This window comes from Gossypium arboreum, chromosome 11, assembly GCF_025698485.1.
Source record: "Gossypium arboreum isolate Shixiya-1 chromosome 11, ASM2569848v2, whole genome shotgun sequence".
Classification (NCBI taxonomy): Eukaryota; Viridiplantae; Streptophyta; class Magnoliopsida; order Malvales; family Malvaceae; genus Gossypium; species Gossypium arboreum.
This window is the reverse complement of record NC_069080.1, coordinates 53,201,440-53,260,561: the sequence shown is the minus strand read 5'-3', so window position 1 is coordinate 53,260,561 and position 59,122 is coordinate 53,201,440. Positions and strand designations below refer to the sequence as shown.

The 59,122-nt window shown below is 36.1% G+C and overlaps 1 non-coding gene and 1 pseudogene across 1 annotated transcript; one reads left to right on the top strand and one right to left on the bottom strand.

Moving 5' to 3' along the window:
* Nucleotides 1-15,979: 15,979 nt before the first annotated feature.
* On the bottom strand, nucleotides 15,980-31,744 carry LOC128283869 (uncharacterized; annotated as a pseudogene).
* A 2,107-nt stretch (nucleotides 31,745-33,851) lies between these two features.
* Nucleotides 33,852-33,958, top strand: LOC128284848 (small nucleolar RNA R71). Its single transcript, XR_008275268.1, has one exon. It is a non-coding gene; the product is annotated as a small nucleolar RNA R71 (small nucleolar RNA).
* Nucleotides 33,959-59,122: the final 25,164 nt, after the last annotated feature.

Genomic DNA, 59,122 nt, shown 5'->3' with positions numbered 1-59,122 from the left:
TTCTAAAACATTACTCGAAGGCTTCCAATCGAGTATAGCTGAAATTTTACTCGGATCAACCCGGATGCCCGATGCGGATACAATATGCCCCAAAAAGCTGACTTCTCTCAACTAGAATTACTCATTAAAACATGAAGACAACAACCATTCCCTTCAAATTCTTCCATAGTCGATTACTCATATCACCACACAATTCAAAATTTTGACATGGGCTAACTAAGGGACTTAATAACTAGCTTAAATTATGCTAAAATCTCAAAAACTAACATGAATTACATACCTTAATTCCAACTCAAAGGTGACCGAATGGCTATCTCCCCTTTTCTTCTTTAAGATTCGGCTAAGATGAGGAAGAAATGAACCAAAACATTTTGTTTTTCTTTTTATCATCTTTTCTTATTTTAATTAATTTTTATTTCATAATTTAAGCCATTAACTATTATAATATTAATATATAATGCATATATTGCTTCTCATCATCATTATGGCCGGCCACTACAAATTAAAGTAGAAAATTTGACATGCAAATCCACCTATTTTACACCATAAATTATTTGGCCACTTCAAATTAACCTATCACATTTTCAAAAATTTTCACATAAGTCCTATTTAATAATTTCACTTACAAATGACAAAATCAAAGCATGAAATTTTTCACACATGCACTTTCACATATAATAAGCACAGAATATAACATCTATTTATTTTCGTGACTAAGTTTTGTGGTCCCGAAACCACTTTCTGACTAGGGTCAAATTAGGGCTGTCACATGAACATATACTGAAGGTAAATCATGTCCATAATACCCCTTGGTTTGCTGATATTGCTAACTTTTTAGCTTATGGTTTAATGTCGTATGATAAGACATATCAACAAAGGAGAAAGTTTATTCACGATGTGAAGTACTATTTCTGGGAGGAACCATATCTGTTTAAAATGTGTGCAGATCAGATGATTAAGAGATGCGTGGCAGAAGAAGAAATACCGAAGATTCTATACCATCACACTCACCCCAAGTGGGGTCATTTGAGGAACTCGTCTTCAGTAGCCAAAGTATTGCAAGCTGGATTCTTTTTTCCAACACTATTCAAGGATGCATATGCATACGTAAAGAGTTGTGACTGATGTCAAAGAATTGGAAATGTCACCAACAGAAATGAGATGCCTGGAACAAACATCATTGAGGTTGAATTATTCGATATTTGGGGTATTAATTTTCTTGGGCCCTTCCCTTCTTCTTTTGGTCGCAAGTATATACTAGTAGCAGTAGATTATGCGTCCAAGTGGGTCGAGGCAGAGGCCTATCCGACAAACGATGCTAGGGTTGTGATGAAATTTTTGCAGAAACACATGTTCACGAGGTTTGGAACCCCGAGAGCCATCATTAGTGATAAAGGATCCCACTTTGTGAACAAGTGGTTAAAATGGTTACCAGACAAGAACGGGGTGAAACACAAGGTTGCAACGGCTTACCATCCGCAGACGAATGGACAAGCTGAATTGGCAAATAAAGAAATCAAGGGCATATTGGAGAAGGTAGTTTGCCCGAACCGACAAGACTGGTCCAAAAGACTAGATGACGCTTTATGGGCCTACAGGACAGCGTACAAGACACCTTTAGGGATGTCACTTTATAGGCTGGATTTCGGTAAAGCATGTCATCTACCTTTGGAGTTAGAGCACAAAGCTTACTGGGCTCTTCGACGACTCAACTTAGATCCTAAGCTCGCAAAAGAAAGACGGATGTTCCAACTCAACGAGTTAGAAGAATTCTGAATGTTCTCATATGAAAATGCCAAATTACTCAAAGAGAGACTCAAGAAATGCATGACAAACACATCCGGGTTCGAGAATTTGAAGTAGGTCAGCAAGTATTGTTGTTCAACTCGAGATTAAAGTTCTTTCCAGGTAAGCTAAAATCACGTTGGTCCAGTCCATTTACAATTCAAAGAGTCTATCCATACGGAGTTGTTGAACTCCAAGGTAAGAGAGGTAATTTTCAAGTTACTGCTCGGTGTTTGAAACACTATTGGGGGAATAAAACTGAACGGGATAACGTCTTGTTTATTTTATTAGATATTTAATATTTTTTTCGTGTTTTCTTTAACAAATAATTTCGGGTCTATTTTTTGGGTTTAGTACGTTTAAATAAATTCTGTCTAGGAGGTTGGAACTTAAACAGGACCATTTGTGACCCCTCCAATCTTTCCTGGGAATTTATTTTAACATAATTTTCCAATAATTTTTTCCCTAATCAACAAAATAAAAAAAATTTTAAATAAAAGGGTCAATTTGATCCAATTTTTAATTTGCAACTCAATTTTTAATTTTCATTGAGGCTAGAGACTTAAATTGAATTATTTTTAAAGTTTGATTGCTCTTTTTGTAAATAATGAAAATTAGGTGCCTTTCTTTGTAAATATTTTTTTAAGGCATCTAGAAGAAATATTTTTTTATTTTTTAAGATTATTAATAATTTGATAAACTTTAATGTATAATTATATTCATTATAATTTATATATTAATTTTATCAACTTAGATTAGAATTAGGATTAATTTAATTTCAATTTTTATTTTATGTTTATCTTAATAATTAATAGCAATTGATAATTCTATATGCTTATATTTAATTATTAATTGTTGTTAAATTTGAGTAGGATTAGAATTAAACTCTTATCTTTAATTATTAAATTAGACTAAGAGTTCTATTTTAAGTCATATTACTTATGCTATAAATACCACCTTATACCTCCCATCCATGCATCAACCAAAAACCAAAACACCTTGTGCCGCAACACCCCTAGCTCTAGCAGCCTAGTCAAGAACACCAAAGACATCATGTTGCATGACCGATCAAGACCAGCTCCCACTCGTGCGTCTTTCTTTGCTTGATCCAAAGAATTGCCAGTCGCGATTCTCACTGCTCTAGCGCCCCACCTACGTGCCCTTGCTACTACTGCCCAGGCCACGTCCCAGCTCCAGCACAAGCTCCAGGCCTGCTAAACGAAGTGCCACACGCTTCTTGCTGCACACCCTTGCGTGCTGCTGCTTGTTCTCTAGCCTTGTGCATTACCCTCTTTGCACACCAAGCCTTAAGCCAAAATTCTTCAACCCTCTTCCTTTTAATTTGCCATCTTTTTCTTGCATTAATTTTCTTTGAGTTCTTATATTTTTGCAAAAAGGTCAATTATGCCTCGTAAGAGAACTCGCGCCTCTGCTCAAATTGACAAAACAAAAAGCAAGTTCCATTGTGTTGAAGCTAAAGTGAGATACAAAAGTACCTACAAAAATCAACAGATGTATCCTGAGAAAGGCTTCACACTGAAGAGAGCAACTACAGAGACTTCATGGCACCTATTCGTCAAATTGCTGAAGCTCTCAATTATGAACTGTTTTGTAAAAAGACACCTGGTGTGGATGAGAAGCTAGTTCGTGTGTTTTACACGAATTTAACTTCAAGCTAGATGAAAGAAGTCCCTGTTCGCGGAATCAAGGTACCTATAAATTCGAATGCTATTAATGAGTTCTTTGAATTACCTGAATTTGAGAATGACGAGTATTCATCTTTGATGAGCAATATCAAGCCGGAACTTCTGCAAGAAATTCTCGAGGAGCTTATAGTTGAAGGTTCCGGTTGGATTGTGCCGAAACAAGGAACCTACACGTGTCGAAGAGAATACTTAACACCTATTGCAAAGGTATGGTTTTATTTCATCCATTTCAGCCTTCTACCTAGCTCACATGGGACTACAATTTCATTGGAGCAAATGGTCTTACTATACTCGATCTTAATGGGTAAGACCATTGATGTGGGAAAGATCATCCTGAAAGAAATTTGAAACTGTGCCGCTAGACGTTCTGGCCCTGCTTACTTCCCCTTAACAATAACTATTCTGTGCTTGAAAGCAGAAATTCTTGCTAATGTCAAGAAGACAGGGTACACCCAAGGCACAATTACAAATTTGGACCTCTACCGAGTAGCCGGAGACTCAGTTCTACAAAAATGAGTTGAAGAAAGTGAAGAGCCTGAGGAACCTGATGAAGAAGAAGATCCCACGATGCAATCATTTGAAGTCCCTGATAAGGTGGACCCAGTAGAACCAAAAGATGAATCGGATGCTGGAACTCCAATGTTTAGAGCTCAGTCACCTAGCCCAGACTTTCGAGATGAGTTGTCAAATTTGATGGACTTAATGCAACACATGCAATGGCAGCAACAAGCATACTGGAGATACTCAAAAATAAGGGATGACTCGATTCGAAGTGCTTTCTAGAGAATATACAATGGCCTATTTATTTTTGTGCTTGAATTTCCAGATTTCATATTCGAGCCATGGATTCCACTCTCTAAAAAGGAGCGAAGCGATTCATGCAAAGGCAATAATGATGGAGCAAAAGACGAGTCCAAGTTGGAAGGATATGCAAATAAATAAAAGGGAGGGATCTTGACTCTATTTTATTTATGTCTTTTAGGTTATTTTAGGATCAAGTTTAAATTAGGAACTTTTATTTCTACATAATAAAACAAGAAAAGGAAATCCTGAATAAACATGGACAAGTCATAAAGTATAAAGTGTGGTAATAGATATATACATATCTAGGATTGGATTTCGAAAGAGCTTGGTACTTAAGCAGTCACATTGACTCACCTCCTCTTTTCTGAATTCCTACCTGGTGTATAGTATCTATTCACTTTAAACAATGAGGACAATGTTCATTTTAAGTTGGGGGGACCGAAATTTGAAATTGTCTTCATCCAGAATAAAATTTTTCTTTTAATTATGATTAGGGTATATTTATGTTCAATAAATTTGAATTTTGTTAAGTATGCTAAACTTGAGTATGAATAAAGTTCCATTTTTTTCAATAAATTATTATGTAGTTTAATGATGACATGACTGGATTTTTAATAAAGCATGCAACTTCATACCATAAAATTTTTATCTCTTTAGGAAAGTTAGGTATGCATGAAAGTTTAAGTCTTTAGAATTGACTCAGTAGTTTCTTGAGGCGAAATCCTAGGAAGCTTGGAACATTGGAAATGATTTAGCTAGCTATTGTTTGGATCGTTTGAGCCTTTCAAGCCTACCATGCTAAATTTTATCCTTTGAAACCCAACTTTGAGACTATATGGCCTAATTTTTGGAATCTATACAAATTTAGCCCATCACGTTTCTCTTAATTATCTTTAAATTACCCCAAACACTAGACTCAGTACTATTCAAGAATATCGTTTGAAAATAAGTTTGGGGGAGTTGAAAAGAAATATCAAATGCTCAAAAAAAAAGAGAAAAAAATTGTATGCAGAAAGTAAGTGCTCAATAATTAAAAAAAAAGCACATATATTTGAAAAAGAGCATGTGAAAGTTGGTGATTGAAGGTTCGATTTACACTGAGTTTAGGGTTTTTAGCCAAAATTTATCTATCTTTTTACCTACCCCTAAGCTCAGCCACGTTACAACCTTGTTAAAGACCCATTGATTCGAAGTTCCAAAGTTACCTACATTAGCGGAGAGAAATTGCTTTGTTCAACATATGAAGACATAGGTTAAGCTTAATGATTGCGAATTGATCTTGAATAAAGGATTAAAAAATTGAATTGGTAGGAATCAACATGTCTTTATTAGGAAACATTTAGTCTAATTTTTCTATTGTAATAATTGTTGAGATTAATTTGAATAATATGAACACTTGAGTAGCTGAATGATCAAATTTCTTATTCTTTGAGCATAAGTATATCAAATTCATAATTTCAAGAAAACTGTTGTTCTGAAGAAGGTTTTCAAAGTGTTTCTGAGAAATTCTTTTCAAAATTTGTGCATTACTCAGGACAAGTAATGAATTAAGTTTCGGGGTGTGGAAACACAAAAATTTATATACTTTTTCATACCCTTTTTAACTTAAAACCAGGCTATTCCGGTTAAATTCTTGTCAAAAAAATAATTAAATATTATAAAATAATTAAATTATGTTAAACATGTGAACATTATGAATTTTAATTAATTTTATAGTTAATTTTGATTAAATTTGGTTATTTTTGACAGAATTACACAATTGAAGAAAAAGGGCTCGGAGAACACTGCGAGAAGAACAAAACCGAGAGTAATTTGAAGTATCGAGGCCAATTAATTTCCAGCCCAAGACGGTCCAGAAATTTGTATTAATTCATAATTAAATTAATTTTAATTTATTTCCTATTCAATTTAGGCTAAATGAATTAATTTTAATTAATTATGAAGAAAGGGCCTAGTGAACCGCACTGGTTGAACCGAATGGAGTGAGCCGAACCAGCCACTAATTGGGCTGACCAGAACCGTCCATTGGCTGACCCAAATTAGAAAATTAGCTGATAAAATATGCTTGCTAAAAGGCCCTTGAAAAACCTCCAAACTACGTTCAAACCCCACCTTTATTTTAGGCTTTGTAGATTTGCCCCAGCCTATTTTTAGCAAGGTTGAAAGCTTCAACCTTGCCATGTGTGTGGCCTGCCATGGGAGGGCTCTCTTGGCTGCCGAATTTTTTATTTTTAGCAGCCTTCTTCAGCTATAAAAGCCACCCTATGCTGCCCATTTCAAGGCATCCCTCAACATCCCCCATTCCACAACATTCTCTCATCCTCTCTTCACTTCTCTCAAAGTTTCCTCTCCATGTTTCCATCCCATTTTCCCTTCCTCTTGTGCCGATTTCCTCTCTTGATAAAGAGGTTTTCTTCAGCCATCTTGGGCAGCAATCAAGAATTCCTAGAAGCCTTGCTCGGCAAAGACAATGGAGACTAATAACGGAGCAACAGTCAAGCTGCAGAGAAACACTGGATTTGCTTTTTGTTCCCTTTCTTTTTAATTTCTGTTGTTTTTATGATGAACATATCTATGAAAAATATTGTTGTTGAAATGGTTATCTTAATAAATTTAGCTTGAATTTAATTTGTATTGGGTTGATTATATTTTGCCTACTTGAATTATTAAATTAGTGTTTATGCTGTTATAGGCCTCAGTGAAATGCTTGATTAAGTAAAATCATGCTTAGGCTATCTGGCATTATAATTGTTTAGATAACTAAAGAATTAATTGTTTAAACGGATTGAAATTGCAATTAATGGACTCAGTACTTAATCAGTGCATGTTTAATTCTTCTAAGGTAACTGAAAATTAAATCAGCATTGTATTTGGCGATACATATGCCTTGCATAACTTGCAAGATTGTTTGCATTAAATTTTTTCAAGGTATGGCTACTTTGTTACTTCACATAATCTTTTACATGTTTATTAAGTTGAATTAATCGGTTGAATCAACATAGGAATATGCGAGAGATAATTTAATTCAATAAGTATGTATGTACGATAGCATGTTTACTTTATTAAATTTGTTTAGTGGGTTGAATTGGCATAGGGATATGTTCAAGAGATAAATGGAATTCTTTTAATTAGTAAATATGTTCATAAGTTAGCAAATTACTGGGTTGCTGTGAATTTATTCATAACAGCATAAGCACGAATTTAATATTTCTAAGTTAAAAAGGTATAATTAATCCAACATAATTATGTCATCTTGATTAAATCTTAATTGAAATCGTGCACTAGAACTCTTTTATTTTATTTAAATTGTTTACTTAGTTTTAAAATCTTAGTTTATAAATCACTCTTTTCAAACCAAAATTATTTTTACCTCACCAAAATGTTTTAATTAATTTCATAAATATTGCTTTTTACAGTCCCTGTGGGTACGATAACTCGACATTTACTTGTCACTTTATTACTTGTTACGATTGTGTACACTTGCACATTTCCACCGTTCCAATAGCTTAGTAAGCTCGTATGAAATAAACTCAATCTTAACATGAATATACAAATCATCAATTTGAACATATCAAGATGTAATTCATTTAACTAACAAACCTTTCACATTTTCAATCATAATCTTATATATGAACTTCACAACTTCTTCGATTTAAGATTATACGGTTCATGTACATACCTGTACCATCTCGTATAAATCTTATACACAATCGCATCTTTCATTTACCCATTGAACCATTTAGAATACTATTGGATGCTCGGGAAACTCGCACCAAAGTGCCAATATCATGGCCTGAAGCCAACTCAATGTATCTCGCACCCAAAGTGCCAATATCATGCCCCTTAGCCAACTAAATCTCTTATCACATTTACTGCTCACACTAGAGCTATCAACGGGCCTGCTCACACAAGCTGTCAGTCAAGATGTAGCTGCATGGTGCTCCTCACACAAGCTGTCAAGTAACCGCAATACATACCGATATACTCAGCCACCGGTAGGACGTACAAGACCAGCACCCGGATCACATAATCACAATAATCCCCTAATGACATGTCACTAGTATCCTAATCTATTCCTAAGGTTCAATCAGGATTTCAAATGTCAAATCGCCATCGAATCATTTTCGGACATATCCGTAGTCTAGTAATCACAGTTCATGCAATATCAAAGCATTTAAAATACATTTATAATGAAATTTATCACATACGAACTTACCTCGATTCACAAAAACGACTAATCCGATACTTTATTTTTCCCCTGATCAAGATCCAAGTTTCACTTTTCTTATTCTATATGTAATCAAATTTAGCTTATATAATTACCTCACTATTCAATTTAATCCAAAACACTTATTAAAGCACATTTACACTTTTGCCTCAAATATTTCACAACCTTTACAATTTAGTCCGTATTTCATAAAAATAGAAATTCATACAATTTAAGACTAACCCATGCTAGCCGAATTAGTATTAAGTCCCTAGCAGCCCATATTTTTCATTTATTTCACATTTTAACCATAAATTTTCAACATTTCACAATTTAATCCCTAATTTGCATTTTCACTAAACATTACTTAACAATTCTTGTATAACTATCATCAAACATTCATAATCTATCATTAAACATCAAAACATATGCTTATTCATCAATGAAAACTTCCTAAATCTTTAATATTTTTGCAAATTAGTCCCTAGGCTAGCTAGACCTAATTGCAACAATCTTAAAAACGTAGAAATCATTAAAAATGGGGTGAAAAATCATACCAATGCAAGGTAAATAGCTTGGCCGAATGCCCTAGCATGCTTTCATTATTTCCTCCTTTAAATTTTAGTGAAAGAGATAATTAATATGATAAAAAAATGGTTTTGTTTTATTTATTTTATGATTATTAACATTTTACTTAATTAACCTTAGTAAATAAACATTAAAATCACATACTACATGTCCAATATTGTTCACTCACCAATATAATGGTCTAATTAATACTTATGGACTCTTACTTTAATTTTCTATAGCTATTAAATACTTTTAGCAAATAGAACTCAAGTTTTACACTTTACGTTATTTAGTCCTTTTTGTCAAATTAAGCACTCAAATGACAAAATTTCTAGATAAAACTTTCACACAAGCATATATTCATGTTGTAGACCTTAAAATAATAATAAAATAATTATTTCAACTTTGGATTTGCGGTCCCGAAACCACTGTTTTGATTTGACTAAAAACGGGCTGTTACAATAACATTTACTGATGATTATAGTCGGAAAATCGAGGTTTAATTTTTATAGTATAAGTCCAAAAAAATTTTAGCTTTCAAAAGTTTTAAGGCGCTTGTTGAAAAGGAAGTAGGAATTCCTATTAGGACTCTTCGTAGCGATCGTGGTGAAGAATACAACTCACAAGAATTTGTTAGTTTTTGTGAGGAGCTTGGAATTCAAAAGCAACTTACTACAGCATACACCCTGCAGCAAAATGGTGTTTTAGAGAGGAAGACCTGTACAATTTTAAACATGGTGTGAACCATTTTAACAAGAAGTAGTATTCCAAAAAGTTTTTGGCTCAAAGCTATCAATTGGAGTATTCATGTGTTGAACAGAAGTCCTACCATAACTGTTTAAAATATGACTCCTGAAGAAGCATGGAGTAGAAAACGGCCGAGTGTTGAGCATTTCAGAATATTTGGTTGCGTTGTATATGCGCGCATTCCCAATTAAAAGTGGACTAAACTTGATGACAAAGTTGAAAAGTGTGTTTTTCTTAGTGTTAGTGAACAGTCAAAAGCGTACAAATTGTACAATCCTATCACTAAGAAAATTTTCATTAGCTGTGACGTGTTCTTTGATGAAGAATAATTTTGGTTTGGTGACGAAAAGAATAACCAAGGTCAAATCCTGGCAGATTTTGATGGTGAAAATAGAGAACAAGAGCAGTAGCCCTTGGAGAATGCACAACCTTTAGAAAATGAGCAACAATCAGCAGACACTCAATGATTTACAGTCTCTGTCACAAGAGATGATCGACCTCAACGAATTCGACAGTGACCTACATGGATGGAAGATTATGAGGTACAGGGATTTGATCAAAGTGACGATATTCTTAATCATTTTTCTATATTTTCAGACTGTGATCCTACGATCTTTGAAGATGTTGTCAAAGACTTAAAATGGCGGAAGGCCATGGATGATGAAATTGTTTCTATTGAAAGAAACAACACATGGGAATTGACAGATCTTCTACAAGGAAAAAAACCGTTGGTGGGAAGTGGGGTACAAGACAAAGCTGAAAAAGAATGGCGAAGTTGACAAGTACAAAGCACACTTAGTTGATAAAGGCTACAAGCAAAAGTTTGGCATCGACTATAAAGAAGTTTTTACTCCTGTTGCTAGGCATGATACAATTAGGTTGGTGATTTCTCTTGTTGCCCAAAATTCATGGCCTATTTTCCAATTAGGTGGGAAATCGGCATTTTTACATGGTGATTTGAAAGAACAAGTGTTTGTTGATCAACCTCCTGGATATGTGAAACATGGGAACGAGAACAAGATGTACAAATTAAAAAAGGCATTGTATGGATTGAAACAATCTCCGAGGGCTTGGTATAGTCGCATTGAAGCTTATTTTTTAAAAGAAGGTTTCCAGAAATGCAACACTCCTTATCCGTATTCAACACCGAAATAGGATACGAGGCATTACCAGACTTATATTGCCAGAGAACATACAAATCAAGCCATAAATTTGCATCCAAATTAAAACCATTTGTATTCAATCATAAAGTCCCTAATATAGCCTACGACGCCCAACACATGCTTCGAACATGGTTTTGGACTAAACTGATAACACAAGGAATTTTTACAAAACTTAGAAAAATTTTGCTATAAACAGGGGTCACAAGCCCGTGTGGTTTGGGACATGTCGTGTGGGAAGGCCGTGTGGTCACTTAGGCTCGTGTCCCTAACCCATGTAACTCTCTGTTTTGCAAAGCATGAACAAATTGATGTCACACGGCCAAGTCACATGCCTGTGTGCTAGGTTGTGTGGTTAATTTAATTTTCATAAAGTAGGAGCAAACTTCACACAATTAGGACACACGCCTGTGCTTGAGGTCGTGTCCCTCACACGGCTGAGACACACGCCCTTGTCTCTGCCCTTGTCTCAATTCTAAGCATTCTTTTTTATCAAAATTAAGGTGCAGGGGACACACGGCCAAAACACATGCCCATGGGATAGGATATGTGACACACATGCCTAGACACACGCTCGTGTGTCTATCCGTGTGGACAAAATAAAGGTCATTTACCAAGCCATTTGCCACCCTCATTTACACACACACATACACAAATCCAATAGCATCAATCATGCTGTACTTAGGCAACCAAAACATCCACACTCATGGCCAATGCATGTCAAAGAAATACCATCATTTATCATGCTCATGTCATTTCATTATGCCAAACTAAACATACGAATTTCACATTCAAAAACACCACTAAGACTACTTTCAACTTGCATTAACTTATCAAGATACTCTAGTATACCAATGAACCAAACTCATCCACTTCACAACAAATCATTAAGCCACAATCAACATTTAGCAAATCAATATAAAACACATCATCAAGGGTATTATCACATACATGCATATATGTATAAATATGCTTACAATCAATTTAACCAAAATGAGCCAATTTCCATGGCCAAATACAAAATCAAGCCTTTGACTATTACAAGACAATACATTTGGTCAAAATCATGATGACACATATAAAAAAATGACCAAGTCCCTATACATGCCATATACTCAAAATGTTTAAGATCATTAATACCCAAATGAGAGTTTCATAGTGTGATGCGATATCCGGCGATCTCTAATCTGAGCTAGTTTGGTGACACCATAAAACATGGAAAGTAAAACGGAGTAAGCTATATAGCTTAGTAATCTCATATGAAGAAATAAGCTAAAATTACCATACATTTAATATTCAAGTAACATGATATAAGATAATGCATTTTACCATAATCTCATGACAACAAATCATTCCATCACAAATTTACCTTGAAATCATCATTTCACGGATTTGATAATCATAAGCTTTATGTACATACCTGTACCACCTCGTAATAATTTCATACTTATTCTCCTCGTCGGCATACCCAATGAACCACTTGGAATAGTAATATCGGATACTTGGGAAACCTTGCATACAATGTGTCACATATGTAGCCATTACTACCTTTATCTTATAATACATATATGCTCACCCTCGAGCCATCAACGGGCCTGCTTGCATGATCTGTCAGTCAAGACATAGCTACCCGGTGCTGCTCACACAAGCTATCAAGTAACTACAACATATGCTGGTATACTCAGCTACCGGTAGGACATACAGGACCAGCACCCGGATCACATAACGTAAAACCCTAGTGACATGTCACTTGTATCCTAATCTATTCCTAAGGTTCGATTGGGATTTCTCACTTGCCAGAACGTAGTCAAATGTGTCCACAGAGTCGTTTACACAATTCATACAAAAATTAAAGCATTTAAAATACAATTATAATAAAGCTTATTTGCATACGAACTTACCTCGGTTATAAAAACGATGAAACGAATCTATTCATCAATTACTTTATTTTTCCCCCGATCTACAACCTAACTTTGTTTTTCTTAATCTATAATACCACATTTAACTTATTTAATCATCCAACTATTCAATTCAGTCCAAATCACATTATGGAAAGAATTACATTTTTACCCCTAACATTTTGACATTTTACAATTTAGTCCCTAGGCTCGTAAAATGAATTTCTTTCAATTTAATCACAACTCAAGCCTAGCCGAATATTTTTTGTACTCATAACAGCCCACATTTTTCATTTACTCACACTTTTCTACAAATTTTATAGCTTTTTACAAATAAGTCCCTATTTGACCTTTTTTATCGAAAATTACTTTACAAATGTTGTTTATCGAACAACAAACATGCATTTTCTATCATCAAACATCAAAATACAAGCACATCCAACATTTGTAAAATTTTAGACTTTAACTTTCTTTCAAATTAGCCTTTGAAATAGCTAGAGTAAGTTACAAAAATCTCAAAAATATGGAAATCATTAAAAATGGGACAAGAACGGACTTACAATCGAGCTTGAAAGCTTGGCCAAAACCCTAGGTATGGCTTCTTGTGGAATTCAGCTATGGGGGACTACATTGAAGAAGATGGACACTTTTATTTAGTTAATTTTGTCTTTATTTACCAAATTACTAAAATGCCCTTAATGCATAACTTTAAAATTTCACCTAACCATGTCCATTTTTGTCCATCCTATATTATAATGGTGTAATTACCATTTGAGGACCTCCAATTTAAGATTTTATAGCAATTAGACACCTTTAACTTATAGAACTCAAGTTTTGCACCTATTGTAATTTAGTCCTTTTAATCAAATTGAGCACTCAATCGACAAAATTTCTTAATGAAATTTTCACACAATTATTCTATCATGTTGTAGACCTTAAAGAAATAATAAAATAAATATTTCTACTTCGGATTTGTGGTCCTGAAACCACTATTTTGATTTGACCCAAAAAAGGGCTATTATAACTCTCCCCTTAGGGATTTTTGTCCCCGAGAATCTTACCAGAAAAGAGATTTGGGTACTATTTTCTCATAGCTTCCTCGGGTTACCACGTAGCCTCTTTGACCCTATGTCATTGCCACAAAACTTTCATTAGAGCTATGATCTTATTTCACAACTATTTAACCTCTCGAGCTAACACTTTGATAGGTTCTTCACTATATGTCATATCAGGTCGAATCTCAATCTTTGATGGTCAGATTACATGCGATGGATCTGATTGATATCGTCGTAACATCAACACATGAAATACATTGTCAATTCTTTCTAAATCTGACGAAAAAGCTAGTCAATATGCCACTGGCCCAATTCTTTCAATAATCTCATATGACCTAATGAAATGTGGACTCAACTTACCTTTACGACAAAATCTAAGAATTTTCTTCCATGGAGACACTTTCAGAACACTTTATCACCAACTTGAAATTCAGTATCCTTCTGTTTCAAATCCGTGTATGATTTCTGTCGATCCGAAGCTGCTTTCAAACAATTACGAATTACTTTCACTTCCTCTTTGATTTCTCTAACCAAATCAACCCCGTGAATCTGTTTCTCACTAAGCTCAGTCCAAACAATGAAGTTCGACACTTGCGACCATACAATGCTTCATACTGTGTCATCTTTATACACATTTGAAAACTGTTGTTATAAGCAAATTCGACCAACGGTAGATATTTCTCCCAACTACCTTCGAACTCTAAAACACAACAGCAAAGCATATCTTCGAGAATTTGAATCACTCTCTCAGATTGACCGCCAGTTTATGGATGAAATGTAGTACTAAAATTCAGCTTTGTACCCAATGCTTCTTGCAATTTCCTTAAAAATCGAGACGTAAACCTCAGATCTCTATCCTAAATAATAGAAGTAGGCACCACGTGCAATCTAGCAATCTCAACAATGTACAATTCACCTAGTTTATCAAATGAATAATCAGTACATATCGGTACATACCAGAATCAAGTGAGCCAATTTCTTCAATTTATCAACAACGACCCAAACAACATCTTTCTTCTTCTAAATTAGAGGTAACCTCGATACAAAATCTATCGTAACTCTATCATATTTCCACTCGGGTATAGTCAATCACTAACTCATAATCTTTCAATAGTTCGAGCCATCTCCATTGTCGAAAATTCAAATCTTTATGAGTCATTAAATACTTTAAACTCTTATGATCGGTAAAGATGTGACATTTCTCACTGAATAAATGGTGTCTCTAAATTTTTAAAGCAAACACAATAGCGGCTAACTCCAAGTCGTGCATTGGATTATTCATTTCGTGCGGTTTGAACTGTCTCGAGCATAAGCTATCACTTTACCCTCTTGCATAAACACACAACCTAAACCATTCAATGACGCGTTGCTGAAAATCACAAACTCTTTTCCCAACTCAGGTTGCACTAATATTGGTGCCTCAGTCAACAACACTTTCAACTGCTCAAAACTCTATTGACATTTCTCAAACCACTCGAATTTCACATCTTTTTGTAACAATCTAGTCGTAGGTGTAGCAATTATCGAAAATCCTTTAACAAAGCATCGATAATAACCAGCCAAACCTAAAAAGCTTCTAACTTCTGATACATTTCTCGGTGGTTTCTAATCAACAACTGCCGAAATCTTACTCAGATCAACCCATATACCTTCCGCTGAAACAATGTGTCCCAAAAATCTAACTTCTCGGAGCCAAAACTCACTTTTACTGAATTTAGGAAACAATTTCTTATCTCTCAAAGTCTGTAATACAATTCTTAAATGTTCAGTATGCTCAGACTCACCTTGGGAATAAATCAGGATGTCATCAATAAATACAACCATAAACTTATCTAAATACGGCCGGAAGATTTGATTCATCAAGTCCATAAAAATTGCAGGAGCATTTGTTAATCCAAAAGGCATAACAAGAAACTCATAATGCTCGTACCTCATTTTGAATGCAGTTTTTGGCACATATGAATCCTTAACCCTCCGCTTATAATAACCAGATCTCAAATCTATCTTCAAGAACACTGTTGTCCCTTTCAACTGATCGAATGAGTCATCAATTCTCGGTGAAGGATACTTCTTCTTTATCGTAACCTTGTTAAGTTGGCGATAATCAATACAAAGTCTTATGGATTCGTCTTTCTTCTTTACGAATAACACTGGTGCACCCCATGGTGAAAAACCCGGTCTCGCAAAACCCTTATCTGTCAACTTTTGCAACTGAGATTTCGATTCTTTCAATTCGGTCGGAGCCATTCTATATGGAGCTATTGATATCGTTGAAGTTTCCAGTACTAAATCAATATCAAACTCAACCTCTTTGATCGGTGGTAATCTAGACAACTCTTCTGGAAACACATTTGGGTATTCACAAACTACCGATATAGACTCGATCTTTAATTCAGACACTTTCATATTCAGTACATACTCAAGATAAGTTTTAACACCTTTTCTTACATACCTCTGAGCCGACATCGACGAAATCACAATAGGCAACTCACCCGACTTATCTGGTTCAATTCAAAGAATTTCATTATATTGACATTTCAATTCAATAATCTTCTATCTACAATTCACTATGACATCATGTAGAGTCAACCAATCCATCCCAAGAATTACATCAAACTCATCAAATGGTAAAAGCATTAAGTCAGCCAGAAAACAGTGACCTCGAATCCTTAAAGGACAATTCTTGCAAACTTTATCAACCAGAACATATTTTCCTAAAGGGTTCGACACTTTAATCACATACTCCGTAAACTCAACAGGAAAATTCTTACTAGATACCAAATTATGCAAATATAAGAATGAGTCGATCCAAGATCAATCAATGCAACTACATTAGTATCATAGAGAGAAAATGTACCAGTAATAACATCAGGAGATGACGCATCTTTGCGAGTGCGAATAGTGTAAGTTCTAGCAGGTGCTCTAACCTCTGATCTCGCAGTTAAATCCTTCATTACACCTCTACTATTGTTCCCATTTCCAGTATTTCTCGGTGGCCTTCCTCTAGTGGTAGTGTTGCTTGGTCTTCTATTCTGTAAATTATCTTTCTTAGCCATTTCAGGGAAATCTCGACTGAAGTGATCTGGGGAGCCACATTTAAAGCAAGCCCAGTTATTCATTCTGTATTCAATAGGATGCCGTCTACCACAGTGTTGACACTCAGGTCTATTAGACCTCGCATTACCAACATTCGCTATCGATGTAGCTTGGGCCTTAGAACCCGAATACTGCTTCCCATGACCTCTGTTGGGATATCCAGCTGAAACATTCGAACGAGTATACAAATCTCTTAATTTCTTTGACGATGATTGAAGTGATTTATTCAGCTATCTTTTTCTCAGTTTTCTAGTCTCAAGCTTAGCTTTTCTCTTTTCTTTGCTCAACTCTTCGGCTTTGCAAGCTCGGTTGACTAGCACAACAAATTCTTTCAACTCCAGAATCCCTACTAGCAATCTGATATCCTTGTTCAACCCATCTTCGAATCTTTTTCACTTGATGGCCTCAGGGGAAACACATTCCCGAGCATACTTACTAAACCTAACAAACTCTCGCTCATATTCAGTAATCGACATACGGTCCTGTTTCAAATCTAAAAACTCCTTACATTTTTATTCAATGAAACAATTCAAATCTAAAAACTCCTTACATTTTTATTCAATGAAACAATCACTGATATAATTCTTTCTGAGCTCATCTTGAAAGAATTCCCAAGTAACCCTTTCTCTCGGCACCACGGATACAAGAGTATTCCACCATTGATATGTCGAGTTCCTCAGAAGTGATTTAGTAAATTTCAAACACTTATCCAATGTGCAAAAAAGCTCATCAAATACCCTGATAGAGTTCTCATCTCGGGATCATCATCAAAATTAGCTCTAAATTCTTTAGCCTCTTGCTTCTGAACCTTATCAACTGGAGGTTTGTTTAGTCTTAACAATTCCACACCTTGAGGGGCTACGGGAACTGATTGGGGGTTAGATGGGGGTGGAGGATATTGGGTAGCTGGAATTTTTTGAACAAACTCGGCAAACAACTTATTCATCCTTTGGAAGAAGGCTTCTCTAGCCTCTCCTCCCTAACTAACCCCTACTGGTCAAATGGCATTGTCCCTTGGGCGGGAGTCGGCGCATTATTTTTAACGTCATCAGCTACCTCTCGATCGGAATTCATTTATTATATGAAAATACAATTTAAATTGTCAGGAGTCGTCACACTATTACAAACTATATATGGCATGTATAGATAGACTCTCACACACGCTACGTTAGTCTGAGAATCAACTAAACTGTAACTTTGATACCACTATAACACCCCTTATCTGTTTCAACGCTGAAATAGGACACGAGCATTACCGGACTTACATCACAAGAAAACATACAAATCAAGCTAAAAATTTGTATCAAAATTAAATCCATTTGTATTCAATCATAAAGTCACTAATACGAGCCTACGAGGCCCAAAACATGCTTCAGAAGTAGTTCGAGACTAAATCAATAACTCAAGGAATTTTTATAGAACTTATAAAATTTTTTATATAAACAGGGGTCACACACCGGTGTGTTTAGGACACGCCTGTGTGGGCAGGCCGTGTGGTCACACACACCCGTGTCCCTAACTCGTGTAACTCTCTATTTTGCAAACCATGAACAAATTGAAGTCACACGACCAAGTCACATGTCTGTGTGCTTGGCCGCGTGGTTAATTTAATTTTCATAAAATAGGTGCAGACTTCACACAGTCAGGACACACGCTAGTGCTTGAGGTTGTGTCCCTCACACGGCTGAGACACACGCCCGTGTCTCTGCTCATCTGCTCAATTCTAAGCATTTTATTTCTCAAAATTAAGGTGTAGAGGACACACAGCCAAAACACATGCCCATGGGACAGGCCGTGTGACACACACGGCATAGACACACGCCCGTGTGTCTATCCTATGGACAAAATAAAAAGCCATTTACCAAGCCATTTGCCACCTTCATTTACACACACATACACAAATCCAATGGCATAAATCATGGTGTACTTAGGCAACCAAAATATCCACAACCATGGCCAATGCATGTTAAAGAAATACCACCATCTATCATGCTCATGTCATTTCATTATGCCAAATCAAACATACCAATTTCACATTCAAAAACACCACTAAGACTACTATCAACTTGCATTAACTTATCAAGATATTCTAGTATACCAATAAACCAAACTCATCCACTTCACAACAAATCATTAAGCCACAACCAAAATTTAGCAATTTAGCAAATCAATATAAAACACATCGTCAAGGGCATTAGCACATACATGCATATATGTATAAATATATATAAGCTTACAATCAATTTAACCAAAATGAGCCAATTTACATGGCCAAATACCAAATCAAGTCGTTGACTATTACAAGTCAATAAATTTGGAAAAAATCATAATGTCACATATAACAAAATGACCAAGTCCCTATAATACCATATACACAAAATGTTTAAGATCGTCGATACCCAAATGCCAGTTTGATAGTGTGATGCAATCTCCAACAATCTCCAATCCGAGCTAGCTTGGTGACACTATAAAACATAGAAAGTAAAACGGAGTAAGCTATATAACTTCGTAAGCTCGTATGAAGAAAAAAGCTAGTATTACCATACATTTAACATTCAAGTAACATAATATAAGATAATGCATTTTACCATAATCTCATGACCACAAATCATTCCATCATAAACTTACCTTGTAATCATCATTTCACGGATTTAATAATCATAAGCTTTATGTACATACCTCTACCACCTCATAATAATTTCATAGTTATTCTCCTCGTTGGCATACCCAATGACCCACTCAGAATAATAATATCAGATACTCGGGAAACCTTGCACACAAGGTGTCATATATGTAGCCATTGCTACTTCTATCTCAGAATACAACATGCTCGCTCTCAAGCCATCAATGGGTCCGCTCACACAAGTTGTCAATCAAGACATAGCTACACGGTGCTGCTCACACAAGCTGTCAAGTAACTGCAACATATGCCGGTATACTCAGCCACCGGTAGGACGTATAGGACTAGCACTCGGATCGCATAACATAAAATCCTAGTGACATGTGGAATGACGGAAAAATGTGCAAGTGTACAAAATCACAACAAGTAATAAATTGACAAGTAATGTCGAGTTATTGTACCCACAGGGACTGTAAAAAGAATTTTTTTATGAAATTAATTGTAAAGCACTTTAGTGAGGTAAAAATAATTTGGTTTTAAAAGATGGTCGAAAACTATTTAAAGACTAAGTAAATAATTAAAATAATACAAAGGAGTTCTAATGCACGATTTCAAATAAGATTTAATCAATGTAACATACTTGTGTTGGATTAATTCTATTCCTTTAACGTAGAATAATTAAACTCATGTTTACATTGCTACGAATAAATTCACAGCTAACTTCTGAACATACTCACATACAAAAATCCATTCATCTCTTGACATGTCCCTATGTCAATTCAACGACTAAACAGATTTTAATAAGCAAACATGTTATTGCACATACATACTCATTAAATTGAACTAATATCTTGCATATCCTTATGTCAATTCAAACGATTAATTAAATCTATTAAGCATATAAAAGACTATGTGAGGTAACAAGGCATCCCTACCTTGAAATAGTTTAATCACAATAATCTTGCAAGTTATGCAAGGTAATAATACCGCCAGATACATTGCTAATTTAACCTTCAGCTACCTTAGAAGAATAAACATGCATTGATTAAGTATTGTGTCAATTAATTATAATTTCAATCTGTTTAAATAATTAATTCATTATTTATTCAACAATTATATTGCAAAAATAACTTAGGCATGATTTTACATAACCAAGCAATTTACCGAGGCCTATAACAGCATAAACATCATTTTAACAATTCAAGTAGGCAGAATATAATCAACCCAACACAAACTTAATTTTAAGCTATATTGAATAAAATAAACATTTCAATAGCATAAATATTCATAAACATGTTCGTAAAAACAACAAAAAAAATTAAAGAGTTAGGGAACAAGAAGCAAATTCGGTGTTTCTTCGTAGCTTGACTAGTTGCTACGTTCTTCGTTCTTCGTAGTCCTCGACTATCAAGGTGGCTTATGAACACCTAATTGCTGTTCCAAAATGGCTGATGAGAGCCTCTTTCCCAATAGAAGAAATCGGGACTTGAACAATAAGGGAAATGAGATGGAGAAAAAAATAAGAGTAAAGTGAGAGAGGAGAAGAGAGAATGAGAGAATGTTATGGAATGAGGGATGGTTTGAATGATCAGCAAGGGGTGGCTTTTATAGCTGATTGTGGCTACTAAAAATAGAAAATTCCATCAGCCAAAGAGCCCCCCTATGGCCGGCCATCTACTTGGAAAGAGTTGAGACTTTCAACTTTGCTAAAAATGGCCTGGGGCAAATCTACAAAGCCATAATTAAAGGTGGGGTTTGAGTGCAAAGTAGATGTCTTTCGAGGGCCTTTTTGCAAGCATATTTAATCAGCTAAAATTCTGATTTGGGTCAGCATAAGGAAGGTTCTGGGCTGCCCAATTAGTGGCTGGTTCGGTTCTTTCAATATGGTTTGACCAGTGCGGTTAATTGGACCCTTTCTCCATAATTAATTAAAAACAATTTATTTAACCCAAATTAAATGGTGAATAAATTAAAATTAATTAAATTATGAATTAACACATATTTTCTGGACCGTCTTAGGCTAGAAATTCATGTGTCTCGATACTTCAAATTGCTTCTCGGTTTTGTGCTTTCAGCAGTGTCAGCCGAGCCAATTTTCACCCTTTACGCGAATTTGTCGAAAATAGTCAAAATTAATCAAAATTGAGTATAAAATTAACTAAATTCGCCATGTTCATATTTTTAAAACAATTTAATTATTTTATAATATTTAATTGTTTTTCGACAAGAATTTAACCGAATTTGCCTGAATTTAAGTAAGAATAGGTATGAAAAAGTATATAAATTTTTGTGTTTCCACACCCTCAAACTTAATTCATTACTTGTCCAGAATAATGCACAAATTTTGAAAAGAATGTCTCGGAAACATCCTTGAAAAATTCCTTCAGAACAACATTTTTCCCAAAATTATGAATTTAAAATACTTATGCTCAAAGACAAGAAATCTGATAGTTATGCTACTTAAGTATACATATTGTTAAAATTAAATTCAACAACTTATTATAATAGCAAAATTTAGACTAAATGCTTTTGTAACAAAGGCATGTTAACCCTTACCAATTTTATTTTTATTCCTTTATTCAAGACTAAGCTGCAATCATTAAGCTTAACTTATGTCTTCATATGTTGATCGTAGCAATTTCTCTCCACTAATGTAGGTACCATTAGGACTTTGACTCAATAGGTCTTTATAAGGTTGTAACGTGGATAGGCTAGGGGTAGGTGAAAGAAGGATGAATTTTGGTTTAAAAACCCTACACTCAGTGTCAATTGAACCTTCAGAATTTTTACCTTCGATACACCAACTTGACTTTCATATGCTCTTTTGTACATCTCTTTCAAATACATGTGCCCTCTCTTTTTTTCTTCTTCTTCTTTGTTTTTTTCTTTTCTTTTTAGCTAACACGAGCACTTACTTTGTGTACTGTAATTCTTGAGCAATTGATACTTTTTTTCCACTCCCCCAAACTTATTTTTGAAGTACATTTTGAATATTACTGAGCCTAGTGTTTGGGACAATTTTAAGATCATTAAGCGCAAAGTAATGGCTAATCATTGCAATGGTCGAAATAAAATTAGGCTATATAGTCTCAAAGTTATGTTTCAAAGGATAAAATTTTACCATGGAGGGCTTGAAAGGCTCAAACGGTCCAAACAATAGCTGCCTAAATAATTTCCAACGTTCCATGCTCCCTAAGATTTCGCCTCAAGAAACTTCTAAATCAATTCTAAAGACTTAAACTTTCATGCATACCTAACATTCCTAAATAACTAAAAATTTTATGGTACAAATTTGCATGCTTTATTAAAAATACATTCATGTCATTATTAAGCTAATAATTATTTATTGAAATAATAGAACTTTATTCATACTCAAATTGAGCATACTTAACAAAATTCAAATTTTTGAACAAAAAATATCTTAATCATAATTAAAAGAAAAATTTATTCTGAGTGGAAATAATTCAATTTTTTGGTCCGCCCCCAACTTAAAATAAACAATGTCCTCATTGTTTAAAGTGAATAGATACTATACACCGTGTAGGATTTTAGAAAAGAGGAGGTGAGTCAATTTAACTGCTTAAGTACCATGCACTTTCTAAATCCAATCCTAGACATGTATATATCTATTGCCACACTTTATACTTTGTGACTTGCTCACATTAGTAATTTTCCTCTCTTGTTTTATTATCCAGAAATAAAAAATTCCTAATTAAACTTAATCCTAAAAATAGTCTAAGAACAAAAATAAAGTAAAGGCAAGATCCCTCCCTTTTATTTATTTACAGATCCTTCCGTTCTTGACTCATCTTTTGCTCCATCATTATTGCCTTTGCATGAATTGCTTCGCTCCTTCTTTTCTAATGGACACCATGGTTCAAATATGAAATCTGGAAACTCAGGCACAAAAATAAACAGGTCATTGTATATTTTTTTTGTGACATCCCTAAATCGACCCTAGTCGGAAAGTGGTTTCGGGACCACCAAACCGAGTCATAATAATAATTAACCATCATAATTGATGCTCATTATATGTATATATGCATGTGTGAAAATTTCGTGTTTGGATTTTGTTAATAGTAAGTGAATTTTTATCAAATAGGACTTATGTGAGAAAATTTAGAAATGTGCTAGGCAATTGTAAGGTGGCCTATTAATACATGTGGGAAAATAGTTGTCCTTGCATGTCAAATAACCCACTTCCTAAGGTGAGTGGCGGCCATGACAAGAATATGGGCAAGGGAACATGTTTCCAACATGTTTAGTTAGTGGATTATGTAGAAAAAATAAACAAATGAAAAAAAATGAGCATGGATGCCCCCCTTTGTTGCCGTGAGTAGAGGAAAAAGAAAGGAAAAAATTTGTTCATCCATTCTCAAATCTTGGCTGAAAATACTAAGGGAAAAGGAAGGATTTTTGCTTCATGCTTGGTTTAGAAGAGAACTAGAAGGAGATTTGGTCATACTTGTGTCAAGATTAAGGTATGTTTGAGGTTGTGTCATGAGATTCATGCATGTTTTAGTTGCTAACTTGATGTTCATGTTAGCCCATGGTTCAAATCCTTGTTATGCCATAGAAATGGTATTTGGCCAAGGTTGATATTGTGTTAAAGCCATTGCATGCTAAATGTGAAGCTTGTTGATGATACATGTAATGATAGATTGACTACTCTTGAAATTTCTTTTAGCATTCTTGAGTAAGACATGGAGTTTTCTTTGTTTAACCATGACCAAAAATTGAAAGGGGATGGTGTGGGATGTATTCGCCATGGCATGCTCATAAGTGCGATTTATGCTTGTTGCATGATAGGTAAAATTTGTGTTTTGATATATGTGTATATGTGTTTGTACATGATGTTACAAATGGATGTGAAAATATATGCTAGATTGGGAAAATTTGATTAAATGTTCATGAGATGAAATTAGGTGATTAAAAGATGTTAGTTGACATTGTACATATATATATATATTCGGCCATTAAAGTGAGTATGTAGGTAATGTTGAATCAAGTTTTTGGTGCATATTCGGTTAGGTGTATAATCGACCAAATGGGCGATTAGTAAGAATGGTTGCGAATATACAAGCATACATATGCATGTGTAGTTGAATTATGAATGTTTAGCAAGATGGTTAAACTAGTGATTTATTGATTAAGCTCAAGGAGTTAAAGAAGGAGAATCAAGCAAGGGAAAGACGAAGGTCATCGAGTAGCCGACTTGGAACTATTTTACCCAACACGAGGTAAGTCATTAAGCACGTATTTGATATTGCTTAAATGATTGTAAAATTTATGCAATTGTGTTTAATGGGATGATATATATATATATAAATGAAAATGTATGTGTATGGAGTGATGACATTTGTTGAATGTAAAAGAAATAGTGAAATGTGTAGAAAGTTTGCTTTCGGCACTAAGTGTCTTGAACAATACGTGTGTACGGTGACGAGATCGGCACTAAGTGTGCGTGCTGGAAATATATGGCACTAAGTGTGCAAGCTGAAAAATACTGACCTTTGGGTGTGCGAGCTCGGAGGGTATGGCACTTTGTGTGTGCGGGCTTAAATTACGTGGCACTAAGTGTGCGAAATCAAGTAATAAGCACTGTGTGCGTACTCTATATATATGGAGGTGTGTCTCCATCGAATTGGGTATGGACAGCGGATCGGGTAAGTACCTCGAGCTCATGACGAATAGAGAATACGTTCATGCTTGGGGTTGAATTTGGTAAGCCTTAAATCTATGTGATGATTGAAATTGTATGGTTGTGCTGGAAAATGAGTTAATGTGTAAAAATGCTTGATTATCTTGTTGTGTAGAATATGAAATGTGGATGTATGAATTGGTGCGAGATTGGACCGAAAGGTCCGAGGTATTATGGTATAGATTCGATATGGACGAGTACCTAGCCTCATTTGTTGTACATGTAGTAGTAACTTTATCGATGGATTGACGAATGCTTATGACTTACTGAGTTGTAAACTCACTCGGTGTTTTCTTATCACCCATTTTAGGTCTCTTGGACTCGTATTGTTGCGTGCTCGGAACCGTCGTTGAAGTCATCACACCGGCTGAAATCTTGTGGTATTGTTTTTGTTGTTGAAGAACATTTGGCATGTATAGGCTATTATATTTTGTCGAATTGTGGGTTGTAAACTTTAAGCCATGTGAAAATGGCCTATGTGGTCGTCGAGTGGGATGCTAGAACCTATAGCCACGAGTCTTAGAAACTCAAATTTTGTTAAGGTGGCCATAATTTGTGTCATGTATGATGGATGATTAAGGCCAAGGAAAAATTCATGAAATTGGCATAGTCTACTGCAGTAACTGTTGCGGACAGCAGCAGTGAGATGAGATTGAAAAATCACTAAAAATAGTAGAAGTAGAATTAAATAGTGAGTAAATTATGGAACTGAACCTTGATGAATCTATTTTTATATGGATGAAACGAAACGACCATATGAGCAGTATACTGGGAAATATTAAAGTTCTCGTGAGACAGGGCCAGAACGGTTTCTGGGTCCCCTGTCGCGACTTTGAAAATTTACCATAAATTATCCAGAAATAATTAGGAGTCATTCCTTATATTTACAGATTCCATTTTGAGTCTAGTTTCATTAGAAACAAACGGCACCAGTATTAAAGCCCTGTACAGAAAGATATTCAAGTTGTAACGCACGGAGGTCAGAGCAGTCGATCCCTGTAACATGGGTGACTTTAACTAATAAACTGTACCAATTGGCCCAACCAAAAATTCTAAAAATAAATCCATGGATGGGTATATGAGTCTAAATTCAGGGAAAATTTACGAAACCAGTTTCCGAGTTTTGAAACTCGAGATATGATTTTTAAGGCGACGGTGACGCAGTTTTCCAGCCTGTCCAGAAATGCCAAATTGGTCGGTACTTTAAGAGGATTTGTCTCGTTAACCCCTCGTGTCCGACACCGGCGTCGGTCACGAGTTAGGGGTGTTACATTTTTAAAAGCACTTCTCATCGAGTCATCCCTTATTTTTTAGTATCTCCAGTAGGCTTGTTGCTGCCATTGCATATGTTGCATTAAGTCCATCAATTTTGATAGCTCATCTCGAAGGTTTGGGCTAGGCGATTGAGCTCTAAACATTGAAGTTTCAGCACCAAGTTTAGCTTTTGCCTCCACTGATTCTACCTTATCAAGGACTTCAAATGATTGCATTGTGGGATCTTCTTCTTCATCAGGGTCCTCCAGTTCCTTACTTACTTCAACTCGTTGTTGTAGAACTAAGTCTCCAACTACTCGGTAAAGGTCCCAATCCATGATTGTGCCTTGGCTATACCTTGTCTTCCTTACATTCGCAAGAATTTCAGTTTTCAAGCATAAAATTGTTATTGTAAAGGGAAAGTGAGCAAGGCCAAAGCGCTTAACAGCACAATTTCATATTTCCCTCAAGATGATCTTCCCCACATCAATGGTCTTACCAGTTAGGATCGAGTACAATAAGACCATTCACTTTAATGAGATTGTAGTCCCATGTGAGCTAGCCATAAGGCTGAATCGGATGAAGTAAAACCATACCTTCGTGAGTGGCGTCAAATATTCTATTCAACAAGTGTAGATTCCTTGTTTTGACACAATCCATACAGAACCTTGAACTGTCAGTTCCTCAAGAATTTCTTGCAAATTTTCAAGCTTGATATTGCTCATCAATGTGGAATATTCATCGTTTTTGAAATTAGGTAATTCAAAAAACTCATTAATAGCATTTGAATTTATCGGTACCTTGATTCTGTGAACTGGAACTTCTGTTATCTCGCTTGAAGTTAAATTCGCATAGAACTCACGACTAGCTCTTCGTCCACACTAGGTCTCTTTTCACAAAATAACTCCCAATTGAGAGTTTCATCAACTTGACGAATACTTGTCATAAAGTCTCTATAGTTGCTTTCTTTTAATGTAAAGCCTTTCTCTGGATGCATCTGTTGATTTTTTAAGATACTTTCATATCTCACTCTGGCTTCTTCACAGTGGAACTTATTTTGTGTTTCATCAATTTGAGCAGAAGCACGAGTTCTCTTGCGAGGTATGTTTAAACCGATCATAAGGTGGAAAAATTATTTTCTCCAAAAAAATTAATAAAAATTATTAATAATTCAATGAATTGAAAAATTAACTAATTGAATAAAATTAAAAATTAAAAGAAAACTAGGTCTTACCACCTTTTATGTAGAAATAAAATAATAATAATAATAATAATAATAATGAAGGAGAAGATGGCAATTTAAAAGGAGGGTTGGAGGGTTTGTGGCTCACGATGGATGAATGAAGAATGCCACACAAGCAGCTAGGGCGTGCAGGCGTGGTGCTTGTTGGAGCAGTGATGTGCAGTAGGGCTAGAAGTAGGCAGCGACATGGGCGTTCAGCAGCAGGTAGCAATTAGGCACTCGCTTGATTGTGCGGAAGGCAGGTATAACGCGCGGGATGAAGGCCTGGCGCGAGCTAAGGCTAGTGCAGCAAGTGGGCGATGGAGTTGGACGTGCTTGCGGCCTGCTAGGACGTGCAGCGTGTGTTGCTAACCGAGTGGCTGCTGGGCAAAGGGTTTTGGCTCTTTGGTGTTTTATTGCTTTGGGTTTTGAGTGATAATGAATGGGAAGATGGGTGGAATTTATAGAGGGAAAAAAATAGGAATTAGAGTAGAATTCTTAAAACAATTTAATTAATAAAAATTCTAAGTTCTAATCCTATACAAAGATAACAACAATTAATAATTAGATATATGCATATTAATTTATTAATTGCTATTTAATTTTTAGACAAAGATAAAATATGATTAAGACTAATCCTAATTCTATGCTAAATTGATAAAGATTAATATATAAATTATAATGGATGTAATTATATATTAAAGATTATCATCTTATTATAATTATTAAAATCTTATCAAATAAAGTATGATTAAATTTACACTAATCCTAAAATTTATAATAATTAATATATATTATAATGGATATAATTATATATTAATAATTATCATTTTATTAAACTAAAAACATTTATTCGGAAGCCTTCTAAAAATATTTACAAAAAAGGCATCTAATTTTTATTATTTACGAAAAGAGCAATCAATTTTAAAAATGATTCAATTAAGTCCCTAGACTTAATTAAAATTTGGAATTGAGTTGCAATTTAAGACTTGGATCAAAATTGACCCTTTTTATTTGAAAAATCAAAAATTGAAATTTCTATTTAGAGAATAATTTTTTAGAAATTATGTGAAAATCAATTCTCAGGAAAGATTGGAAAGGCACAAGCGGTCCCGCTTAAGTTCCAATCTCCTAGACAGAATTTATTTAAACATACTAATCTAAAAAAAATATACCCTAAATTATTTATTAAAAAGGAAAATAAAAAATTTTAAACATCCGATAAAATGAACGAAATTTCATTTCGTTCAATCTTATCTCCCCAATAGTGTTTCAGGCGCTGAGCATTAACTTGAAAATTACCTCCCTAACCTTGGAGCTCGACAACTCCGTATGGATAGTCGCGATGAATCGTAAATGGACCAGACCAATGTGATTTTAGCTTACCTGGAATGAACTTTAGTCTGGAATTAAATAACAAGACTCGCTGACCTGCTTCAAATTCTCGAACTCGAATGTGCTTGTCATGCCATTTCTTAAGTCTCTCCTTGAGTAATTTGGCATTTTCGTAGGAGAACATCCGGAGTTCCTCTAGCTCATTGAGTTGGAGCATCTGTTTCTCTTTAGCAAGCTTAGGATCCAAGTTGAGTTGTCAAAGAGCCCAGTAAGCCTTGTGCTCTAACTCTAAGGGTAGATGACATGCTTTCTCAAAGACCAACCTATAGGGTGACATCCCTAAAGGTGTCTTGTATGCTGTTCTGTAAGCCCATAAAGCATCGTCCAGCCTTTTGGACCAATCTCGTCGATTTAGGCAAACTACCTTCTCAAGTATGCCTTTGATCTCTTTATTTGCCAGTTCAGCTTGCCTATTCGTCTGTAGATGGTAAGCTGTTCCAACCTTGTGTTTCACTCCGTGCTTGTATAACAACCATTTTAACCACTTGTTCACGAAGTGGGACCCTTCATCACTAATGATAGCTCTTGGGGTTCCAAACCTTGTGAACACGTGTTTCTGCAAGAACTTAATTACAACCCTAGCATCGTTTGTCGGATACACTTCAGCCTCGACCCACTTGGACACATAGTCCAATGCTACCAATATATACTTATGACCAAAAGACAGAGGGAAAGGACCAAGAAAGTCAATACCCCATACATCAAACAATTCTACCTCAATGATGTTTGTTCGAGGCATCTCATTTCTGTTTGTGACATTTCCGACCCTTTGACATTGGTCACAGCTCTTTACGTACGCATATGCATCCTTGAATAGTGTTGGCCAAAAAAATCTGGCTTGCAATTCTTTGGCCACTGTACGAGTACCTCCGAAGTGTCCCCCACTTGGAGCTGAGTGATAATGGTATAAAATCTTTTATACTTCATCTTCTGCCACGTATCTCCTAATCATCTGATCTGCACACCTTTTAAACAAATATCGCTCTTCCCAGAAATAGTACTTCACATCGTGAAGAAACTTTCTCCTTTATTGATAAGTCTTATCAATTGGCATCAAACCACAAGCTAAATAGTTAGCAATATCAGCAAACCAAGGGGCATTGTGGACATGACTTACCTTCAATATGTGTTCATCTGGAAATGTTTCCTAAATTGGTATAATACGAGAATTCCCTTCTTGCGGCTCCAATCTAGACAAGTGATCTGCTACTTGGTTTTCTACCCCCTTTCGGTCTTGAATTTCTAGATCGAACTCTTGAAGTAGAAGTACCCATCGGATCAGTCTCGGCTTAGCGTCTTTCTTGGCAAGCAAATACTTAATTGTCAAGTGGTCCGTATAGGTAGTTACTTTGGTACCTACAAGATAAGATCGAAACTTATCAAAAGCAAATAAAATAGAAAGTAACTCTTTTTCTATTACCGTGTAGTTTAGTTGAGCTCCTGTAAGAGTCTGGCTTGCATTGTAGATGGGATGAAAAACTTTGTTCCTTCGTTGGCCCATGACAGCTCCTATCGCGAAGTCACTTGCATCACACATTAATTCAAATGGCAAATCCCAGTCTGGTGTGACGATTATGGGTGCTGTAATTAATCGACTCTTTAAATCCTTGAAAGCTCTTAAGCATTCATCATCAAACTTGAATGTTGTGTCCTTCTCCAAAATTTGCATAAGGGTTTAGCAATTTTGGAGAAATCCTTTATAAATCTTCAATAGAACCCGGCGTGGCTCAAAAAGCTCCTAACACCTTTTACAAATGTTAGAGGTGGGAGCTTCTCAATAACATCTACCTTTTCTTTGTCTACCTCGATTCCATGTCTCGTTATCCAATGCCCTAGAACAATTCCTTCTCGTACCATGAAATGGCACTTTTCCCAGTTAAGTATGAGGTTCGTTTCTTCGTATCGTCTTAGTACCCTAGCCAGATTGGCTAAGCAATCATCGTAAGTATCTCCGAATACTGAAAAGTCATCCATAAAAACTTCCAAGTACTTCTCAACCATGTCAGTAAAAATAGACAACATACATCTTTGAAATGTAGCAGGTGCATTACATAAACCAAATGGCATGCGTCTAAATAAAAATGTACCGTACGGGCTGGTGAATGTTGTCTTGTGTTGATCTTCTAGTGCTACTGTAATCTGATTATACCCTGAGTATCCATCAAGAAAATAGTAATAGTCTTTCCCCGCAAGTCTATCTAGCATCTGGTCCAAGAACGGCAAAAGAAAAGTGATCTTTCCTAGTCACCTTGTTCAGCTTCCGGTAATCGATGCAAATCCTCCATCCCATAACTGTTCTAGTTGGTATCAACTCGTTATTCTCGTTCTCTATGACTGTGATACCTCCCTTCTTTGGCACGCACTGGACCGGGCTTACCCACGAACTGTCTAAGATGGGATAAATGATACTTGCATCTAACCACTTGATAATCTCCTTTTTCACTACGTCCTTCATGATGGGATTCAGTCTTCGTTGTCGATCAATCGTCCCTTTTTCCCCATCTTCCAGGATAATCTTGTGCATGGATACAGATAGACTAATACTGTGGATATCGGCTATGGTCCATCTGATACCCTTCTTGAATTGTTTCAACACCAAGATGAGTTTCTCTTCTTGCTCAGTAGTTAACTCTACTGAAACAATCACAGGCAGAGTAAAAGAGTTACCTAAATAAACATATTTCAAATGTGAAGGAAGTACCTTCATTTCTAATTTAGGTGGCTCCTCGATTGACGCTTTTGGTTGGGCATAATCCCTTTTCTCTAACTCCAAAGATTCAAAGCGGGATTGTAGATTAAATCCCCTTTGATTAACTTTTAACAAAGCTAAGTATTCATCCCCTCTTTCATTTAGAGGATCTGATGTCAAAATTTGTTCCAATGGATCCTCAACATAGTTGAGCTCCTTTCCACTATTAAATCCTCTAAATCGGATACTACAGAACAATCATCAATTGTGTCAGGAAATCGTATAGACTTAAAAACGTTATATGTTACCTGATCATCCTAAACACGCATAGTAAGCTCGCTCTTCTGCACATCAATAAGGGTCATTCTGGTTGCTAAGAACGGTCTTCCTAGGATAATTGACACTTTTTTGTCTACTTCAAAGTCTAGGATAACAAAATCAGCAGGGAAGATAAATTTATCTACTCGTACCAATACGTCCTCAATTTTTCCTTCTGGATGTACTAAGGATCGATCTGCCAGTTGAAGTGTAATCGTAGTAGGTCTAACTTCACCTATCCCCAACTTTCTAAATATTAACATAGGCATCAAGTTTATACTTGCACCCAAGTCACAAAGTGCCTTACCACAATACATTCCTCCAATGTTGCAAGGTATGGTAAAACACCCAGGATCTTTCAACTTTGAGGGTAGTTTGTTTTGAAGATTTGCGTTGCATTCCTTCGTCAGAGCTACCGTCTCAAATTCTCCAAGTCTTCATTTTTTGGACAGGATATCCTTCACGAATTTGATGTAGTTCAGCATTTGTTCAAGTGCTTCAACCAATGGGATGTTGATGTGAAGTTGCTTGAGTACGTCTAGGAATTTCTTGAATTGAATTTCCTACTTCTGCTTCTGAAGTCTTTGAGGGTAAGGTGTTGGAGGTTTCTTTATTGGAATTGGTTGATTTATTTTTTGCGGTAATTTTGCCTTTAAAAGAGTTGTTAGTTGATCAGAATTAGCTGGTTCTGGAATTACCTTGTTGGGTTTTGCAGATTCTAGTTCTTATAAAACTGGAATTTCAACACTCAGTTGAACTTCCTCTAAGTCTTGAGCATCAGCTGGCACCTTTTCAACTTCAATAGTGTTGAGCTCTACTATCTTTCCTCTCCTCAATGTTAACGCTTTGAAATGTTCCTTCCCCGGATTTCTTGGATTCTCCGTATCACTAGGTAAAGCACCTTGTGGTCGATTCCTAAGTTCAGTTGCAAGCTGGCCCATTTGGTTTTCCAGATTCTTCAATATAGCTACTTGGATTTGAATTAAGGCATCATTCTTTGCCATGTATGCCTTCAGCAGATTCTCCAAGTTATTGGATGGTTCAGCTTGAAGTGGGTTCTGAACTTGTTGAGAAAAACTAGGCGGCTGAGTCGATCTAGATTGGGCGTAGTAGTTGTTACTGGTTCTAGCCCCTTGGTTACTCCAGGAAAAATTCGGGTGGTTTCGCCACGATAGGTTATAGAAGTTGGATTGCAGTCCTTGCCTTCCTCATTTTTGGTTCTGGTTACCCATGTAATATACGGATTCAGGGTTCGATGGATATTCTTCAAACAAATGTCCTTCCCCACAATAAACATAGGCTATACTCTCAAATTGGAGAGGTGGTTGGGCTACAAAACTGTTAGACCCATTAGTGGTAAGATTCTTAAGCATTGAGGATATTAAAGATACTTGAGATGCAACTGAAGTGAGAGCATCCACTTCATGTATTTCAGCGACTTGTTCTTCCTGACACGGCTCTATTGGTTTGCCATTGATAATTGTTACTGGTGATCCTCTCAATGATTTCATAAGCCTCATTATAAGACTTAGAAAGGAGAGCATCATTAGCAGAAGTGTCAACTACCATCCTCGTGTGAGCATTGAAACCATTATAAAATGTCTCAAGGTGGATGCAATGTGGGATTCCGTGATAAGGGCATTTTCGTAATAGTTCTTTGTATAGTTCCCATGCCTCATACAAGGACTCATCATCCATTTGTTGGAAGGCAGTGATCTCATTCCTCAACTTAGTATTCTTGCTAGGCAGGAAATACTTCATGAGAAATCTTTTGGCTAACTCTTGTAATGTAAAAATTAAGTTTGGTGGCAATTAATTCAACCAGGCTCGAGCTTTGTCCTTTAGTGAATATGGGAACAGCTTCAATCGTAATGCATCTTCGGGTACTCCAGCTAACTTGAAAGAATCACTCACCTCCATAAAGAGTGTTAAATGTAGGTGAGGATCTTCGGTAGGCATTCCACTGAATTGGCCCACTGTCTGAAGCATCTGAAACATGACTGGCTCAAATTGTTGTGCCTCGATTTCGGGTCTCCTAATGCCCGGATTAAGATCGTTAAATACTAGCACAGCATGTGACAGCCCAAAATTGACCCTAGTCGGGAAGTGGTTTCGGGACGGCTAAACCGAGTCACCGAAATGTTTGAACGTAATATTTATTGTCTAGAATATGTAATTATGAATGTGTGAAAATTTCAAGCTTCGATTTAGCCGATAGCATGTGAATTCAGTTAGTAGGACTTGTGTGACACTTTTGAAAAGTGATAGGCTAATCTATAAGGACCTAATAGTGCATGTAGTCAAAGGGGAGGACTTGCATGTCAAATTTCCCCCCTAATAGTTAGTGGCCGGCCATGACAAGAGATTATGGGTAAAAACATGTCATAAAACATGTTGGGACAATGGTGTATGTAAGAAAAAAATAAAATAGTGAGCATGGGAATTTAATAATGAAAGGGAACAAAAAAAAAAAAGAAAAAAATGGTCTCATGCATGCCCATTGCCGTGAGTGTGGAGAAGGAGAGAAGAATTTTGTTCATCATTTTCATTTCCTTTGGGCTGAAAATTCTAAGGAAGAAGGAAGGAATTCTTGTTTCATGTTGGTTTGGAAGAGGTTTAGGAGGAGGTTTGGCCATACTTGTACCTAGATTAAGGTAAGTTTGATGTTTTGCCATGAGATTCATGTATATTTTAGTTGCTAGCTTGATGTTCTTGTTAGCCCATGGTTCAAATCTTTGTTATGTCATGGGAATGAAATTGCCAAAGTGAATATGGCGTTAATGCCATTGCATGCTAAATATCAAGCTTGATAATGATTCATGTGATGGTGGATTGAGGATTCTTAGATTTTCTTTTAGCATTTTTGAATGAGATACTAAGTTCTTTGTTTAACCATGACCAAATTGAAGCGGTATGGTGTTGTGGTATTCGCCATGTTATATCCATAAGTATGATTCATGCATGTTGCATGGTAAGTAAGATTTAAGCTTTGGATATGTGTGTATATTTGGATATAAGCCACTTGAGAATTCGGCCATTGCACCTACATGAATATATGTTTGCACATGATGAATTGGTATGACATGTATACTATTTTAAGGTGTCTATTTGCTTGTGATGTTGTTTGGTTATGAAATAAATGAGAGATGTGTATAGAACTACAATATGTAATCGTTAATTAGGAAAATGTATGCTGTTTTTTTGTGTAGTATTAAGTGTAAAATTGGCCTCCACATAGACATGCATATTCGGCCAAAGGAAGTAGATTGGTGCGCATGTATTCGGTTAGAGGCAACCATATTGAAGCCTTATCTTGGCTTAGATTGTTGACCAAATGGGTAATAAGTGAGGATGGTTGCGAATATACAAACATACATATGCATGTGTAATTGAATTATGAATGTTTAGCAAGAGGGTTAAACTAGTTGATTTATTGATTAAGCTCAAGGAGTTAAAGAAGGAGAATCAAGCAAGGGAAAGACGAAGGTCATCGAGTAGCCGACTTGGACTGTTTTACCCAACACAAGGTAAGTCATTAAGCGTATATTTGGTGTTGATTTAAATGATCAATATATATATGCAAATGTGTTTAAATGAGTTGGTGTGTAAATGGAAATGTATGTGTATGGAATGATGCCATTGTTGAATGTATAAAGGCAGCAAAATACATAAGGTATTGGTCTCGGCACTAAGTGTGCGGGTATAAATGGACACGGTGACAAGATTGGCACTAAGTGTGCGGGTTTAAATTGTACAGCACTAAGTGTGCGAGTTTGATTATATAGCACTAAGTGTGCGAGTTGAATACATATAGCACTAAGTGTGCGGATTCACTATATGCTCTTGCATTACAATTGGCACTGAGTGTGCGACATCATCGAGCTAATCCCGGACAGCGGATCGGGTAAGTACCTCGAGCTCATGACGAATAGAAAATATGTTCATGCTCGGGGTTGAATTTGGTAAGCCTTAAATCTATGTGATGATTGAAATTGTATGATTGTGGTGGAAATGAGTTAGTGTGTGAAAATGCCTCAAATATCTTGTTGTGTAGAATATGAAATGTGGATGTATGACTTGGTATGAGATTGGACCGAAAGGTCCGAGGAATTATGGTATAGATTCGATATGGATGAGTACCTAGCCTCGTTTATTGTTTCATGTTGTAGTAACTTTATCGATGGATTGATGAATGCTTATGACTTCTGAGTTGTAAACTCACTCGGTGTTTTCTTGTCACCCATTTTAGGTCTCTCGGACTCGTATTGTTTGCGTGATCGGGACCGTCGTTGAAGTCATCACACCGGCTGAAATCTTGTGGTATTGTTTTTGTTGTTGAAGAACATTTGGCATGTATAGGCTATTATATTTTGTCGAATTGTGGGTTGTAAACTTTAAGCCATGTGAAAATGGCCTATGTGGTCGTCGAGTGGGATGCTAGAACCTATAGCCACGAGTCTTAGAAACTCAAATTTTGATAAGGTGGCCATAATTTGTGTCATGTATGATGGATGATTAAGGCCAAGGAAAAATTCATGAAATTGGCATAGTCTACTGCAGTAACTGTTGCGGACAGCAGCAGTGAGATGAGATTGAAAAATCACTAAAAATAGTAGAAGTAGAATTAAATAGTGAATAAATTATGGAACTAAACCTTGATGAATCTATTTTTATATGGACGAAACGAAACGACCATATGAGCGGTATACTGAGAAATATTAAGGTTCTCATGAGACAGGGCCAGAACGGTTTCTGGGTCCCCTGTCGCGACTTTGAAAATTTACCATAAATTATTCAGAAAGAATTAGGAGTCATGCCTTATATGTAAAGATTCCATTTTGAGTCTAGTTTCATTAGAAACAAACGGCACCAGTATTAAAGCCCTGTACAGGGAGATATTCAAGTTGTAACGCGCGAAGGTCAGAGCAGTCGGTCCCTGTAACATGGGTGACTTTAACTAATAAACTGTACCAATTGCCCCAACCAAAAATTCTAAAAATAAATCCATGGATGGGTATATGAGTCTAAATTCAGGGAAAATTTACGAAACCAGTTTCCGAGTTTTGAAACTCGAGATATGATTTTAAGACGACGGTGACGCAGTTTTCCAGCCTGACTGGTAATGTCAAATTGGTTGGTATCTTGAGAGGTTTGGCGTTAACTCCTCGTGTCCGACACGGCGTCGGTCACGAGTTAGAATGTTACAATTTTATTAGTATCAGAGCTATGGTTTAGTCGGTTCTAGGACTACCATAGCGCGTGTGACTCTAGCTATACATGCCAAATTGTTAGCGCTTAATAATGTGATTACTTCGACGGTTGGAATTTTTGTTTTGATTAGCAATGGAACCCGGGTAGAGAGACCCTTGGCGGATGACGTTGAAAGTGTAGCGGCTGCTCTGCGCAAGGGACACCGCCGTTGAGCCTCAGTCATCCACGAATAATCAAAATGAAGGGCGAAACAAGCCTTCTTCACCATGATGAATGAGTGGGTCGCGCAATATGCCCGAACCAACCCGGCTGTCCAACCATTCCCGAATTTAAATACTCCACCCCAAGAGCCCGCAATGCCTCCGATTCTCGATCCTGTGAGGCTGAGTAAACCACCGTGGACTTGATTAGGAAGCGTGGGGCGAGGAGTTCAAGGCCATAGTTCTTGATGATGCCGAAAAGGCCGAGTTACGCTCGATAACACCATTAGAGTGTTAGATGAACTGTCATGCACACCGATGAATGTCTTAAGTGTGCTATATCCTTGTTGCGAGACTCGACTTACTATTGGTGGAGGACTTTAATTTCCATAGTCCCAAATGAGCGAGTTACTTGGGATTTCTTCCAATCCAATTTCGAAAGAAATACATTAGTCAACGGTTCATCGATCGAAGCGTAAGGAATTCTTGGAACTCAAGCAAGGCGGATGATCAGTATCTGAATCTGAACATGAGTTCGTAAGACTTAGTCGGTATGCTCGGAGTGTGTGGCTGATGAGGTTGCGATGTGCAAAAGATTTGAAGAAGGATTGAATGAAGAGTTAAAGTTACTAGTGGGAATTTTGGAGATAAAGGAGTTCGTGACACTAGTCGAACGAGCACGCAAGGCGGAAGAACTTGGGAAGGAAAAGAAGAAGGCTGAATTTGAAGCAAGAGATTACCGTAAAAGATCGACGAGTAAAGCTCCGTTCTCGGCTGTAAAGAGGTTCGGGAGGACACCGATGAAGTCGAGGACGATGCGCAGAATTTCCATTAGAGCCCAACCATTGACGGACTCGAGCTACTTGATAGCTAGTGTGGGCAATAATCGTCAAGAGAGACCTGAATGCCCCCAATGTGGAAGACGACACCTAGGTGAATGTTGGGGTAAGTCATTAATAGGGCTGTTATGGATGCGGTTCAAGGACCACTTCATTAGAGATTGCACGGAGCTAGATGAGAGGAATAAGGCGTAAGGTGCAAGACCTAGTGGAGCGACGGTGGAGGTAGGCCCCGAGAATCTCTGGAGGTAGGGGTGGTAATCGAGAGGAGCCTCTAATACGGCTGTCCGATCCGAGACCGTACTCTGCTAGAGCATATGCCATCCGCGCACGAGAGGAGGCATCCTCCCCGACGTTATCACTGGTACTTTTACTCTCTTTGATACTATTGTGATTGCATTGATTGACCCGGCTCTACTCACTCATATGTATGTGAAACCTTAGCATCCAAGAAGACTCTACTGTTGAGTCTCTTGAGTTCGTAATTCAGTGTCAAACCCTTTGGGTCAATACGTGCTCGTTGATAAAGTGTGCAAGAGATGCCCCTAATAATTCGAGAATCTCGCTTTTCCGGCCGATTTGATGCTTCTACCATTTAATGAATTCGATGTTATTCTTGGTATGGATTGGTGACCGTACATGATGCGATGGTAGGCGCAAAGGAAAACCATTGATTTGAGGAGTGCAAATAATGAGGTAGTCCGAGTCGAGTCTCTCGATTTAAAAGGAGCGCCACGATAATATCTTCTATGACCGCTCGGAGGTATGTGAAAAGGGTGTGAAACATACCTTGCGTATGTGTTTGGAAGTAAAGAGACGGAAAGGAAACTCGAATCGGTACCGATGGTTTGTGAGTATTCAGATGTTTTTCCCGAGGAGTTACCGGATTGCCACCGGTTCGAGAAGTGGAATTGACATCGGTTGTACGGGTACTACGCCGATTTCAATAGCCCCGTGTCGTATGGCATTAACGAATTAAAGGAATTGAAGGTTCAATTGCAAGAATTTACGGATAGAGGTTTCGCTCGACCGAGTTTTTCTCCATGGGCGCTTTGTATTGTTTGTGAAGAAGAAGGACGGAACCATGAGGTTGTGCATCGACTATCGTCAACTCAATAAAGTGACGATAAAGAATAAATATCCATTGCCACGAATTGACGATTTGTTTGATCAATTAAAGGGAGCCTCGGTGTTTTCAAAGATAGATTTGAGGTCGGGTACTATCGGTTGAGGGTCCGAGAATCGGACATACCAAAACCGCTTTTAGAGCGAGGTACGGTCACTACGAATTCTTGGTGATGCCGTTTGGGCTCACTAATGCCCTACGGTGTTTATGGATTTAATGAATAGAATTTTCAGGCCATACTTGGATCGGTTCGTAGTTGTATTTATTGATGACATTTTGGTCTATTCGAGAGATGAAACCGAGCATCTTTGAACACCGAGGCTAGTGTTGCAAATCTTACGAGATAAGCGATTATCATAAAGTTCATAAATGTGAATTTTGGTTGAAAGAGGTTAGCTTTTGGGGCACGTGGTGTCCGTGATCGTGTCGAGGTGGACCCGAACAAAATTACGCCATAGTCGATTGGAAACCACCAAGGAATGTTACCGAAGTTAGGAGCTTTTTGGGGCTTGCGGTTATTACCGACGATTTGTAAAGGTTTCTCGACGATAGCCACGCCTAATGACGGCTTCTCCAAAAGGATGTTAAGTTCGAATGGACGGAGAAATGTCGAAAAGTTTCGATCAACTGAAAGCTTATTTGGTGAAGCCCCAATTCTAGTGCAACCCGAATCGGGCAAAGAGTTTGTCATTTATAGTGACGCATCCCTACTTGGGTTGGGTTGCGTATTGATGCAAGAAGGGCGAGTTGTGGCCTATCGTCGAGGCAATTAAAGCCACATGAGAAAAATTATCCGACCCATGATCTCGAATTGGTCGCCATCGTATTCGCCTTAAAGATATGGCGACATTACTTATTTGGTGAGAAGTGCCATGTGTTCGGATCACAAAAGTCTCAAATATTTGATGACCCAAAGAGACTTAAATCTGCGACAAAGGCGATGGCTCGAGTTGTTAAAAGATTATGAGCTCGTCATTGATTATCACCGGGAAGGGCTAATGTGGTTGCAGATGCCTTAAGCGGAAATCACTATTTGCTTTATGAAGCGATGAATGTACACTTGTCTATCCTACCCGACAATGTGTTAGTAGCTGAATTGAAAGCCAAACCATTATTGATACGTCAAATTCGTGAAGCTCGGAAAGTCGATGATGAGTTGGTTGCAAAACGGGATGAGTGTGTTCGAACAAGGACTCGAATTTCAAATCGATGATGACGATTGTTTGAGGTTCAAGTCGTCAGTGTCCCAAAGAATTCAGAACTTATTCCAATAATTTTGAACGAAGCCCATTGTAGCCGAATGGCAATCCACGAGGAGTACGAAGATGTACAACGATTTGAAACGTCGGTTTTGGTGGCATGGTATGAAGCGGGACATCTCCGACTTTGTTTGAGATGTTTAATATGTCAACAAGTGAAAGCGGAACATCAAGTGCCTTCGAGATTGCTTCACCGATCACGATACCCGAGTGGAAATGGGATCGAGTCACAATGGACTTTGTGTCCGGCCCGCCATTGTCGACTAGTAAGAAGGATGCGATTTGGGTTGTTGTTGATAGATGACTAAGTCGGCTCACTTTATCCCGTCGCGTCTGGATTTTTCATTGGATAAACTAGCCGAATTGTACGTTTCTCGATTGTGAGATTACGAGGTACCGATTTCTATTGTGTCGGATAGAGATCCGAGATTTACCTCGCGATTTTGGAAGAAATTTCAAGAAGCTTTGGGTACCAAGTTGCATTTCAAGACCGCCTTTCACCCCCAAACCGATGGTCAATCCGAGCGGATAATTCAAATACTCGAGGATATATTGAGATGTTGTATCCTTGAGTTTAGTGGTTCATGGGAGCGGTATCGCCTTTGATTGAATTCGCACAACAATAGCTTTCAATCAAGTATTAAGATGGCGCCTTACGAGGCTTTATACGATCGTAAATGCCGTACCCCATTATTCTGGTGAACTTAGTGAAGGTAAATTCTTGAGGTTGATTTGGTTAAGGATGCCGAGCAAAGAGTTCGAGTAATTCGTGAAAGTTTGAAAGTCGCCGGATCGCCAAAAGTCGTATGCGGATTTGAAAAGAAAAGATATTGAATATCGGGTTGGAGACAAGGTCTTTCTCAAAGTTTCACCTTGGAAGAAGGTGCTTAGATTTGGCCGTAAGGGAAAATTGAGCCCGAGGTTCATCGGGCCATATGAAATATCTGAACGAGTCGGTCGATCGCGTATCGTTTGATTTTGCCCCGAACTTGAAAGGATTCTACAACGTCTTCCATGTTTCGATGCTTGACGTTATAGATCGACCCGTCACACGTAATTAGTCCATCGAGGTTGAAATTCAAGCCGATATGAGTTATGAAGAAGAACCGATTCGTATCCTAGCTCGTGAAGTGAAGGAGTTCTGAAACAAAAGAGTTCCATTAGTAAAAGTGTTATGGCTCAAACACGGGATGGAAGAAGCTACTTGGGAACCCGAGAACTCTATGAAAGAGCGTTACCCAAACCTATTTACGGTAAGATTTTCGGGACGAAAATTTCTTAAGTGGGGAGAGTTGTGACAGCCAAAATTGACCCTAGTCGGAAGTGGTTTCGGACCGCTAAACCGAAGTCACCGAAATGTTTGAACGTAATATTTATTGTCTAGAATATGTAATTATGAATGTGTGAAAATTTCAAGCTTGATTTAGCCGATAGCATGTGAATTCAGTTAGTAGGACTTGTGTGACACTTTTGAAAAGTGATAGGCTAATCTATAAGGACCTAATAGTGCATGTAGTCAAAGGGAGGACTTGCATGTCAAATTTCCCCCTAATAGTTAGTGGCCGGCCATGACAAGAGATTATGGGTAAAAACATGTCATAAAACATGTTGGGACAATGGTGTATGTAAGAAAAAATAAAATAGTGAGCATGGGAATTTAATAATGAAAGGAACAAAAAAAAAAAGAGAAAAAATGGTCTCATGCATGCCCATTGCCGTGAGTGTGGAGAAGGAAAGAAGAATTTTGTTCATCATTTTCATTTCCTTTGGGCTGAAAATTCTAAGGAAGAAGGAAGGAATTCTTGTTTCATGTTGGTTTGGAAGAGGTTTAGGAGGAGGTTTGGCCATACTTGTACCTAGATTAAGGTAAGTTTGATGTTTTGCCATGAGATTCATGTATATTTTAGTTGCTAGCTTGATGTTCTTGTTAGCCCATGGTTCAAATCTTTGTTATGTCATGGGAATGAAATTGACCAAAGTGAATATGGCGTTAATGCCATTGCATGCTAAATATCAAGCTTGATAATGATTCATGTGATGGTGGATTGAGGATTCTTAGATTTTCTTTTAGCATTTTTGAATGAGATACTAAGTTCTTTGTTTAACCATGACCAAATTGAAACGGTATGGTGTTGTGGTATTCGGCCATGTTATATCCATAAGTATGATTCATGCATGTTGCATGGTAAGTAAGATTTAAGCTTTGGATATGTGTGTATATTTGGATATAAGCCACTTGAGAATTCGGCCATTGCACCTACATGAATATATGTTTGCACATGATGAATTGGTATGACATGTATACTATTTTAAGGTGTCTATTTGCTTGTGATGTTGTTTCGGTTATGAAATAAATGAGAGATGTGTATAGAACTACAATATGTAATGCGTTAATTAGGAAAATGTATGCTGTTTTTTGTGTAGTATTAAGTGTAAAATTGGCCTCCACATAGACATGCATATTCGCCAAAGGAAGTAGATTGGTGCGCATGTATTCGGTTAGAGGCAACCATATTGAAGCCTTATCTTGGCTTAGATTGTTGACCAAATGGGTAATAAGTGAGGATGGTTGCGAATATACAAACATACATATGCATGTGTAATTGAATTATGAATGTTTAGCAAGAGGGTTAAACTAGTTGATTTATTGATTAAGCTCAAGGAGTTAAAGAAGGAGAATCAAGCAAGGGAAAGACGAAGGTCATCGAGTAGCCGACTTGGACTGTTTTACCCAACACAAGGTAAGTCATTAAGCGTATATTTGATGTTGATTTAAATGATCAATATATATATGCAAATGTGTTTAAATGAGTTGGTGTGTAAATGGAAATGTATGTGTATGGAATGATGCCATTGTTGAATGTATAAAGGCAGCAAAATACATAAGGTATTGGTCTCGGCACTAAGTGTGCGGGTATAAATGGACACGGTGATAAGATTGGCACTAAGTGTGCGGGTTTAAAATTGTACAGCACTAAGTGTGCGAGTTTGATTATATAGCACTAAGTGTGCGAGTTGAATACATATAGCACTAAGTGTGCGGATTCACTATATGCTCTTGCATTACAATTGGCACTGAGTGTGCGACATCATCGAGCTAATCCCGGACAGCGGATCGGGTAAGTACCTCGAGCTCATGACGAATAGAAAATATGTTCATGCTCGGGGTTGAATTTGGTAAGCCTTAAATCTATGTGATGATTGAAATTGTATGATTGTGGTGGAAATGAGTTAGTGTGTGAAAATGCCTCAAATATCTTGTTGTGTAGAATATGAAATGTGGATGTATGACTTGGTATGAGATTGGACCGAAAGGTCCGAGGAATTATGGTATAGATTCGATATGGATGAGTACCTAGCCTCGTTTATTGTTTCATGTTGTAGTAACTTTATCGATGGATTGATGAATGCTTATGACTTACTGAGTTGTAAACTCACTCGGTGTTTTTCTTGTCACCCATTTTAGGTCTCTCGGACTCGTATTGTTTGCGTGATCGGGACCGTCGTTGAAGTCATCACACCGGCTGAAATCTTGTGGTATTGTTTTTGTTGTTGAAGAACATTTGGCATGTATAGGCTATTATATTTTGTCGAATTGTGGGTTGTAAACTTTAAGCCATGTGAAAATGGCCTATGTGGTCGTCGAGTGGGATGCTAGAACCTATAGCCACGAGTCTTAGAAACTCAAATTTTGATAAGGTGGCCATAATTTGTGTCATGTATGATGGATGATTAAGGCCAAGGAAAAATTCATGAAATTGGCATAGTCTACTGCAGTAACTGTTGCGGACAGCAGCAGTGAGATGAGATTGAAAAATCACTAAAAATAGTAGAAGTAGAATTAAATAGTGAGTAAATTATGGAACTGAACCTTGATGAATCTATTTTATATGGACGAAACGAAACGACCATATGAGCGGTATACTGAGAAATATTAAGGTTCTCGTGAGACAGGGCCAGAACGGTTTCTGGGTCCCCTGTCGCGACTTTGAAAATTTACCATAAATTATCCAGAAAGAATTAGGAGTCATGCCTTATATTTACAGATTCCATTTTGAGTCTAGTTTCATTAGAAACAAACGGCACCAGTATTAAAGCCCTGTACAGGGAGATATTCAAGTTGTAACGCGCGAAGGTCAGAGCAGTTGGTCCCTGTAACATGGGTGACTTTAACTAATAAACTGTACCAATTGGCCCAACCAAAAATTCTAAAAATAAATCCATGGATGGGTATATGAGTCTAAATTCAGGGAAAATTTACAAAACCAGTTTCCGAGTTTTGAAACTCGAGATATTATTTTTAAGGCGACGGTGATGCAGTTTTCCAGCCTGACTGGTAATGTCAAATTGGTTGGTATCTTGAGAGGGTTTGGCCGTTAACCCCTCGTGTCCGACACCGGCGTCGGTCACGAGTTAGGGGTGTTACACAGCATATTGTCTTAAGGCTCTATCCCTATCATCAGCAATAAGGATCGGATTTTGAGTAGGGTTTGCTCCATTTCCTTGGATCGAATTTTCAAAGTTCATTTCTTCGGTCCTTCTCTGGTTCGCTAGTCTTCTTCGCTGTCGAAAGGTTCGTTCTATCTCAAGGTCTATAGGGAGTAAGTCAATAAATTGGTCAATACTCATAAACCCCTAAAATTTTCAAAGAAAATTAATTAAGTTAAAAAATAAACAGAAAAATAAACCAAAATGAAAAACTAAAAAATTTACAAATACTGGCTTTTTAAAACATTCCCCAGCAACGGCGCCAAAAACTTGGAACGACAGAAAAATGTGCAAGTGTACACAATCGCAACAAGTAATAAAGTGACAAGTAATGTCGAGTCATCGTACCCACAGGGACTGTAAAAAGAATTATTTATGAAATTAATTGTAAAACACTTTGGTGAGGTAAAAATAATTTGGTTTTAAAAGATGGTCGAAAACTATTTAAAGACTAAGTAAATAATTAAAATAAAACAAAGGAGTTCTAATGCACGATTTCAAATAAGATTTAATCAATGTAACATACTTGTGTTGGATTAATTATATTCCTTTAACTTAGAATAATTAAACTCATGTTTACATTGCTACGAATAAATTCATGGCAACTCGGTAATTGGCTAACTTCTGAACATACTCACATACAAAAATCCATTCATCTCTTGACATATCTTTATGTCAATTCAATCGACTAAACAAATTTTAATAAGCAAACATGTTATTGCACATACATACTCATTAAATTGAACTAATCTCTTGCATATCCCTATGTCAATTCAAACGATTAATTAAATCTAATAAGCATATAAAAGACTATGTGAGGTAACAAGGCATCCCTACCTTGAAACAGTTTAATCACAATAATCTTGCAAGTTATGCAAGGCAATAATATTGCCAGATACATTGCTAATTTAACCTTCAGCTACCTTAGAAGAATAAACATGCACTGATTAAGTATTGTGTCAATTAATTATAATTTCAATCCATTTAAATAATTAATTCATTAGTTATTTAACAATCATATTGCAAAAATAACTTAGGCATGATTTTACTTAACCAAGCAATTTACCGAGGCCTATAACATCATAAACATCATTTTAACAATTCAAGTAGGCAGAATATAATCAACCCAACACAAACTTAATTTTAAGCTAAATTGATTAAAATAACCATTTCAATAGCATAAATATTCATAAACATGTTCGTCAAAACAACGACAAAAATTAAAGAGTTAGGGAAAAAGAAGCAAATCCAGTGTTTCTCCGTGGCTTGACTAGTTGCTCCATTCTTCGTTCTTCGTTGCCCTCGGCTAACAAGGTGGCTTATGAAGACCTAATTGCTGCTCAAAAATGGCTGATGAGAGCCTCTTTCCCAAGAGAAGAAATCGCCACTTGAACAATAAGGGAAATGGGATGGAGAAAAAAAATGAGAGTAAAGTGAGAGAGGAGAAGAGAGAATGAGAGAATGTTGTGGACTGAGGGATGGTTTGAATGATAAGCAATGGGTGGTTTTTATAGCTGATGGCAGCTAAAAATAGCAAATTCCAGCAGCCAAAGATCCCCCCTATGGTCGGCCATCTACTTGGCAAGAGTTGAGACTTTCAACTTTGCTAAAAATGGCCTGGGGCAAATCTACAAAGCCACAATTAAAAGTGGGGTTTGAATGCAAATTAGAAGTCTTTCGAGGGCCTTTTTGCAAGCATATTTAATCATCTAAAATGCTGATTTGGGTCAGCATATGGATGGTTCTAGGCTGCCCAATTATTGGCTGGTTCGGTTCATTCAATATGGTTCGACCAGTGCGGTTCAACTGGACCCTTTTTCCATAATTAATTAAAAACAATTTATTTTACCCAAATTAAATGGGGAATAAATTAAAATTAATTAAATTATTTATTAATACACATTTTTTGGTCCATCTTAGGCTGGAAATTCATGTGCCTCGATACTTCAAATTGCTTCTCGGTTTTGTGCTTTTAGCACTGTCAGCCGAACCAATTTTTGCCCTTTGCGCGAATCTGTCGAAAATAGTCAAAATTAATCAAAATTGAGTTTAAAATTAACTAAATTCACCATGTTCATATTTTTAACACAATTTAATTATTTTATAATATTTAATTATTTTTCGACAAGAATTTAACCGGATTTGCATGAATTTAAGTAAGAATGGGTATGAAAAAGTATATAAATTTTTGTGTTTCCAACATGTCACTTGTATCCTAATCTATTCCTAAGGTTCGATTGGAATTTCTCACTCGCCAAAACGTCGTCAAATGTGTCCATAGAGTCGTTTACACAATTCCTAAAAAATTAAAGCATTTAAAATACAATTATAATAAAGCTTATTTACATACAAACTTACCTCGGTTACAAAAACAAAGAAAAAGATCTATTAGTCAATTAATTTGTTTTTCCCCCGATCTACAACCCAACTTTGTTTTTCTTGATCTATAATATAAGATTTAACTTATTTAATCGTCAAGCTATTCAATTCAGTCCGACATCACATTATGGCAAAAATTACATTTTTGCCCTTAACATTTCAATATTTTGCAAATTAGTCCCTAGGCTCGTAAAATGAATTTCTTTCAATTTCATCACAACTCAAGCCTAGCTAAATATTTTTTGTACTCATAACAGCCCACATTTTTCATTTATTTGCACTTTTCTACACATTTTATAGCTTTTTGCAAATAAGTCCCTATTTGACGTTTTTATCGAAAATCACTTTACGAATGTTGTTTATCGAACAACAAACATGCATTTTCTATCATCAAATATCAAAGTACAAGCACATCCAATATGGGTAAAATTTTAGACTTTAACTTTCTTTCAAATAAGTTCTTGAAATAGCTAGAGCAAGTTACAACGATCTCAAAAATATAGAAATCATTAAAAACGGGACAAGAACGGACTTACAATCGAGCTTGAAAACTTGGCCAAAACCTTAGCTATGGATTCTTGTGAAATTCGGCTATGAATGACTAAATTGAAGAAGATGGACACTTTTATTTAGTTAATTTTGTCTTTATTTACCAAATTACTAAAATGCCCTTAATGCATAACTTTAAAATTTCACCTAACCATGTCCATTTTTGTCCATCCTAGTATAATGGTGTAATTACCATTTAAGGACCTCCAATTTAAAATTTCATAGCAATTAGACACCTTTAACTTATAAAACTCAAGTTTTGCACCTATTGCAATTTAGTCCTTCTAATTAAATTGCGTATTCAATCGATAAAATATCTTAACAACATTTTCACAAAATTATTCTATCATGCTTTAGACCTTAAAGAAATAATAAAATAAACATTTTTACTTCAGATTTGTGATCCCGAAACCATTGTTCTGATTTGACCCAAAAATGGTGTAACACCCCTTACCCATGTCCGACGCTGGAACATAGTACGAGGCATTACCAGACTTAAACATACACATTCATGCAAAAATCAAGCGATAAAATCTCTTTTAATTCAAAACCTTTCAAACACATGCATGTCGTCCCTTATTTGGGTCTACGAAGTCTAAAACATTCATCGGAATTGATTCGGGACTAAACCGAGAACTTTGAAAAGTTTCAGTAAAACTTAGAAAATTTTCCCATGAAAGAGGGGCACACGCCCTTGTGGACATAAGCACACGCCCGCATGCTTTTGGCATGCCCGTGTCCTCAGGCCGTATAACTCTTTGTTTATGACGTCAGCATGCATATCGAACCACACGACTGGGCCACACGCCTGTCTCAGTGTCAGTCCCTTATATTTTGAGACACACAGTCGTGTCTCGGCCGTGTAATAACACTTAGGCTATTTTCCAAGCCTTCATGTTACCCATAATCTCTTACAACCTTATGCACACCAAAATCGCAAATCATGGCATCATTTTAGTGATTAAACACTCTTTATGAAGACATATCCTTAACATTAACATGTCCTCTTACAAATAATGCATCTACTCATGCAATACTAAGTCTAGATTCCTTATTTCACATTCAAAAGACTTGTTATTTTGATGACCACTTTTACCATTATACTATGGTTGCCAACTTATCCATCAAGCACTCAAGCTCAATCATTATCATGTTGTGTTTATAACGTGCAATTACTACATGGCTATGACCACCTCAATTGGTCATAGAGCATACATCCAACACACATGTCATATTACTAACCATGCATGGCAGACAAACATAATCACCTTATAAATATTAGACATGACATGAATAGCTAGGCTTACAAGCCAAAATCAATATGAGCCACATCTCATGGCCATATACATATAACTCAATATAATCCAACACATTTGGCTAAAGAAAAATTATACATATCAATCAACTAGATCCCTATACATGCCACGCACTTGAAGTTTCTAATATATGCTTCATTATTCCAAATGTAGCGACTTGATTGTGTGATGCTGCCTCCGACGATCTCCAACCCCGAGCTGACCTAAAAACACTAAAGGAAAGGAAAGGAAGGGAGTAAGCTTTATAGCTTAGTAAAACCGTATGAAAATGATAAGCAATTTATCAACTTTCTTCTCATGGTAATACAACCCTATTTGCATTTTTACTCATGTTCCAGTCAAGTTGTTTTCACGAGTCATAGTCACTAAATTATTTATATCTAGAGCTATGTAACTCCATATTAAGTTCTGCTAATTTTCCCTGAAACTAGACTCACATATCTTCTTACCATAAAATATTCAAAATTTTTGGTTCAACCAATTAGTACAGTTTATTCCTTAAAGTTACCCTTTTTCGCTGTCTGATAGTTCTGACCCCTCTTCACTAAAAATTATTTATCTCATAATGCGGGACTCAGATGATGCTGCCGCCTATTTCTATTGAAAATATACTCATTAATAATTCTAATAATATAAATTATAATTCATAAATTTTTTGTACAATTTTCAATGATTTTCTCAAATCAGAACAGGGGATTTCGAAGTCATTCTGACTCTATCTCACAACAATTAAAATATTTCATAATATGAAACTCTTTTGCTTACACCATTTCTTTTATGTGAAACTAGACTCATTATGATTTAATTTCATATTTTATTCAGCCTCTGACCCAATTTCCACAATTTTTGGTGGATTTTTAAATTCGGACTATGGCTGCTGTCCAAAACTGTTTTAGTGTAAATTAACAATACTACGTTTATCACACCATATCAATTCATTTTCACCACATTGGTAAGGTTACATATTCATACATCATAAGTATAGACCTATAATCACAAGGTCATCACAAAATCATTCTCATAAGCATGAATTACCTATTTACATCTTCACTAAATATGCATCATAAACTGAAATCATTTCTCATGAGCTTGGCATGCATACCTGTATTACTCAACATGCTCATATTCATTCCTTACTAATCATATAACATGAATTGAATTCACATCTCATCAATTTCATGTAAGTACCTTTACCACTCACAATATGGTCATAACCTTTCTCATTTAGCTTAAACCGTAACTCTCACCGTTGAACCATTTGGAAAGCTATCGGATATTCACTAAGCCTCAAACATAGGGTATAATGCTGATGCCATGTCCCAGACATGGTCTTACACTGGCTCATCCATCAAGTTGATGCCATGTCTCAGACATGGTCTTACACTGACTATTGAAAGCGAGGTCAACGCCATGTCCTAGACATGGTCTTACACTAGCTCTCACATATCCGTGCCGATGCCTTGTCCTAGACGTGGTCTTACACTAACACATCTCGTAGCCGATGCATGTCCCAAACATGTCTTACACTAGCTCTCGTCTCAATGCTGATGCCATGTCCTAGACATCATCTTACACTGGCTCTTATAATGTGGCCGATGCATGTCCCAAACATGTCTTACACTGGCACACAAATAACCCGAATGTCATGGCATGAATATCCGAATTGTTTCTTAAAGTTCAAACGGGAGTTCTACTATCTCAATATTCATCAAACATAATCATTTCCACAACCAAGCAATTCATGCTATATCAATTTAAACACCTATAATAACAATATAGTCGTATTATTTACATACAACTTACTCGTTTCAGTGGAACATCATATTCCATCAAATCTCCAAGCATTCAATCAACACATAAATGTTATTTACATTTGACATCACTTTCTCATATACAATATCATCAACCTAAACTTTAATACAATCATGGCAAGATAAATTTTCAAGTATAATAACAATGGCATAAATATCATGCTCATTTAATCACACGGACTTACCTCAAATGCAATTTCGGCTAATTATTCTCTTTTTGTCTTTAATCACGCACTTTCTCGATTTAGGCCCAAATCTCGATTTTCTTGACCTAACATGATGAAATTCACTCATTTAATCACTAAATAAATTTGGACAATCAAAATTCACATTTTTGGCAAAATAACCATTTTGCCCCTAGACTTTCATAAAATGACCATTTTACCCTTAGGCTCAGAAATTTATTTTTTATCAAATCTCCTTATTTGCCAAGCCTAACCGACCAATTATTAATCTTATGACAACCCCAAATTTCCACTATTTCACATAATTACAACCTATTGTATAACTTTTACAAAATGACCCTTTTAGGTGTTTTCCATGAAAATCCTTTCACAAAAGTTGTTTATTACACAACCAAGACTCATTTTCTTCCATAAAAATTCAGCAAACAACATAAATCCTTTCATGGAAAATCCCTAGACTATCAACCATTTCACAAATTAGCATAAGAAAAATGAAAATGCAAGATAAACAATTGGAGTCCCTTTAATACCTTAATATGATGTATTTACATATTTTATTTTCTTTTCACAATTTAATCTAAATTTTATTTTAATTTCGTAAGTATCTTAATTTTTAATTATTAATTTCAAACTTTACTTTTAATTATTTAATGCGTGTTATTTTAATACACCAAAATTTTAAAAGAAAAATAATTTTTATATGCATATATACGTAATAAAATTTCTACGAATAATCTTTCCATTAATTTGAAGATGCACATAAAATCTAAATAGAATTGGTTATATGATATTTAAATTCTCAAGTAAAAAATTTCATATACCCAATTCAAAATGAGGTGTTGGGTGAGTGCAAACCTTAAAACCGGTCTTGTGTTTTGTCAAAGTGGTTATGTATGGCTACAGTTGTATTTTTAGAATAGGATAGATTAAAATTGAGTGGCTGGTAACTTTAATTTATTTTATTAATTTAATTAAGATAATTATTGGAGTGTTGTTAAAAATTTTATTAGTTTATTAATGGATTGTTCAGGTGATATTCTTTTTATTTTTAACTAAAGTTAGGAATCTCACAGTAATTAGTTCAAATCACTTTTGTCGAAATCATTTTTATTTTGAAAAACAGAGGTCGACTTTAAAACGAAAATGGAGTTGCCACCAATCCTTTTTGTTTAGGTGTGAGCAGGTCACTTTGTGATCGATCATTTTAATAAAGCATTTCGGTTTATTAAAACAACGTTTTTGGTCTACGAAAAACTAAAAAACGGATTCGGGAGTCAGTTACGCATGAGGAAGGATTAGCATTCTTGCAACGCCCAAAACTAGTACCGTATTGATCAATTAACGTCCTAATGCTGAAAATTTGAAAAAGATTTTAAAATACAATTCCTTTAAAACGTTTGGATAACTTGAATTAGATATTGAGATTCTCTTGCTTAGAAGGAATAAAATATCATATCTAGCACGATAGGACACAACATTTCAAACCCTCGATACAAGATCATCTTATAATTTTCGAAACTCATGCATTTGAAATTTCAAAAGGATATTTGGCTATCTGGTCAAACGGTAAGTCGAAACCCAGCACGATTGGGCACGATTTCTCGAATTTTCAAACACTAAATATTGCCTCATTTTAATTTAAGAAAACATGGACGAAATTTAAAAAGGATATTTAGTTATTCAGTTGAACAAAAAATCGAAACCCAGCACAGTAGGGCATGATTTATCGAATTTCTAAACATGAAATATTTCCTTATTTTGAGAGATTTTTAAAATGAGGATGATTATAAAAGCAATCTAAAATATATAAAATAATTTTAAAAATAAAAATTAGTATCCACTCAAGATAAAATAATATATAAAACTCTTTAAAAATAATATATAAATAATTCAAAATATATAATGTGTAAAAAAAAGTTTGAAATATATAATATATGAAAATATTAAAGTAAATAATGTATAAAAATTTGAAATGAGCGTTATATAAAAAGTTAAAATAGATAATAACAAAAAAAGTAAAAAATAGATAAATAAATAGAATGTTAATAACAAGAGTGAAAAACATATATAAGAAAAATAATAATGAAAATAATATTAGTTTATAAATAGAAATAAAAATATAATAAATAGAAATATAATAATAGTAGAAATATAAATAGATAAATAATAATTAGATAAATAATAATAATATTAGAATAAAAATAAATATAAATAGAAACATAAAAATAATAGCAATAATATATTAAATTAGTTAATTTGATAATAAAATAGCAAAAATAAAAAAGGATTAAATCGAACCTTAAAGAAAAATTCTGGGGCAAATCAAAAATAAATAAAAGAAAATGGACCAATTTGAACGTGTGAATAACAAGGAGGGACCAAAAGGGAAATAATCCCCACCCTCCAAAACACACAACTTCAATGAAGACCAAAATGTAGTCAAAACAAATTTTAGGGCCAAAATCAAGAATAATGAAAACTTAATTGCAAAACAAATAAAAAAACAGAAGGGCTAAAAGCAATCGGACGAATTTAGAAAAAAACAAAGAAATTGAAATGAAATGGACAAAATTCCCACATAATTGAAAGAGAAAAGAAAATAATTCAATTCCAATGAAAATAGGAAAAAAGAGAATAATCCAATTCCAAATTGAAGTAGGAATACCAAAAGTCCTCCAAAAGTAATTGGTTCCCTTTCAAAGAACAAAATACCCCTATTTATATACATGGGGTTTATTAAAAATAGCCTAAATAATTTAATAATAAAATAAAATAAAATAAAAATCATATCTTCCTATTTTTAGCCTTTTACCAAGTCAGCAAATTTTGATAACTCCTTGGCTTTCTCCATCTTTTTGATTTGACCACAATTTAATGATTGTCTTTCAATTTGGCCCTTTTTTAACTTGTTTCTAACTGATTGCATCCTTTGGCTTTGGTTATTATTTTTTTGGGGCCCAGGCCAAAATTTGCCTATTACAGTTGCCCCTCTTTACTCATTGTCGTGTAACTAGAATGGAGCAAAGACTATAAAATGGCCACTTTTGCCTAGGCCTGCTGAGTCTCGGCGCTTCCTTTCTTCCTCTTCAAGTAACCTCGCTTTAACCCACTGCATCTTCAAGGGTATAGGAATTTTTGTTTCGATCTGCTCCACTACTGCTTAGGGAGATATGATTTGTAATCTTCATCCTGCTCCACTGCTGCTTAGGGAGAAAATTTGCAACCTTCAGCCTATTACCCTACTATTAAGGCTCACTGTCCTCGATCTGCTCCACTTCTGCTTAGGGAGATAAGATCTGTAACTTAGCCTGTTACCCTCTACTTAGGGGATTAAGGCTCACTATCCTTGATCTGATCCACTACTGTTTAGGGCTAAGATCTGTATTTTCATCCTGTTACCCTACTGCTTAGGGGGTTAAGGCTTGTTGTCTTTGATCTCCTCCACTACTGTTTAGGGATAAGATCTGTATTTTCCAGCTTGTTACCCTACTGCTTAGGGGGTTAAGGCTCACCATCTTCGATCTGCTGCACTACTATTTAGGGATAAAATCTGTATTTTCCAGCCTGTTACCCTACTGCTTAGGGGTTAAGGCTCGCTGTCTTTGATCTGCTCCACTACTGTTTAGGGATAAGATCTGTATTTTCCAGCCTGTTACCCTACTGCTTAGGGGGTTAAGGCTTGCTGTCTTCGATCTGCTCCACTACTGTTTAGGGATAAGATCTGTTTTTCCAGCCTATTACCCTACTGCTTAGGGGTTAAGGCTCGCTGTCTTCGATATGTTCCACTACTGTTTAGGGATAAGATCTGTATTTTTAACCTGTTACCCTACTGCTTAGGGGGTTAAGGCTCGCTGTCTTCGATCTGTTTCACTACTGTTTAGGGATAAGATCTATATTTTTAGCCTATTACCTTACTGCTTAGGGGGTTAAGGCTCGTATCTTTAGCCTTTTCTCTTGCTACATCAAAGAGATAAGGCCAGTGGCTAAAATCTGCTACATAGCCGATAAATGGAGATAAGACTCACCATTTTCAATCTGCTCCATAGCCGATACATGGAAATAAGATCTTTAATTTTCAGCCTGTTACCCTACTGCTTAGGGGGTTAAGGCTTGTGAATTCACTGATGCCACTGCACTGTTCTCTGAGGAACATGATTTGCAGAATTAGTTTCATGTATTTATGCTTATGCCCAAATAACTAGGATGCTATGATCAAGATGAATCAAATGCTCCTAACTAGATGTGACGCTTATGTCAAATAATTAGGATGCTATGATCGAAATGAATCAAATGCCCCTAACTAGATGTGTTATTATATGAATGCAGAAATGTCATGAGAATGATTTTTAAAATCTTAAAGTGTCATCACTTATTATCCATCAGAGTTTTATCACTGCCGTATTATGCTGTCTTCTTACTCAACTAGCATTTCCAACGAAAACCCACAAAAACAACCCATTTTGCTTAACTGGCTTGCCTCACTGTAGTTTCAAAGTCTCTTCCACTATACCTTCTGGGACGTAAAGTTTATACTTCCTATTGCAACTTCAGGGGAATAGTCATTTGATTTCTTCTATCCATCCTGCTGCAACTCAGAGGTATAGGATTTGCATCATCTTCAATCACTTTGATCTAATACACCATTCCCTGGGTGTAATGAACAGATGTATATGCCTGATATCTGCATGCATACAAAATACCAGTTTCTTTTTCTCGAGAATAATCCTATTGCTTGTTCTTTTCCAAGATTATAACACTAATGTAATTTCCTTTTTGCTCAACCAATGTCTTTGACAGAAAACCTAAGGAGATAATTTCAATTTGGGATTAAATATTTCCAACCTTTAAGCTTGGTAAGTTTTAAACAATAGTCCCATTTCAGGCTCCTGTATTATTTAGATACTTTCGGAGTAATATGCGAAACTCCTTTTATGAAAATATTATTAGTCCACTAATTATTACTTCAATGCAAAATGCTTGAAAAAGATCATAACAATGGATAAGAGAGAAAATAACTGGGAGCATAGCTCAAAAGATAGCAAACGTAATAAGAAGGAAATTTATTGAGACGTATCAAAGATAGCAAATTTAAAATAGGCAAAATGGAAAACTAGATGCCCCAGATATCGCAACTTGAGCTTCTTTGTACCAACTTCTTGAGGACTATTTTGAGCTCAATTTGTGTTTAAGGAATCCGGAGTACTTTGTCGATGCCCCAAGATGTAGCATACTTCTTCATTGTTAATTCAGACATAGCAAGACTATTGTATGCCCCATTTTGATCCAAATTTGAGCCGCCCTTTTCAGATTTTCAACTCAAATCCCCTTTGGTCTCAAGGCGCCCTTTGCGGGTTTTCACTTTGGCCTCTCCTGTTTCTTTTTTTTTTCTTTTGTGTTTTTTTTAAGTGTTAATTGTGACTAAATCTGAGTTCACCAAATTGGGCAAGTCCTTGCCATCTATCTCGAAAAATATCAATGCTCCTCCAAAACAGGTCTTCTTTACTACATAAGGTTCTTTCTAATTTGGCATCCATTTTTCTCTAAATTCCTTTTGTATAGAAAGGATCTTCTTCAATGTCAGGTCTCCAATTCTCTAGGATGAACCCTACTTTTGTTGCAAGCCTGCATCATCTGACCGTGACGGATATCCTTCAAGTTCGACTGATCCTATTGGGATTGGATCCATTCTATCTCATCCAACCTTTAGTTCTGGCAAGACTTGGAGAAAAGAAATAATGGACAAAACGCATCCAAAACTAATGAGAAAGGCGTTGCCCTGATGGAGGTCTTAGCCGAAGTTTGATAAGAATAGAGGGTAAATGGTAACTTCTTTATGTCAATCTTTACAAGTCTCAGTCACCTTCCACAATCTTTTTTGTTGTTTTTGTTTTTGTTTTTGTTTTTTCTTTCCTTTTTGTTTCTTTCTTTTTGGCTACCTTTGTTGCACTGTGATATGGTGTCTGATCTTTGAACATACTGCAATCTTTTGACATTGTGCAGTTGTATTAGACATGATCTTTTCTGATATTACCTGTCGGTACCCCTTTTTTATGACTATCGACCTTGTAACATTAGCATATGAAACGACCTTCACCCTCTTTGTGAAGATATCAACGACTACCAAGATGAGTCGGTGTATATTAGACAAGAATGTCTTGATAACATCCATGCCCCACATATAGAAAATCTATGAAGAAATGGAGATGGCACATAAGTCTTGTCTTCCTCCATTTGGCATGGCATAACTGATACAATCCCCTTCCATGGTGGATCAGCAGTAACTGAACCTAATGATTAATCTGGCTAACGTAAAACCCTTAGTATGTGTCTTTTGAGCACCCTATAGCATCCTTACGTTTTAATAGCCTAGGCATATCTTGATGTGATCATGAGAAAACATCTTTGAATTGGGAATAACCCAATGATGTCTTACTTTGTCTTTGTGGTGAGCTAGGCTTCGACCTTCACCTCTTTCCTAGGCTCGCAATGTCTACTGACCCTTTGTAGTGTAGGATATGTTTTTCATCCTGTTCTACCATTCTTAACAAATCAGGATATAGGCTACAATCTCCTGTCATCTTCAAAGTCTTGAGATCCGCTTAAACACATATCTTACCCCAAAAGGGAGTCAATTACAGCATTGCTCATATCGTTGATATATAGGGACCTATTGTAGGTACAAAGGCATATTTCCAAAGAATAAATGATTCTAAGGATGATTATTTGTATGATATGACCACGAATGAAGAATAAAAGAATATTTAAAATACAGTCCAAAAAATAAAAGAATGTATACTATGAAATGGAAAAAATGAAAGTATATTTGCTTAACAAGATGCATTTTATTGAAATAAAAAATTCTGGACACAAGCCTATGTCACAAAAGGATTCTTATTGCCTCTAGGCTTAAAGCAACAAGCGTGTTTTGAATATCACTCTAGATTAGCTCTAAAAATACAAGGATCTCTTCCACAATCCCATTGTTCAAAACACTCTCAAGTATGCAAGGATTTGGAAACTTTTATTCCCCGATTCTCTCTTCAGATATGTCATTCAGATTCCTTGATATTCCTTCCCCATATTCTTGACTGTCACGTTTACCCCATTATCTATATGATTGGGTAACGAATTTCCTATGGCAGGTGCATCATTGAATTTCACAACGCCCACGTCGATGAGTCTTTCAACTAGCCTTTTGAAAGAAAGGTAATTCTCTATCGAGTGTCCCACTGTTCCCGCATGGTATTCACATTGAGTACCTTTATCGTACCATTTGGGATATGGGGGTTGCAATAGCTTTAAGTAGATAGGGGATACAACGTGTACATCAAATAAACTTTTGTACAACTCTCGGTATGTTATTGGAATAGGAGTAAGCCGGAGCTTCTCTGTGCTTTGTTTTGTATTCGGCTCCTATCTTGGTGAAGCTTGCTGACCCATGGCCACTACCTTCGGTTGGTTTACTGTAATTGGTTTTGCATAACTCAAGCTCACATTGCTAACTTCATCTTCTCTCTTCTTCGGGGCCGACC